At 36.0% G+C, this 69,309-nt stretch overlaps 2 protein-coding genes and 1 long non-coding RNA gene across 3 annotated transcripts; all 3 read left to right on the top strand.

Annotated features, from left to right (window-relative positions):
* Positions 1-22,904: 22,904 nt before the first annotated feature.
* LOC145601177 (putative methyltransferase PMT9) lies at positions 22,905-41,422 on the top strand. The gene is made up of 8 exons (XM_081657129.1): positions 22,905-23,330; positions 34,326-34,490; positions 34,595-34,777; positions 34,856-35,450; positions 37,806-37,918; positions 38,023-38,243; positions 40,503-40,834; positions 41,086-41,422. The coding sequence occupies exons 1-7, from the start codon at positions 23,070-23,072 to the stop codon at positions 40,816-40,818; spliced, it is 1,854 nt and encodes a 617-aa protein (XP_081513255.1). The 5' UTR covers positions 22,905-23,069; the 3' UTR covers positions 40,819-40,834; positions 41,086-41,422.
* A 3,128-nt stretch (positions 41,423-44,550) lies between these two features.
* LOC145602618 (uncharacterized) lies at positions 44,551-45,535 on the top strand. The gene is made up of 3 exons (XR_014104575.1): positions 44,551-44,776; positions 44,968-45,031; positions 45,288-45,535. It is a non-coding gene; the product is annotated as an uncharacterized LOC145602618 (long non-coding RNA).
* An 8,989-nt stretch (positions 45,536-54,524) lies between these two features.
* LOC145600550 (uncharacterized) lies at positions 54,525-54,935 on the top strand. The gene has a single exon (XM_081656435.1). The coding sequence runs from the start codon at positions 54,525-54,527 to the stop codon at positions 54,933-54,935; it is 411 nt and encodes a 136-aa protein (XP_081512561.1).
* Positions 54,936-69,309: the final 14,374 nt, after the last annotated feature.

Raw genomic sequence — 69,309 nt, forward strand, 5'->3', positions numbered from 1 at the left:
GCTTGATTATTTGCATTATTTTTTGCATTGTTAATCTCTTTAAAGCATACTAACTTGGTAGTATTTGATGCTTTAAAGATTGATTTATTAACACCTATTTGCAAACGAATTGCATTGTAGTGTGAAAATTTTGTTTTTGAGGCTTCCAAAGTGCTAAAGAATCAATCTTTAATTATGTTAAGTGATTGAAACTTTAAATTGAAAGTCACTAAATTCCATGAATTTTGTGTTGAACTTTGTTGTTTTAATCATTTTAAATTGATTGGAAACATAAAGTTTCAAACTTTGTGATAGAAATTTGGTTATCTTCATGTTGGAAGATATAATTTTCAAGGATTCACAAAAGTTAGAAGTTGGATTTTTCTTTTGAACATCAAAGTTCATATTTCCAACACCCTCTTACTTTGTCAAAACCTCAAGATTAATTTAAATTGATTAAATTAATAGTGAGGAGTTGCCTTATTTATGTTGATGCACCAAGTTAAACCAATTTAATTAAAGAATGGTTCTTGGGAATTATTTTGGTTGGATGCACTTTGATAAAATTTGTTTAAGTTAGACTTGTTTACATTTTTCATTTTTTGCTCATTGAATTATTTCTAAAATTAATTTAGAATTAATAATTTGTCACGAAAAATTGGGATTGAAATCCCGAGGCTATGGCACGCAAATCGAGGCAAAGCCTCCCTTGGCTAGCCAGGTTGCATAGAAGCCCGCATGTGGCTGCCAAAGGGGTTGCTCGAGGGTTGCGTGAGGTGTGCGAGCATATTTGAGTGCATAAGCTTTATCCGCAAGCGTGTGAAGCTATAATGCTTGGTGTTGCGGGGAGTGCGTGTGGGTGTGCTACGTGCTTGGAGCACGATGTGCACAACCCCACACTTGGCACTTTAGCCCCGGGTTTTAAGGCAATGCAATTTTGCAAATTTTTTCCTTTTTATTTATTTTAATTAATTTTGTTTATTTTAATTAAATTTTGGAGGCTAGGCCTCGATTTTGAGCGGCATTGGCAAAATTTTAAGGAAAAATTGCTCCCATAAATCCCAACTTTGCCTCGTCCGCCCAAATTAATCCCTACTTTTGATTATTATCTATTGCACCCAACTTTAGGGGGTATTAATTTCTATTGCACCCAACAGGTCACCCAACCTGATGTAGCAGGTTACCTAGACACGTGTCAGCATATGATTCGCTTAAAAAAAATTAAAATTAAAATTAAAATAAATAAATAAAGTTTAAAAAATTAAAATTAAATTAAAAAAAAAACCTTCTCTCTCCTCCCTTCTCCCCCTTCCCTCTCTGCTTCCTCCCCACATCCCTTCCCTCACGGCCACCCACGACCACCAGCAACAACCTTGCAAACCACCTCCCCTTTCCTCTTCGATCACCTTGCAAACCACTCAAAATCCCCCAAATCCTAACCCTTAACCCTAACATTCAAAATACTACAAAAACGGCAACGAAATCAGCCACCAACGGCCGAAATCGGCCGATAAAGGAGGGTTGAAATCAACCATTCATGCCCATTATCGACTGATTTCAGCCATTTGTGGCTAATTTTGGTGGTAGATTTTGGGGAAGGGGGTTGTTTTATGGTGGGGAAACAGTCGTGCGGTGTGCGGTGGTGGTTGGCCATTTTCGGCCATTGTGGTGGTCAATTTGGTGAGGGGGCTGTGGTGGTTTTCGGTTGTGGTGGGTGTGGTCGTTTTGCTGTTGTTGCGGTGGTGGAAGAGAGCAGGGGTTAATGGCGTGGCTGTGGTGGAGATTGATGGTGGTTTCGGGTCGGTTGTTGTTGTTGTTGCGGTGGTGGAAGAGAGCAGGGGTTAGTGACGAGTTGTTGTTGTTGCAGATTGCTGCTGTAATTGTTGTTGTTGTTGAGTGCGTGAGGAGAAGGGGAAGGTTATGGTGGCTGGTGGTTGAAATTGGAGGCGGTGGCTGGTTGTTTTTGTTGTTGTTGTGGCTGCTAGGTGTTGGTGAGGGGTTGCTGTGATTGTGAGTGACGAGGGAGCAGCAGGGTGTTGTTGGCTGGTGGAGTTGTTGGTGAATGCAGGGGAAGCAGGGAAATTGCTGCTTGCGTGTTGGTGTGTGTGGTGAAGGTTGTAGGTGGAGCTGGTGGTTGATTTTGTTGGACTGGAGCAGGGGGCTGCGTGGAAGGCGAGGGTGGTGATTGCAGGTGGTGGCTGGTGGCGAAGGGAGTGCGTGTGGTGGCTTGGTGCTGGGCTGTGTGAAGGGAGAGTGTGCGCTGGTGGTGGTGGTGCGGTGGTGGAGGTGGGGCAAGTGATGTATTAGTTTTAGGAAATTAATTTTTTTTTGTTTTTATTTTATTTTTATTTTATTTTTTATTTTTTTTCCAACCAATTACAAATTGACACGTGTGCAAAAAAAATTAATTCACAAATGTTAACCTGATTAACCGGTTTCAGGTAAATTGGGTGCAATAGAAATTAATACCCGCTAAAGTTGGGTGCAATAGATAATAATCAAAAGTAGGGATTAATTTGGGCGGACGAGGCAAAGTTGGGATTTATGGGAGCAATTTTTCCAAATTTTAATTTGACAAGTTTGGGTTCTACCGGCTTAATTAATTGGATTAATTAAGGTGGATGTGAAATTTAGTGGGAGCTTCAATTATTAATTACGTCAATTACATAATCGGTTAAACAACTTTGACTAGTTTTAATTAGGCGTGTTAATCGGATTAACCACCTAGATTAGTTACTAGTGCCCGTGTTTGTTTAATGCAATTTTACTTGTTTGTTGTTGTAAAATGCATAGGCCATTCACAAATAATGAATGGATGAATGGAATGTATATTCTCTCACAGGTTTTATGAAATGGCAACTAGTGGGACCCAATTAGGTAGAAAATACGGACTATGTGCCGTTATGTATTTTTGTAAATCTAATTACGGTCTACGCACCGTTGAGTATTTTTGTACCTTAATATTTAGATTGATCCTAGTCATAGACACTAGTATTTGCATAGTTTGGTTAAGTCTTGAAGACGAAGTTTCTTGGAAGAAACAAAAACAAACAAATAAAAGGGAAAAAGAACAAATAAACAAAGAAATGCACAAAACAAGAAAACTAACTATGGAAAGCACAAACTAACGAAATAAAGAACAAAACTAAGAAAAACTAAGGAAAAGAGCTATAAAATAGCATGAAAATCATCCTAAATGAGGCCAAATGAGTATCATAAATGACACTCATCAAATTCCCCCAAGCAAAACTTTTGCTCGTCCTCGAGCAAAACAAAGCAAGAAAGAATAAGGATGAAAGACTTAATAAAATAAAAAGAAAAACTCAAGATGAGAATATGCACTAAGACTCACTGTCGTAGTAATCACGGTTGTTTTTAGCTACAACAAGCCCTTTAAACCCCAAAGTCGCCTATGAGGACGAGTGAGGTCTCGTAAGGGTATCCGAAGAGTTTACCCACAACTCTCCACCAACATCAAAGAGGCAAAACCATAAAAAAGAAAAGAAAAGGGAAAAAGGAAAACAAAACATTTGCGAAATGGACTTACAAAGAGACTACAATGCAAATGAATGAAAATCTTTCTCAAGTAGTCAAGGTATGCACTTTTCAAGATATCTAAGGTTGATTGAAACATAGGGTATGCTAGGCATAGGAACTAGACATCACAATCCACGTTCATCCCAAATGATCTTACCGCGTTCTCCCCACTAGTCTCAAATCTCCCCTTAGTGAGCATCCCAATGATTCCTCGAAGGAACCGGAAAAAGAGATTTATTTAGGCTACTCGACAATCTTGAATATGCATCCCCTTTCCTTAGGCAATGACCCATGATTCCCTCCCTCGAATAATGACTCAACTTTCTAGGTCGAAAGGTCTTTCCCAAAGGTTGTAACGTAAAGCATAAAGGGTGAAGGTAGGCTAAAATTTAAAAATTTGGCGGTTTTCCTAAAAAGTGAAGCAAAAGGGTGATCAATCCTTAACAACACGATCAAGAAATTGCCAAACAAAAATAACACCCCCAAGCTTATTCAAAGCTATACTCACAAGAAATATATACAAAAGGCATAAAAGCTTCTCCCCCAAGCTTAAATGAAGCATTGTCCTCAATGCTTAGAAGGAGAAAAGAATACATCAAAATGTTTTTGAATTTTTCACTTTTTCAAAATTTGTTTTTTTTTTTAATTTTTTTTTAGAAGTGCTTTTCTTTGTCCTTGCCTTTTCCTAAATTCGGACGGCTTTACTCATACTCATTTCCCATTATTCACAAAGAAGACATAATCACAAGCTTGCATCAATGGAACCACATATCCCAACTATATCCCCACAAACTCCATCAAGAATGATCAAATGCTTCACAAAAACAAGAAAAGAAAGAAAATGAAACAAAAGGCCAAAGATCTAAAGATGTGGCTTGAAAAGAAGGACATAGGCTCAAATGGTTGCAAGAAGGCAAATGTAAACCCAAAAACAAACATTAAACAAACTATCCTAAAAAAAATTGAAAAATACCACCCTGAAAAAGGTGCCTTTGTCCTCCCTAGATAGCTCGATCTCGGGTTTAAGAATCATAAATCAAGCTTTATAGATTAGGTTTGCAAAGTCAAGGATCCACGCCGCTCATACAAAATAGGTTGAAGGCTTGAAAAACGATGAACCTCACTGATCGAAGGGTGAAAGTAGGTCGTTGGTCTACTACCCCTAATCAAATTAAAAATTTATATCCTAAACTACCCTAATACAAGTATAGGGGTAAGTAAAGGGTCGATCCACGAAGACTAAGTGTATCAATCTATGCTAATTAGACTACTAGGAAAGGTTGTGAGATAGAGAGAGATTAGACCAAACACAACTTAGAGCAAACAACTAAAACTAGGGAAAGTGGAATCCACTTACATAAATGCATTCAACAACATCATACAATTAGATGAAAATGAATTCGATGAGGAAAAATCAACACATTTAACTCACTCTCGCACAATTAAGCATGTTAATAATCCTACTAAACTAGTTCACTCTCGTGCAAATAGCCTAGCAAAGGTATGGAAGAATTTAGGGCTCTCAACCAACTCACTCTCGCGCAATTGAATGAAAACACAATTAAGAACATAGAATCAATTAGCTAGAAAGATTCTAATCCATAAAAGCATCATCCATACACAATAATCAAGAAACAATTTCATACTAATCACACTCAATAATTCAATTTATTAACATAACCTTCATCCATTTCCCTAGAACAAAATCTAAGCTAACATGATGAACAAAAGCATGGAAAATAAGGTAAAACAAGAATAAAAGCAAGAATCAAACAACTAACCTAATTAATCTACTCAAATCAACAAATAAATAAGCAAAAACAATAATAAATAAAAGCAATATAGGTGAGAGAAAGTTAGGAAGACTCATTGAATAAATGAGAAGAAAAATCCACAAAATGCTTCTTCAAAATCTCAAAACTTCATGAAAAATCCAAGCTTTCTCTCTGTAAACTACTCCTAAACTAGAGAGAGAGAATCATAATCTAACCCTAAGAGAGAGAAAATAAAAGAGGCTAAACTACTCTAATCTAGGGTAAAATTAAATGTTAAGAGTTTTTTTAGAGAAATAACCCCCAAAAGGGGTATTTATAATACAAGCTAAGAAAATAAAATAAAATAAAACAAAATAGAAATTAAACTAATTTAAATAAATAAAAATAACAAAACTAAAAAATAAAAATAAAAGAACACCAAAAATCCCCAATTCCCCCAAAACCACAACATCAGACCCAACATCCCCTTCTCTTCAAATTGCTTTACTTTTTTGATTCGCATCATCTTTTAAGGCATCATCATCACCGTCATCTTCGCCGTTCATCATCGAATCACAATCATTCAACATCATTGCACCTCATTGAGCATCGATCAAGGCCATTCGATTTTTTAAACAACCACGTGAGAAGCTCGTGAGGCGGTTTTGGGTTGGTTCGGCCAAACCATGGGTGTGTTCGACCACACCTCTTCAAATGAAAAAACATCGAACGATTCTGACTGTTTTTGCACTTATACTTCGCTCGAACTTCTCAATAGTTTGCCCAAACACAATTGATTTGCTATTTGCTCTAATTTGGGGCTGTTGTGCGATTTGTTGCTTTGGTTCGAGAAGTGAAGGAGCTGCGGCAGGGGTGCGGTGCACGATGGCCAGAAATTACGCGGCTGCTGCTGTAATTGATGCTGGTGGTGGCTGGTTATTGTGTGACGGTGGAACAGGGGGTGTGAAATGGTGGTTAATTGTTGGCTGGAGTGCGTTGCGGTGGTGATTGTTGTTGTGATTGGAGGTGGTTTGGTGGTGAATTGGGTGAGGAAGGTGCGAATTTTGGGGTGTGAGATGCGGTGGCTGGTGGTTGTTGCTGGCGGTTTTGGCGGTAAGTGGTGTTGTTGGTGGTAAGGGAGTTGCATGGGTGAATTGGTTGATGTGGGCTGCGTGAAGTTGTGTTTGTGAGGTAAGGGAGCAGGGAAGGTGAAACCTGTGGGAGTTGGCTGGAGGCAGAGGTGGAGCAGGGGAAATGCTGCTTGTGTTGTTGGTGTGTGTGTGGTGGAGGATAAGGTGTTTGTGGGGTGAAGGTTAAGGCTGGCAGCAGCTAGGACAGCTTGGAGCATGTTGTTTGACTCAATTCTCGGTGAATCGACCCTTGAAGCTCCAAAAATTACTTTTATTTAAAACCCGTGCCTCAACCCGAACACGTACCTACACATCTACCAAACCGAGGAGAGAAGTAGGGACAAAAACTAAACTAATAAAATAAAATGAAGTTGTTGTTTCAATGAATACTACAAGAAGGGGGATTGAATTGTAGTATGAGAGTTTAGCCAAACTTTTTGCGGAATTAAAACTAAGTAAGCTAAAGGAACAGAAAGATAAACTGAAGGAACAAAAGTGCACGAGAGATTTTTACGTGGAAAACTCCTTGGCCCTAATCAAGGAGAAAATCCACGGCCACTTGGGATTTTAAGAAAGAATCTTCACTAGAATAGGGCAGTAAATCCTATTACAAACTAAAGACTCTTATTTCAAGTTCCTCAACGAACTTGAAGCCCCGAGGAACAAGTCACCCAACTTGTTACTCCTTCTCTTCTCTTTCTCTCTTCTCACTTCTCTCTGCTCTTTCTCTTCTCTTTCTCACTTCTCATTCTCACAGTACAGAAGTTCACTCAAACTTCCCCATTCCCAAATTACAACTCGAAATAAAGAAATAAAACTCTAGTACAAGAACATTAAGAACACTCTAATTGACTTATGTGGAATTGGACTCTTAACTCGATTGAAAGCTTAAAACTTATGTGAGCAAGGGTTAGTTTTTCCCATAGAAACTATGAGTTATTTATAGAGCATAAAACGTCTTGGAAAAACTTCATTGTGCAGCAAATCCACTACGCCACTACTCATACCCACTAAGAAGATCATGTCCCTAGAATTAAGGAACCATGAACTCCTCAATGTGCAAAGCCATGACTAATGAAGATCATGGGAGAGTAGGCCGCAAGTTTTGGAAAACATGGGAGATTTTATTTTGTTAAAGATATTTTCCGAAAATTAGAAAAAGAAAATAAAATAAAATCTTTTTAGAAGAAAAAGATAAACGTTGAAAGCTTAACAGTTTTCCTAAAAATTAGCTAGCACAATATTTTTCTTTTTAGACCAATTTCACACAGTATTTTTGAATGCAACTTAATATCTTATATACATAAATCCTAAAATATAAAAATATATTTAGTCTTCATGTTCTCTGATGAAGCTTCAACTCCGAGGCTTCTGTTCCTTATAAGGAACTTCTCTTCCCTGGTGATGCTTCTTCTCTGAAGCTTCTGTTCCCTGAGGGAACCTTCTCTTCTCAAGTCTTCATTTCTGAAGCGCCAGTTCCTGTGAGGGAACTCTTCTTTTTGGATAGCTTTGTTTCTGGCCTTCATGTTCCTCATGGTATCTTTGCTCGACACTTAATTCTCCTAGTCTTTGCACTGATCACACACTTAAACAATCAAGCTCTTATTAGTAGGTAAGTAAGTGAGGTTGTGTCATCATCAAAATCATTAAGTCCAACAAGTATGTCTGTATACCATGGTTCTTCTTCTTCTTCTTCCTCTTGGACTAATTCATTGTCTTTTATGGCTTAATGTAAGTCGATTTATGTCTTTTCTCTATGGTTAGAGGCATTTGCTCAATTTTTGTAGAAATCCTAACCATTGAGGCTATTCTTACCAAGGTATCAGCGAATTGATTTTCCTCTCTAGGTAGATATGTGTATTCTACCTATTCCAATTGGTTAATGAGAGTTTCCAGATAAGTTTGGTAAGGGGATAAGCTTTCGCTCCTTACTTTCCATCTTTTGGAGATTTGGTTGATGATTAAAGAAGAATCCCCGAATATTCGAAGTTTCTTTACACCTAATGCCAAAGATGTTTCGAGGCCTACCACGCATGCTTCGTACTCTGCAGCGTTGTTGGTAACGTCGAAATCTAGCTTTATGGAGATTGGAATGTGTTCTACTTTAGGTGATACTAGTAATACTCCTACGCCACATCCCTTTTGGTTTGAGGCTCCGTCGAAGTATAAGGTCCAAGTATCATCTTCCGTGACCATCAAGTCTTCATCTTGAAATTCGTTGTCATGTAGTGGTGTCGAATCTTATATTGGAAAATCCGCTAAGAAATCCAAGACCACGGATCCTTTAATAGCCTTTTGAGGCATGAATCTTACATCAAATTGGGCTAGGTTGACTATCCATCTTGATATGGGCCCGTGGTAGTGTAGATTTCTCAAATAAGTACTTGAGTGGATCCATTCGAGACACTACAAAGACTGTATGAACGAGCATGTTATGTCTTAACTTGGTTGTGGCCCACACTAATGCAAGGCACAACTTCTCAAGTGGTGTGTAGAGCACTTCATACTCGAGCATCTTTTTACTCAAGTATTAGATGGCATTCTCTTTTCCTTCTACTTCTTGTGCGATCATAGCTCCCATTGTTTCTTTGGTGACTGTTAAGTACAACCTAAGAGGAATTCCTGGAAGCGCTGGTGGTAATACGGGAGGATTAGCGAGATAGGCTTTGATCTTTTCAAAGGCTTTTTGACACTCATCGTCCCATATTACTGGCACATTCTTCTTAAGTTTCTTGAATATTGGTTCATATATTGTTGTTAGCTTGGATATGAACCTACTTATGTATTGCAACCGGTCAATAAATCCTCAAATTTGTTTCTCGGTTTTGGGCGGCGGTATTGACATGATTGCTTTGATCTTGGTTGGGTCTATCTCTATTCCTCTAGAACTTATGACATATCCCAAGAGTTTGCCTGAGGTGACCCCAAAAGCATATTTGGATAGATTTAACCTCACGTTGTATTTCATTAGCCTCATGAAGAATTTTCTTAAGGCTACTTAATGTCCAGGGCGATCTTTTGATTCCACAATCATGTCATCCACATAGACTTCAACTTCTTTGTGCATCATGTCATGGAGTAAGGCAATTGCTGCTCGTTGGTAAGTGGCACTCGCGTTTTTCAACCTGAATGGCATTACTGTGTAACAGTAAGTACCCCAAGGTGTTATAAAAGTTGTTTTCTCCATGTCTTCTTCCGCCATGAGAATCTGGTTGTACCCTTTGTAGCCATCCATGAATGAGAGAAGTGCGTGATTTGCTGTATTATCTACCAAGATGTCGATGTGTGGTAAAGGGAAGTCGTCCGTTGGACTTGCCTTATTTAGATCTCGATAGTCGACACACATTCTTACCTTCCCATCCTTCTTTGGAACTAGGACCACATTTGCGACCCATTAGGGGTATTTGGATACCCTGATAAAATCTGTAGTTATTTGTTTTTGAACTTCTTCTTTTATTTTAAGAGCTACATCAGGTTTCATTTGACGCAACTTTTGTTTTACAGGTTTCATTCCTGGAATTAATGGTATAGTGTGTTGAGCTATTTCCCTGTTAATACCTGGCATATCTTCATATGACCAAGCTAATACATCGATAAATTCTTTAAGTAGTTTGATTAAATCGGTTCTTTCATCTTTATTAAGTGTTGGATCTTTATTAAGTGTCTTCAATTACTGGTGTTTTATTTTCAAGTGTTTCCATTGCTTTAATGATTTCTTTGTCACTTTCATTGTTAGTTAAGCAATGCTCGTCATCTTGGGTTAGAGAAAAACATGAGGAGTAAGGAGAAGAAGACATATTATTAAATTCGAAAATCATTACATCAAATAAAGAAATGTCTATTGGGACTTAACTACTAACTACTCTAGGAAAAGGTGCTAAAATAGAAGAATTAGAGCGAGAAGGTGCTACAGCTAAGGACTTAGAAGACTCGATAGGGGAAGACTCTGACTCAGGCTCTGACACAGACGACTCTTCTAACATTGGTCCTTGTCCTGTCGTTATGGAGATTTTTCTTCCACTTGAAGTAGTCACTTTCACAGCCTTGCGCCATCCTTGCACTAAACCCTCTGCTCGAGTGATAAGCTTCGAAGGGTCGAAGTTTTCACTTTGTAGGACTGTTTGAATGAGCGAGGAGTTGTCCTCTATATATTTTGGGTCATTCTTCTTGCCCCCAAAGAGGAGTCCCATATCATTAAAGTCAAAGCATGGGGGTGCTTTCTCCTTGTGGATAGGAGTTGGGCTCTCATCTAAAAAGTAGCAATCCAAGAAGATTTTGAACCTAGGTTGCCTTATGCCATTTATGGTACTTGGAATGTAGTGGCATGTTTTATCACTCCCGCTGTTACATTTATAGTAATTGTTCCCAGGGCTTGTCGACAAGAGTTGTCGTATGCTCTTATTCCTTGCGTTGATGGAGACAAATCTTCATCCCTTATTCCTAACATCCTCACATTTCTAAGTGGACAAACATTAATTGCCGATCCATTATCTACAAGAGTCATTGGGACATTCATTCTCTTGCAAATTACTGTAAGGTTAAGAGCCTTGTTGTGTTTGTCACCTTCCGGCGGTTGATCCTTGTCAGAAAAGGTGATCAAATTGATGGGACTTGGAAGGTCACTCGTAAGAAATTTAGCTAACCCCTCAACAGTAGTGTTTGAATCTATTCCTACTTTAGCTAGAGCATCCATTACCGCGACTCTATGTTCTCGGGATGTAGCTAGAAGTTTCCATACATACATCTCGACCTTAGTCTTTTTCAATTGTTTGACAACATCGTTGTCTTCTATGATAGGTATGGGAACTTGTTGAGTAGTAGGAATAGGTTGTGCGGTGATGGGAGGTTGCATTCTCCCAGATCTTGTGAGAACATCTATGGGTGAATCTTCTTCATCCCAAAAGTCACTTATTGGATATATCACTGAAAGTGGAGGTTCTTCCATATCCTTGAGCTAGCATCTTGTTCTTGTGGAATTTGGACTAGCTTCTTATTATCAATCAATTTTTGAATTATACCCTTGAATTTAAAACAATGCTCTATAGTATGTCATCCTGATTGATGATATGGACAATAGAACCTATATGTCCTCTTTAATGATTTAAATGGTCTCAGTTCGAGAGGTATCTTACCACTCTCGGAGAGCATTTTGAACATGTTTGCATAAGAAGTCCCACTTGGAGTGTAAGGCTCATTACTCTTTTTGGGTGTGTCAATTCCTTGGAGAGAAAATGGCTTCCTCTCCATGGGTGGAACTTTGTTAATGACATGTTTGCTTTGGACCATCTTTTCTCGTTTCTTTGCGAATTCGAGAGCCTCGCGTAACAAGTCCATTCCTTCCCTCATTGATTGTATGAGAATCCATACTTCTTCTCTAGTTGCGGGTTCTTGTCCGGGAGGGAAATCACTCATGGCATCAAAAAAAGTTTCCTCCTCTTCTTCGATAGCATGAATTTCTTTGACTGGTTTGATGAGAGATGAGGGGTCAACATGGTCTTCCTCATCAGAAATAGCCAAAGAATCAGAAAGTGGTGCATTATTGATACTTAGCTTCTTGCTTGTAGGAGCAATGGGAGTTTATTATTATCAATTAAGTCTTGGATAGCTTCCTTAAGCTTGCAAAAGTTCTCAGTGAGATGGCCCCTGCCTTGATGGTACTTGCAATGTGCGTTGGGATTCCAGCTAGCTGCCCTCTTTTCGTCAAGTGGATCCCGAAACGTTCCAATGGGAGTAATAAAACCTTTTGCATGTAAATGGTCAAATGTAGTGTCATAACTCATTCCAATACACTACTACAAAAAATGGAATAGAGAACGGTTGAAATAGGCCTAATAGAACGCCTAAGAGGCGATCTTCTGCTAAGCGATGTGTAAAGTTTACAGAACGGGTATAGGAGGCGTTCTATATGCAAGGGAAAAGAGAACGGGTACAAGAGGCGTTCTATATGCAAGAGATAACCGTTCTCTTTCCTATTTTTTATACTTATAAAAATTAAATAAAAGAGAACGGTTAACACAGATAACAGTTCTCTTTGTTGTTTTTTTTTTTAAAAAAAATATATAAATTTTGGGAGATTGCATGTAAACTAATCTACATTAGTAATCAATAAATCAAATTGAATTATAGTTTTAGTCGAAATCAAATGCTAATTGAAACAAACTTTATCATCATATTCAATTAATTACATTTCATCTATTTTAAAAAGTAAAAGTAATTACATTTCATGCCTTAAAAAAAAAATTACATCTCAAGTACATTGATACAATTTACTAATTTAGTACTGTTTCCCATCAAATAAAAAAATAATAAAAAATTGCTTCAAGCCTTCAACCGCAGGTTGCGCTTTCACCAACCGCAACGCTTTCCACCAACCTCAACCACCGCAGTGCCTCCACCAACCTCAACCACTGAAGTTCCTCCACCAATAGTGCACGCAAATTGGAAAGCCGCACCAAACACCCAAAATCACAAATGAAAAATCAGAATTTACCAAATCATAACATTAAAATCAATTGATAAAAGTTATAGATCAAAAATTCATAATTGAGAATTAAACAAGCTACCTCAATAATGTTACCCAATAAATCTCAAAACAAATTAAACATCAATTACATCAATGCACAACAATAGATTCTTACCTCAAAACAACAACACGAAACACCATTGGAGAAGACAAAATAGCCGTAAAAAAATTAAAAAAAAAAAAAATCTTACCCAATAAATCTCCCATAGTAAGCCATTAGCAATCTCTCTGTCTGTCGCCCCAAATTGAAAGGAACCATAAAACACATCGTTTTGAGTTTGCGGTACTCGATTTCTAACGCGCGACCATATATAGAGCAAAACAAAGCATTGAAGGATGAAGGTAGAAGAGAAATTAAAGGAGTTAATCGGACGGTATGGACAGGACACTTATATAGAGGAAGACGACGACGGAGAAGAGATTAATCAGACGTCGGCTCGGAGTTTTTAGGACATTGAGCCATTGAAGGTAGAAGAGAAAGGATTTAGATCGAGTTTCAGAGGAGGGAGGAAGTACGTGAAAGAAGAGGGGAAGTAATGGAAGAAGAATAATAGGTTGACGGCTATCTTAAGAAGAAAGAGGAGTTAGGGTTAGAATTTTGGGCCCTTTCATATTTTAGATTATTCTTTTATATTTTGTAAAAAAGTAATATTAAGCATATAGAACGGTTAATTATGAGGAGCGATCTATATTGTAAGTGTAAAATATTTGGAAACACCAAATAAAACGGTTAACAAAGAAACGCGTTCTATAAAATAAAATTTCAATTTAATAAATATAATAAATAAATCAAATAGAACAGTTAACTTAGATAGACGTTCTATATTCTTCTAGAGAACGTCTGCCTTCAGTAACCGTTCTATATTTTGCAATCTCTAATCTAGTTTTTGGTGTAGTGATAGGAGTGAAGTTTCTCCTAAATGGTTTCTTTTGTCCTTGATTGTTCATGGCGAGGACTTCATTCAGATTAAAGTTGCTAACATTGTTTGAGTGGGTGGTTTTGGAAAAAGAAGGATTGTCGTTCTTCTTTCCTTTCCAGCCACTATTGGAATTATTATTAGCAGCTTTTTGTTTAGCAAGGTCGTCTTCGATATTAATTCCAATGTCATAGACGGCCTTAAAGGTATGCAAATTGTTTTGATACCTAAAATGTTTGGAGTATTTTTCTTGGAGGTTCTTAATGAGCACCCTCACAGATTATTTTTCACTAGGTTCCTCAATCATCTTAGCGGAAGTTTCCCTCCACTTAATAAAGAAAGAAGTAAAGTCTTCATTCTCTTTTTGTTTAAGTATTTCAAGTTCCCTATGATCAGTTTCAACTTGAATATTACACTTGTACCTATCAATAAAAGCATTTACAATAGATTCCCAAGTAGAAGTTTTCTCTTTGTCAAGGGAAAAGAACCACTGCTGACAAACGATTTCAAGAGATAAAGAAAACAAGGAATGAAAGACTTTCCTATCAATCCCCTTAATGTTCATTATTGTCTCAAAAGCTCTTAAGTGGAAGTAAGGATTGTCTATTACCTTTAACCTAGGGATGTCGTTGCCATTGAACTTCAGTGGAAGAAGTTCCTTGTCCACCGAGACCCCTCGCAAGCTAATGCCCTGGAATCTATAGTCATTGGATATTTTGCTCAAGCTTTCTTGCATGAGCTCCATTTGTTGTTGTTTCACAGGGTCATTGATTTGAAGGGTCAAAATCTTCAATAGTTCAGTCATATTAGCCATTTCCTTCTTAAGCTCATTGACTTCTTCTTGACTTGCCATTATCTTCTTAGCTTTTCTATTTCGACCGATTGGTTTGTCAAAAAGTTGAACTTGAATGAAAGTGTTGTCCTTGATTAAACGCCCTTCCTTTCTTGACCACGCACTGGTAAATTAAACCATTTTTTTGTTTTAATGACTTAACTCAAATTGACTTTGACTTTACTGGTTTATAAAAAAAGCAAAAAATAGGGTGCATATTTTTGGGAATCAAGTATGTGGGTTCAAACAAGTGTAGTTTAATTAGAGGATTAATATCCGACTTACCCCCCTACAAAAATAACAAAAAACACGCGCATACAAGACTCTCTAGACATGGTCAAAGTGTAACATACATAATAAGTGTGTGTTTTATTAATGAGTGCAAGTGACATGCTTTGACTCTTGTGTATGACCATGGGACTAAGTGCTTAGACTCGATTAAGGACTAAATATGGCTACTGCCATTAACAAACCAGTCAAACTGATTAGTAAACTGTTTAATTAGACTCGTTGTGATGACTCAAGCAAAAAAAAAATGAACTATCGCTGCACACTGAGGTGTAGCGCCAGACAACAAGGTCGTCGCCAAGCGATGCACAGCAACGTTTGGCGCCACAGTCCAAACCTCTACACCATTGCCGGAACATTAATCTGGGAATGTTCCCCGTATTTTTACTCTAAAGGAACATGCTTAAAGTTATACTAAGTCAGTTTAATTGATTTATTAGCCTTTAATTAGTTTAATTAATTAATTAATTAATTAGGCAAAGTCCTTTTAGTCATTAATCAGTTTATTTGGACTCAATCATAAGTCAAACAAACGGTTAGCATAAACACATATAGGTTATGTACAAGCAAAGAATGCATAAGTAGTCCAACAATCACAATATAATGTAATGAGTTTGTAACCTAACCATGGCTCTAGTTCTCTAAAGTTCAAGGATATAGGTTAGTCAAAGAGGGTCCATGGTTATAAGTCCAGATGCATCGCGTGGAAGCCTTACCTTTGGAAGGGTTGGCGCGTATGGATGGGACCCCGCAAGTTAAACTTGCTTCCACGGTTTGGTGGATTCACAATCTCGGATGTACCCGTCGATTCCAGGAGCGTTCGATTGGGTAGATGGAGCGTGAATCCCCAGAGGCTTATGGCCATATGTAGAGCACATATGGGTTTCAGAAAAGAGAGAAAAACTCAATCAGGAAGTATAATTGAGCCAATAGTGCTAGAACTAGTCAAAACAAGAAGGCATAGTTATGGCTCGGTATTGGAAGAACATGGCGCGAGACAACAGAGTCTGTCGCCAGAAAAATACTCTGTCACCAGATGACAGGATTGTCGCCAAGCGTCGAGGCTATTTCTCAGGCGACGAACTCTATTTTCTCAACGCTAGTTCCTACATGCCTCAGTAGCTTTCTGTGTTCTTAGAATTTTCCAGTTTTCGCAGTATTATTTCGATTCTAGTTTTGAAAGATATTTCTCAAATTTTCTACGTGAAAAAATCCTATGTTTTTAACTCATTTCGGATGGTCTTTCCAATGAGGACCTTTTTTATGCATATGACAATAATGTTAATCAAAATTACGCACATGAAATACTTAGAACTTTTCGACTCTCATTCGCTCATTCTAAATCATTGCCAAAATAAATTTTAGGAATTAAAATAGAAAGCCACCCTAGTGGAGTCGCCAAAAATTGCAGGGAATATTTTAAGCTTTACCCCAAACTTGAACCCCACTGTGATCATACACTTAAGTATGGTGGCGTCCAAAGGGAAGAAAATAAGAGTAAAAGAGTCGCCAACATGTTTTAGAAACTTGTAAACCGTTCACGAGGTGAAGGTTACACCCCTTAACGATCCATGAGATCGTCAACTCCAATAGGTCTATAACCAAGACTGGTGTTTGGGGATGAGGGTACAAATCCAATCTAAAAGAGATAGAACCCGCCCTATAATAGGCCTCTACTTTATTCTACTCGTATTCATGTGCGTTTTCTGACTAACATGCAATCATTATATTAACCCTAAACATGTTTAATCTATGTTGGTTGAATATTAATGCACAAATAAATTTATTATTGGCGATCACTTGAATTAAAATCTTGTTAGCCTATACCAAATTATTAATTATTTTATTAAGCGTGATTTCAAATACAAATTCCCTTTAAACATGCATAAAAGGCGTGATCAAGCAATAACAATAATATAAATCAAGCAAAACAATAATAATCATAATTACAATCATCATATCAACAATAAAGCTTAATAATAATAGCAAGATCCTAGGCATGATACTAACAAGATTAATAACAAATCCAAGCATGTCACTAAACAAGAAAGATCAAAGCTTTAAACCTAACATGATACTAATTTAACATGCTATTAGAAAGAATAAAAGGCACCCTAAATATGATACTAGAAAGCAATAAATAACATCCTAACATGATACTAGGAATTAATAAATAATAAACATGCTTTCTACAAGAATAGAGCAATAAAATTACATACTTTGATGCCTCGTACCTCTTTCTAATAACAAAATACACAAGTTAGTAAACTTCAATGAACATTATAAATCAAAGAATTAAATCAAATAATTGAAAGAAAGAGTTAAAAAGTTTAAACTGGATTTGGGACCAAACCCTCAGAAGGTATCAACCTTTCACGTCTAGGGCAAAGGCAACTTAAAACTTGGCTAGGTGTTTCTAGATCTACTATATGCGGTATTGTGTTTGCAAAAGGGTTGGTTTAGAAAGAGAGAGAGAGAAAGCTATATCACTCGATAGAGAAGAGAGAGAATTCTTAATGAGGATTGGTTGATTCCAAAACGGAGGTCCAAGGACAAGCTATTTATAGGAAAATAGTCCGGAATCTGATAGAAAATAGTTAGGGTTCGAAAAGGAATAAAACTCCATCCTGTCGCCAACGATAGAGCTCGTCGCTAGGCGCTGCACTACAGCGCAAGACGACAAAACTGTCGTCTGGCGATGCAAGAGGTATTAACACGTTTTTAATATGGAATCCACTTCTCGATAAAATTGAGCCGTAAAAATCTGTATGAAGGCTAAAATTGTATTTTCATATAAAACACTTCTTTTATTCCAAGTAAAACTCATATACACAATTATCAATCCTAATCCTACTAGGATTAAAAAAAATAAAATAAAAAAATAAAAAGAACATTCTAGATGATTCTAGAAGACTATAATCAATCCTACTAGCTTTAGGAATAACAATAGGCCCTCCTCAAGATCATTGGGTCGTATGTAAGAATCAAACCGAGCCCAGTTTAGTATCTTGGCCATAACTTCCTCATTATTCATTGGAATCGGGCTTATAATATATCGTTGGAAAGATCTTTTCAAGCCCCATCCAACTACACTATAACTGGACCCTTATCATGGACCAAATTAAACTAGATTGGCTATTTTCATAAAACAGTGTAGCTTTTCGAAAACAGAAATAAAGATTTTAATAAAAGTAACCGCAACACTAGACTTTTCACACTTTCACTTCATTTGATTATGATTCGACGCGAAAAAATGGGGTTTGATTTCGGGGAGACACAAATGGGTGTCTACAGCAGTGCAACTGAACGTCTTGCGCGCGATATTATGGTAAGATTCGATTTTATATTTTCATGAAATTCTAAATCTTCCGCAAGCGCATCACTACTAATTGCGATGGATGTCACGCTGTAGGCGTTGTTTGAAGTGCGCCTATGTAAAGCATGTGGTGAATATGCTTGGCACTCGTAGGAAATGGGAATTGACATATACAATAGGGACAACGATTAGGGACAAGAAAAGTAGGGAGCCGCCAACAAGTTTTTAAGGAGCTTGTAAACCATTCACGGATCATAAAAAGGCAACCACGAAAAGGGACAACAAAAGGCAACAACGATTGACCCGTTAATGTTACACCCCATTCATAATCCATGAGATTACTAACTCCATATGGTTCGGAACCACAAAAGGAGGATCGAGGATAAAGGTACGTAGTGATTCATTCGCCCGTATCGGCCTCTACTCGATTCTTATTGTGAAAAGCATTCCTGCGATCTCAAAGGTATACACACAAAGATTCAATTTGCTCTAAACTATTATTATGCTAAATTGGTTTAATATTAATGCACACATATAATTCTAAAATACCGTGACCACTTCGATTTAATAACAAGATTAAAGAAACCTAAACCGGTTGTCCGAATTGAATTATCTTATTAGGCGTGATTTTCAATTACATATTCCCTTTAAACATGCAATATGGTGATCATAAATAATAATAGAATAAACATTAACATTGGAAGCAATTTAACCATAATAGCATTAGTCAAATCAAATAATAATCCTAATCATGATACTAGCAATAAGTATAAATTAAGAGTAATTAACTGATTAATTACTCACTTTCCGCATGTTCCTTTAAATTGCTACATTATGAATAAATTATTAGTAACTTCAATAAAAATATAAATTAAATGGAAATTAAATTAAATAATAAGAGTTGATTTGGTCCAAACCCTCAGTTTTATGTACTTTTCACGCCTTGCTTTAAGGACAAAACCTCGAGTTAAGTATGAACTCCTTGGAGTGCTTGAGGAAGAAATGATGTAATTAGAAATATAGGTTTAAGGCTTAGAATATAAGAGAGAGAGAGAGAAGAGAATGATTTTTGGTGTAAAAGAGAGGAAGAGAGAATGATTTGGTGATCAAGCTTGTTGATGATTGAAAAAGGGGTGATATGACCTCTATTTATAGGGAAAAAAGAGGGTCAAATAATCAAGAAAAGATCAAATTCGAATCGGAAAAAAACTCTTGTGATAGACAGCAGTTTTTACGGTTTTTGTTTTTATCATATCTTTTTATCTAGAAATCAGAATAAGATAAATAATATATCATTGAAAAGCTGTTGAAGTCTAATTTCTAAAACTCAATTAGAATCAGATTAAAATATTTTGTAGAATAAAGATATGACCGAAATAGTGAGACAATATCAGTTTTTGATAGAGTTTCTTATTTCATTCATATCTTTTTCGTTATAGCTCGGAATTAATATTATAATATATCATTGGAAAGATAATCTCAAGGGCTATTCAACAACATAAGATTTAGATAAAAACTATGAAGCACAAAAATAATATCTGACTATCTTTAAACGTCTTTCAATTCGAAAAGAATAAGGACTTTCAAAAAGAGGAGTTTTATTTAATTACAAATTCTTTAATCTTATTTTTTTTAAAAAATAATCAAGACCTTTTAGAAACTTATAGAAGCTTCCAATTAATCCTAATTGGTTTAAGAATGAGATTAAAGCCTTTGGACCCTCCACATGATCATTGGGTCGTAGGTAAGGTGGGCTTAGGTTCGGTTTGGACTTAGTTTAGTATTTTGTCCATAACTTATTCGTTATAACTCGAATTTGGGCTTGTAATATATCTTTTGAAAGCTATTTTCAGGTCCCATCCAACTATATAATAATTGGACCCCGATATGGACCAAAATAAACTGCTTGAAACGTTTTTATGAAAAGGACACGAAATGAATGATTTTAAAGGGCACGAAATGAATTATTTTGGGTTTAAAGGCACGAAAAGAGGAAAATAAGTTATGGTTTGGGAAAATGGGCTAGGAATTTTGTTTGTTTATGAAATTTATTGGGATTGAACATGGATTTAAGCACTCCAAAGATTAAATACTCAACCCGACCAATAATGGCGGTGAAAGGTTGTTCATCATCGGGTTTGGATTTGGGGAGACATTTTTAGGTGTCTACACACGCGCAACTAATTAAGTTGCGCGCGTCAGACCAATTTGACTCATTGATATTCGCGCGGATTTCTCTACAGCGTTGATTTTTAACCTATGCGCCTCTTAATCCTTCATAATTAGGCTTTAACCTCGGGCTTAAGCCTAATTATGATCGGGTTTAGTTAATTTTGACCTTAATTCATTTTGTTTTGGGTTAGGCTAGTCATTTTGCGTTCTTGTGACTTAATTAGTTGTCTATAAGCATTCTTCATGTTGATCCAACATAAAGATGATTTTATTTATCGTCATAGCAATTTCTGTCAGAACGAGAGGCCAAAAGTACATGTCTACAGGCGGTGGCATGTCAAGAACTAAATCAATATCTCTCCTCTGCCAACTCTATAAGTTGGCCGTCACTGCTAGTTTAACGAGAATTATGTGGAAGAGCTCGTTGACAAAATTCTCCAAGCAATTAATTTCAAATTGAAATGGTCATCCCTTCCCTTTTTGGTTGACCAGGCCCTTAATTTCACCTTTTATTCATAAGGTTGTTTTTGAGATGGTGTTGTCGATGGTGCTTGTGGACAGTTTAATGGAAGGAAGCTTAGACAAGATGAAGATGGTTATGTCGATGAAAGCTTCAATGGAGAAGGTTTGGACACCATCATCTGCGTAACAAATGGAGGTAGCTTGTTAACATGCAATCTTGAAGACTAAGCAACTAACGAACCACAAGTATGAGCTGGAAGCTGTGACAAAGTACTAGATAGGTTGACATAGCTCGTTGATCTTATAGATGTACTCGAGCTTGCTCCATTCAGGTGTACCTTCCTTGAGTTGCATCTAGAGGTATTTTTGTAATTTACTTATTTATTACAAATTTTTTAATTACATTACATTTTTTCCCCATTTGCTTACTCTATCTCTCGCTTTATTTTGCCTTGTTCTCCTGCTCTTCCTATCTCTTCCTTTACTTCCCCCCCCCCTTTTCAATCTTGATGCTCCTTTGTTCATCCTATATTAGAGAGATTTGTTTTTCTTACACCAAAATCTAAGAATTAATTCAGATTTTAATACATTTTAGCTATGAAGATTTAAGAGTATCTCATCAACTTCAAGTATAGCAAAACCCATGAATAATTCAATTGGTGGTCATCAGGAGAAAGAGTAGGAATTCGGGCGGGCGTGCGAGGAGGGGATTTCAATGTGGGGTTATGGTGGTTCAGGGCAAGGGGCAGTACCGAAAAGCAACATAGCTACCTATACTTGGTTGCATCGGCGTAGGGGATAGGGTCTAGGCAATGGCAGAGGCTAGGGTATAGGTTGGGGGCGAAGTATGGGTGGCTGGGGTGGGGGTGTTTTTTTTGTTTTTTTTTTTTGTTTAATTAATATGTTTATATATACCCTCATTTATGTATGAAAATTACATACTTCTTCATATATGACATTTTTTTTCCTTTTTGTTTTTACCACATCTATGGTGTAGTTTTTTGTTTTAAATTTTTTATTTTTATTTAATTATTTATTTTAAATTTTTTTTTTCTTCCCTACCTTTTAAAAAGTTTGAAATAACTTTTATAAATAGCATTTGGACAATTATAGCCTTTAAAATATTTATTTGTCTAATGTTAATTGAAACTTTTATGAACTCTTTAGAATAATGTGCAAAAATTTGTACCCTAAAATATTTTTTTTAACATATTTTTCGTCTTTAATATTACCAATAACTAATGTTATGACATAAAACTAAACTGAAAGAGATTTTTGAATATGACTAGCTATGCGCGCTCATTAACCACCATAGTACAGTGTATATTAAGGGTCTGTTCACTCCACCTTTATTTCAGTTCAGTTCAACTCCAATCAGTTCAGTTCAGTTCAGCTCCAATTAGTTCACTTTAGCTCCTAATTTCATTCTCTCATAAAATATTTATCTCAGCTCTATTTAGTTTAGTTCAGTACAACTCCAATCAGTTCAGTTCCAATCAGTTCAGTTCAGTAAAAATGAACAGGCCTTAAGAGCAACTCCAATGGTTGTAGCTAGGGACTTGCTTGCAATTTCAATAATTCCCTAGCTACTAGCTTGACCATTGGAGCTAGAAAATTCAATTAGCTTGGCTAAGCAAAAGCTAATTTGCTTGAGAATTAAACTTTCCAAAATAAAATGTTCATTGCACCAATTAAGCTATTTCCATGTATTTTCTATCCAACACCTACTACTAAGCTAATAGCTAGCCATTGGAGCAAAATGTAGCTAAAATGATAATTAGCTTAAAAGCTTATGTGGCATGGCAAGCTAATTGTCAAATTAGCTTGTCATTGGAGTTGCTCTAATTGATCAATGTTTATTGATGATTGATTGATACGGAGTACTCTCATATTTGACAACTCTACAAATGAAGCGGGCTTCACATGTTGTCCCGCCCAACGGCCCAACACAAAACTAGTCAAAGGATATTCATTCATTCATTCTTACACTTAACACTCAAGAGTACACAAAAACATCATCTAGATTAGAGAGCTACAATAATGGAGAGAGAAACAATGAACCAGTGAGGAAGAAACTACCAACCTTACCAACTCCAATCTTTCTTGTTTTTCTCTCTCCTCTACAAATTCTGATGCCAAATTAGCACCTTAATACACAAATGAAGCAGAGGATTGAACCCCTTTGTCAGAGTTCAACCCTTGTCAAACATGTTTTACTTGGATTAATCATATTTCTTGGCTTCTTTTGTCTTTATTTTGGTTCTGTTATCATCCCCATTTCTCCTGTGCTTCACCATGATGTGTTCTTCGATCAAGATGGTGTCGATCCCGTCTTCGGTAGCACTCTTGTTAACGAGGATGACTCCATTGATAAACTCCCTGTTCAATACTTTGATTCTTTGCTCCCTAAGAGTATACCTGTAAGTATTTGTATAATTTTAATTATTTTATTGTTTTTCAATAACTTGGGTTTCTTTTGAGATTGGAATTATCATTGTTTGAGGTTACAATTTTAATTGAGATTTTTGTTATTAAATTCTGTATATTGTATTTACTTAATTTTTGTTTTAAATTTTGAATTAGGATTGTTATTTTAGTAAATTGGCTTTCTATGTTTTTTTTTTGAAAGAAAAGATAGAGCCATATATTAATTAGGGAGCTAAGTCCATCTCAGCCAAAGTTACAATACTTTAGAGGGAAAGCACTAAACCGAATTAACTCCTCATTCCCCCCGTATCCCCCCTAGCAACTAGGTGAGCTACCGTATTACAATTTCTTTTGGCATGAGAAAAAAGACACACATTGAAATCCGCTCTATCTACTGTAATGTCATCATATACGACATGAATTGGGGCACGTCCACCAGTTTCAGAAGAGATTGCTTTAATGACATTAATAGCCAAACCTGTGAGCCAGACTAAGGGCATACCTGACAGCCTGCGCTTCGATGTACTCAGGGGCAGCAAGGGAAGTCAGCTTTGTTGCAGTCAGCAGGAAGCGCCCAGCATCATCTCTAAAAACCACCCCCATTCCCGCATTACCAACAGCAGGAATGTGAGCATCAACGTTGGCTTTCAAGCACCCTTGAGGGGGACACTTCCACGCAACACTGCTGGGCATGGTAGCTGGAACAACAGGTGCAAAAACCTTCTTAGCATAATCTGTGTAATCCTCAACGAGCTTACAAAAACCAGCAGCAAGCATCACAACATCAGGGCGCTCGTTGTCAAAAACTATTAGGTTCCTGCATCTCCAAGCAGCCCACATCAGGGCTGCCATACGTCTCAGCACACCACTTTCAACCTTGCGATACAACCAATTCCACCTAGCAACAAAAGACTCGTTTGGTGCATCTGTCAGATGATCAAGCAGCCCACTACACAAGGTGAGAATAATTGATTCTCTTCCCCCCCCCCCCCCCCCCCCTTGACGCTGCACAAGAGGCTCTTTAACCGCAAGATTCCCTTTGACAGCCCCCATAGGAAGTATTTAAGCTTGGGTGGCCCTTGAATTCTCCACACCGATCTCCAACAGTCCTCGTTGCCCCCAGCATCAACCACGGCCATAGCTACATCTCTAGCAAGCCAATAGCAAGATTTGACAGTGAAAAAACCACCCTTTGTACAGCACCAATATGTACTGTCTTTGACAGAATGCTGTGATAATAGCTAGTATAGTTGCAGCCGTTTATTATCAAACAACTCACAAATTTTTGCATTATCCCACCTCTTCAAACCCTCTGCCATCAGCTCATCGACAGTCATATTCTCATCTAAACCAATTGGTTGCTGTAGCAGCATAGGCTTACCATATTTCACCAGCCAGGAAGCCAAGCATCCTTCCAAGCTTTAATGTCACGCCCATCTCCAACTCGCCAAACTAAACCATCACGAAGTAAGCCCTTTGCGCCCCATAAGCTCCTCCAAGTAAAACTTGGGTCATATCCTCTATTTGCAACTAGCACATTTGATTTCTTAAAATACTGAGCCTTGAGAATTTTGGAAATCAAAGAATTTGGATTTGCTTGCAGCCTCCACACTTGTTTAGCCAAAAGTGCTTGGTTGAAACACTTAAGGTCACGAAACCCTATTCCCCCTTTTGCTTTAGGTAGACACAATATTTTCAACTTTGCCAATGCATTTTCCTTATGGTTTACAATAGAACCCCACAAAAAACGACATAGGAGACTATGGATTTCATCAATAAAACCCTCCGGGACCTTAAAAATACTCATCATGGGATCGCTTGCGCCAGTGCTTTGATTAGCACTTCCTTCCCCGGCTTAGACAACAATTTTTCCTTCCAAGTGTTCAATTTTTTCCAAATCCTCTCTTTCAAGCACGCAAAGATGGCCTTCTTCGATTTTTCGATGATTGTAGGGAGCCCCAAATACTTCTCATGTCTATCAACCTCTCGAACCCCCAAAGTGTCCACAATACTTCTCTGTTTACCAATACACATTTGCTAAAAGCGACCTCTGTCTTGTCTTATCTAGATTGACTTTTTGACCAGATGCTTTTTCATATAAACTGATAAAATTTCAGCTATTTTCGAACATTCCTGCAAAATAGCTTTAGCAAAAAGTATGCTGCCATCGGCAAAAAAAATAAATGAGACACCCTCGGCAGAGTTGCAAATCCTCGCCCCATGAGTTTTCTTCTCATGTGCATAAACCTGAGAAAACGTTTGCACATAAAAGGAACAAATAGGGAGAGATAGGGTCACCTTGTCGGAGACCCCGGAATGGGATCACAGAGCCACATATTTCATCATCCACCTTAAAAGAAAAGGAAACACTTGAAATGCAATTCATGACTCGACGAACCCAATTTTCAGATAAACCCATCTTATACATCACCCTTTCCCGATAACACCACTCAACTCTGTCATACGCTTTGCTCATGTCAAGTTTCAATACCATAGTACCATGCCTCCTCTCTCCCCCTCGTTTCATCGAATGGAAGATTTCAAATGCAACCATAGCATTATCGGTGATCAAACGGCCCAGAATGAAAGCACTTTGATTTATAGAAATAATATCATCCAGGAAAATCTTCATTTTATTTGCCATCGTTTTCGATATTGTTTTGTAAATCACATTACAGCAACTTATTGGCCTAAACTCGGTCATAAATTTCGGATCATTGCATTTAGGTATCAACACAATACATGTCCTATTTATTTCTGAAATATCAACCACACCATTCCACCAATTTTTTACTAGAGGAATAATATCAGGGCCAAGGATATGCCAAAATTTTTGAAAAAATAAAGCATGCATACCATCCGTACCGCACTTTATTTGGGTGCATTTGGAAGAGAGCGATTTTTATTTCATCCGCACTTGGTTCCTCATCTAGCACATCATTCATTTCTGTCGAGACACTATGCGCAACACCTTCCAGAGATGCCTCGAAGTTGGATGGATTATCTGTAGTGAACAGGGAGTTAAAATACACGGCAACAATATGCTGTAATCGATTTTCACCAACCTGCCGATCCCCACACGAATAGCCCCGCAATGCTATTCTTTTTACGCCTTTGGCTTGCTTTATGATGGAAATAAGCGTGTTCTTGTCACCATCACGCATCTCATTGGCCCGGGATCTAGCATGCCAATATGATTCTTCCATTCTACCAAGCTCATTAATCTCCCAGTTCACACCTAGCTAGCATCGATGCATCTACTTGCTGGCCTTGCGCCTCCAGCAATTCTGCCTCCTTCAATCTGATATTTTTCTTCACCTCTCCAAAAGTAGCAGCCCACTTCTTCAAATATTGCATGTGGTTCACGTCCCTCCCCATCCCTCCAAGCCTTCGCAACCGTCTCACCACAATCCTCTCTAGAAAGCCACATAGACTTAAAGCGGAACAACTTTTTCTTCCTCCCCCTTTCATAATAATTAATAGTATCCAGTAGAATCGGAGTGTGATCAGATGAGACTCTAGCAAGGTGTTGCACCGAATAATTTGGATGAAGATTACACCAACTTGCATCACCAAGGAACCTGTCCACCATCGTATCCACATAATTCCCTCTTTGCCACGTAAAAATGCACCCCTTGTAACCAAGATCGCGGAGTTCACAATAATCAATGGCATCACGAAAAGTATCCATAAGACTTTCCCTTTTAACTGCCCCCTCGTCCTTCTCCGTCATACTAACGATCTCATTAAAATCACCAAACCTAACGCATGGAACACTACATGATTGTTTCAATTTTTCATCAACTGCCACGTTTTATGCTTATTTTCCGCTTCCGGCCAACCGTAAATACCCATTGCTCTCCAAGAAGGAACATTATCCACATCACAAATATCAGCGGCAAAATGGTGAAATCATGTTCACGTTGAAATCTCTCCACCAAAAACAAATACCTCCCGACCTTCCATTACTACTACGACACACACCATTTTCAAACCCGCAACGTCTTTTAATTCTCTCCATAACACTACTGTCAGCTTTTGTCTCCATCAAGAAAACCACATTTGGCCGCTCTCTCCCGCATGAATCCCGGAGAGTCCTCTCCGGAGTTGCCAATCCCGAAGACGTTCCAGCTTAGTAATTTCATTGTCGTTCGAGGGATTGGCTCATACCAACTCCCTCTACTTGGATTTGATTGTGTCCCTAGTTTGACTAACAAAGGTAACCTTTCTCTTTTTTTCCCCTTCATCCACCACCCTATGAGCATCATCCCATTTCATCTCCTCCATACCTCTCTTTTTTACAACTCCCTTTCCCACCCCATATTATTTTGTGCAGCCCCCACATATCTCTCTTCCATTCTCTCATATCTTTTCCACCCTCTTTTTTGCTATTATTTTTTCACTCCCATCACTTACCCTCTGATGCTTAAGAGAGGCCTTCTGCCTATCATTCATCCCCCGCAGCTCACTCCCCTTTTCTACCAGCAACATACTCTTCGTACTCCCCCTTATCCCCAAATTCCCCTCTCTCAATTCAAATACATATTCCCCTCCTTCCTCACTAACCCCACATCACCTAGTTTGTTTAACACCTCCTCAACACGTGCAGCCTATATCCCCTTTTTTCTACAGATTTCTTTGGTTTAGTCACAAACAAGGATTTTGCGCAACTCCCTCCTTTTCCTACTTTATCATCTCTCATTCCCCCATTGTACTTCCAAGGTGACGCCTTCAACCAACTGCCAAAGGAAGATCAGCTTCTTCCACCTCCTTATGTTCATCACAATCTTTAACACCATGACCCATCATGCCACAAAAAAAGCAAAACAGAAGTGGTTTTTCGTATTTAACCTCGAAGGCTTCTTCACTCCCACCCCTCAATTTCAGCTTCACCTGTTTAAACAAGGGCTTGCGAACATCAACCATGACTCAAGTTCTAATAGACTTGTCAATCCCAACTTGAGCCGCCGTATCTAGTTTAACAAAAGTGCCCTAATCTGCCCTTTAAGGGGAGATTGTAGACCCTAATCCACATGGGAAGATGGAATATTTCAATGTCCGAAGGCTTTACCGAGTCCACAGTGTCACCTAGAACCAAAGCATGCCTATCAAAGTGCCAAGGTTGTTCATCTAATACACGTTGCTTATCCCTCCAATGATGAAATTGAAACAAGAAACGGTTTTTACCAATGTTTGAGATATTGACTCCATGCTTAGGTTGCCAAACTTCCTTCATAGTAGCAATAAAGGCATTAACATTGACATTTCGATTAGTCAGAGGTTACCTACAAGGGAAAGTTCAATACGAGCATCGTCATCATCCTCCCTGTATCGTCCCAATCAATTGCTTCATCAACAATCTCCGTTTGCGAAATCTCCTTAATACCATTGTCGCTATTTCCTTTCTCCACCAACGTTAGGGTTTGATCGGAATCCTCCATAACACTACTTCAGAAATCAAAAGCCACAAAAATTGACAAAAAAAGAGAGCAAAATCTCGATTACAAATCGAGAAAAACCTCTAGATAGAAGAAACCCTAGCCAGGAAGCTAGAACGAAAAACCTAGAGGGAACTGTTGTTGCTTCTTAGTTGATTGAGTGATTGAAATTGGCTTTCTATTGAGTTTGGAAGTATGAAATTTACTATGTTGTTATTTTAAAATTATGATTTTTTTGAGGTGGATTATGATAATTTCAGTAATTGGGCTTATTTGGTGACAGAATTGTGACTTTTTATTTGGTGCTGAAGCATGACTATATTGCTTGATAGTTGATATGGATCACCTGATGTTAGATTTAAATAATCGAAATTTTATGTGAGAATTCAATTGTTTTCAACCCACATGCTACTTATGAATATTATTTACCAATGCACCAATTCTCTTGCTTTCGATTCGCTTTGCCTCTGCAGCACACTTCCATGGAGGTGCACATCTTGGTAGCTCCCTCTCTTCGATCCCTTCTTGAAGAGCAAAGAGTCGTTTTCTGTGTTTGCTCTTTTGTGTATAGTTTAGGCTAAATAGGACAAGGTCGTTCTCTCTTATTAGCTTAATTTGACCTGAATTAGTTGGGTCCTTTCACATCGACATTGGTGTATTTGCTCTTTAATGTATAGTTTAGGCTTAACAAAACAAGGTCGTTCTCTCTTATTAGCTTGGCTTGACTTGAACGGGTTGGGTCCTTTTACATCGACATTGGTGTCTTTGCTCTTTAATGATAGTTTAGGCTTAATAAGACAAGTTTATTCTCTCTTATTAGCTTGACTTGACTTAACGAGTTGGGTCTTTTCACATTGACATGTGCTCTATCTTATTTGGGTGTATGTGTGACACATTGTTACCTTGGTGTGTTTGGTTGCTCACTTCTTGACTGAGCTCTTATATAATTTTTCATATTCTGGCTTTTGATGGCTTAAATGCAAGGTGTAACACTTTTGTGCACAAGACATGTACTTAGGGCTCGCAATCGGATCAGGTCGGGTCGGGTTCGTGTTCGGGTCAGTTGATTTCGGGTCAGCTACCCCCTGACCTGAACCTGATCCATTTAACATTTCGGGTTGAAAACCTCAACCTGAACCTGGTTTTTTCGGGTTTGGGTCAACCCGAAATGACCTGATTTGACCCAAAACTTTTTTAAGGTCTTAAAAAAGGTTGATTTTATTTGGGTTGGGTCACCCAGCCAATCTGATTTTTATTCATTCAAAAGGTTTTTTTTTTTTTTTTTTTGCAGTTCATTCAATTGCATTTTAAATTCTCAAGCAAAACAACAATTCAAACCCAAACAAAATTGTCTAACAAAACTACTTAATAGATTACAAACCAAGTAGTCTACTTAACAAATTACAAATTGAATTTCAAAAGCTATAGCGATTTAAATAAAATCTTCAATTCTCTTGATTATGCCCACCCTCCATAGTGGAATGAATCTTCTCCTCTCTGAAAGAAAGATGTATTTGAGTGGCCGCAACTCGCTGCCATTAAAAATAACACAAACAATAATTAAGAACAAAATTTCAGTATGTAAAACCGTATAAACACAACAACTATTAATATTAATTAGCATGATAAATTCGTATAAAAACATGCAAAACAACAATTAACAACAGAAATCATAACAAATCAACAACAATTTAACAGAAAATAACAACTATTATTAGCATATAAAACTATACTTTAGCATGACCAAACCGTATTTCTCATAAAACAAATACATATAAAACAAAAAATACCTTGGAATGATGAAGTAGATGTTCAGAAGAAGGTGAAGTGTGTAGCAGGAAACATAGATTGATGAAAATCCAAGGATTAGAGAGGAATTTAGGGGTTGATAAAGATTAGAGAGGAGTTTAGGGATTAAAGAGAGAGAAATTTTAAGAGGGGGGAAATTTTAAGAGAGAGAAATGGTGAGAAGCGGTTGAGACGCTGAGTGAAGGAAAAAAGAAAGGAGGAGTTTAGGGTTTTTGGTTTTATTAGGATGGCTCATTTCGATTTGGGCTGGGCTAAAGGTTTTCTTTGGGTTTTTTTTTTTTTTCTTTTTTGTTATTTTTTTTATAATGTTTTGTTTTCGGGTTATATGGGTCAATTTCGGGTTAGGATTTCCAACCTTAACCTAACCCATTTAAATTTCAGGTCGGGTTCGGGTCGTGTTTTCGGGTCGGGTCAGCTTTTGCCAGCCCTACATGTACTATATATGTTAGATTTTTAGTTGGACATACTAAGGCAACATGTAACATAAATGTGTGTTGAATTAACATAAGAGCCTAATTGGATGATTGAAACAAAACAAATAAGTTATTCAATCAATAAATTGAAAGTGATAAATTTAATCACATACAATACAATCAAAATTTTAATAAATTTCCGGTCTTGCAAAACAGCTAAAGAAGCTTATACAATGTAACATATACTAGCATAATATAAAACAAGCTACAAAATACACTGAAATTAATCATAGTTATTCTTTTTATTTTTTATTATTTTTTTCTTTACACTTTTTTACATTATTGTAAGCTTCAACCTACATAATAAGTTTTCCAACACCGAACTTATATGCTACAAATAGAGGTGTCAATTTGGATAACCGGATGGAGTTTGGGTCGGGTCTATTCGGGTTGGATATATTAGGGTCAAATTTTTTTTTTAACTTGGATCGGATCGGGTCGGGTCAAATTCGGGTCGGGTCAAATTCGAGTCATGGTCTATCGAGTCCGGGTCGGGTCAACTCCAGATCGGTTCATGTTTAGTTCGGATAAATTCGGATCGGGTTCAAAACGGGTTTAACCGGGTTAACTTCGGGGATGAATTTGGGTCGGGTTGATTTCAGTTTGGATGATTTCCGTTCAGTTAAGTTTGATTTGATTAAAATAAGGTTGATCCTATGATTCATTTATTGTTCAATTTCGATTCAATTCCTTTCTGTGTTTGGCTGGATTTTAATCAAGTTTACCCGATACATAACCAAATAAGGTTATTTTCAAACTAGAGTTATTATTGAGTTTTTACCTTATTGTTGGGTTAATATCAAGTCATACATGTATCATTTTTTTTATCGAGTTTAAAGTAGAGGTTTTAATGTTCAAGTATTACAAATTATTTGTAGCAAATTTTAGATGAGACTAATATAAAACTTAGAAAGTAATTTTATATAATTGGTATGTACATAAAGAAAATAGTTAACTTATTAATAATTAGTATATATTGTAGTATAAAAACTTGAATAAAAAGATCAATAATTCATTATGGTCGGGTTAAAGTTGGATCGGGTAAAAATCAAATCGAGTTCAAATCGGGCCGGGTTAATATCAATTCGGGTCAAAATAAATCGGATAAGATCGGTTATTTGTCGGGTCAATTTCGAATCGGGTTGAGCTCGGGTCGGGTCAACTCGGTTCGATTTGAGTTCAGGTCGGGTCAAATCGGATTCGGGTTGAGTTCAGGTCGGATCAAATCGGTGCCGAGTTAAGTTCAGATTGGATCAAGTTCGGATTCGGGTTGAGTTTAGTAAGGTCACACATCGGGTTTGAGTGTTGAATTTCTCGGATCAAATCGGATCGGTTATAGTTCGAAACGGATAATTTTTTTCGGGCCGGTTCGGTTTTGACACCTCTAGCTACAAACAAGCTTTGAATAAAGTATTAAAGTGGAACATACAACTTTTTCCCCTAGAAATGATTAATGTACTATGTAATTAATCATAGTTATTCTGTTTTTTTTTTTCCCCTTCATAATTAACCTTTTTTTTTTTTTTTTTTTTTTTTTTTTTTGCTTATTCATGTTTAACTAGGAAAAATAAAATGATAATTTCAAGGGTGCTATAAATCATTCAACCATAATTGTTTAACAATAATTTAGGATTCATTCAAATTGAAACAACATTGATACCTACCAAGCAACAAATAGCAACTACTATTCAGTATATACAAAAATTTTAATATAAAATTTAAAAGTGTATATTCAAAACATGTTATAAATCTAAAGGATCATAATTTTCTCATCTATTAATTATTATTAAAACAGAGTATGTCGACATCATCGCTGTTAACATGTCATTCTTTTAATAAAAATTTTCCTGCCTAAATGCAAGAATGATGTCATCATCTCTTTTTTTTTCCTACCATATTTAACTTTTTTTAAAATTTAAATATTAGAAGGTTCTACATTACAACTACAACTTATCAATTTATTATAAGATATTGAATTAACAATTTTAAATAGTAGTACACTAATAAATGGACCTCTATAATGAAAATGTATTAGGCAACATTAAAGAGGTGCTACTCATATATTGTAATTTTAGTAAAAATCTAAAATTTTGAAATTACAAATATTTGTATTAGGTATTTAATTCTTATTTATATTCAGTTATAATAGCCAATTTGGTTCAAAAAAATGTATAATAGCTATTTTTTTTTTAAATGTAGAAATAGGTTTTTTATAAAACGTGCATCGCACGGGTTCTAACCTAGTATGTAAAATGAAAAATTTTATTCTCTCGATGATAATACTCCGGAGTATATGCAAACTATAAAAAAAAGAGGGATTATTTGACAAAATATTTGTTCATATGTAAAATTTGATAACTTTGTTTTAAAACAACGCATAAGCTACTTGTTTCTTTATGTTTTCAAAATTGTTTTCAACTTGAATTATAATAGATCAATATCAGTAGTTTTAATATTGTTTATATCAGTAATGCACACATCACATGCATATAGGGCTAATATGTGAGGTAGATGAAGTGGATTCTACCACAAACATCATCTTAACTTTGAGTAGATGTATCTCCTGTCCTAGATACATTGTGATGGGTGTCTATTTTACATTTGAATAAGGTATAAATGGACCTCTTGTTTGATTTTGGACAACTCACCAATGCTCAGTTGACTCTTCCTCATCAAATTCTATTTGGTTTATCTGGTGAGGGGTAGAAGGGAATTGTGTGTTTGGTCTGACAATTGTTAAAGTATTGAAATGAGGTTTATCTAGTTTATCAGCTCGCTTTCCATCCAATCCATTGATAGGCGTATAAAAGAAAATGGGTTTTTTTTTTTTTTTTTTTTTTTTTTTTTTTTTTTTAATATAATGTAAAGCAACCTATATTATTACTCTGTATCACTTCTACATTGTATAATACCCAGAGGAGACATTGTCTCCACCCTTTTCTATTCAAATCTTTTCTGCCAAAAATTAGAAAAAATAGTTCAAAGAGTCTTGTGCTTCAATCCTTCTGATATATGTGTTATGAATTTGTGGACTTTTGTGGTGATTATTTCATCTAATGATTACTGTACAAATTCTTCCAAGATAAAAAATATGAAATTTATAGTAGAGTATTAACCTCTTTTTGGGACCACCAGGGGGAGGGGGGTTGTTCAGGGGTGTTAGGACTTAGGATATATGTAGCGTTTCAATTCAAAGCTGAGAATACTAGTCTATTTTCCCCTAAATATTATTAAGGTAATTTTTTTAATAATTTTTTTTTAATGACAGATATGTGATATGAGATATTTAGAGTTGATACCGTGCTTGGATAGAAATCTGATATACCAATTGAGGTTAAAGGTAAATCTTACATTAATGGAGCACTACGAACGACACTGTCCACCTCATGAGCGTCGGTACAACTGTCTTATTCCGCCTCCAAATGGTTACAAGGTTGGTCATTAGTTTCTTTTTTCCAGAGAGGGACTTGGGTTATTCTATTTTTTTATTATTTATTTTTTATTTTTATTCGAATGAGTTTGTTGTTAGAAAATCAGATACCTGTCAGATGGCCTGCTAGCAGAGATGAAGTGTGGAAAGCAAATATACCTCACACACACCTTGCACAAGAGAAATCTGACCAACATTGGATGGTTGTGAATGGAGAAAAGATAAATTTTCCTGGTGGTGGAACCCATTTTCATGATGGTGCAGATAAGTATATTGCTGCACTCGCAAGGGTATGCAGAAGTTTTTTTATGTTATGATTCTACTCTATCTTAATACTTGTGCTGATGATTACTATTGTATTCATGCAGATGCTCAAGTTTCCTGGTGAAATACTTAGCAATGGTGGGAATATAAGAACTGTTCTTGATGTGGGATGTGGAGTAGCAAGTTTTGGTGCATATCTTCTTTCCCATGATATTATAGCTATGTCATTGGCACCTAATGACGTACATGAAAATCAAATTCAGTTCGCATTAGAGAGAGGAATTCCATCTACTCTTGGTGTGTTGGGAACTAAAAGACTTCCATACCCCAGCAGGTCATTTGAACTAGCCCATTGTTCTAGATGTAGGATTGATTGGCTTCAGAGAGATGGGATTCTTTTGTTGGAGCTCGATAGATTACTTAGGCCAGGTGGATATTTTGTGTACTCTTCTCCTGAAGCATATGCTCAAGATCCAGAAAACAGAAAAATCTGGAATTCAATGTATAGTCTTTTAAGGAGGATGTGCTGGAGAGTTGTTTCAAAGAAAGACCAAACTGTTATATGGGCAAAACCACTGAGCAACAGCTGTTATTTGAAGAGAGAACCTGGAAGCAGACCTCCATTATGTAGTTCAGATGATAATCCAGATGAATCTTGGAATATTTCAATGAAAACTTGTATCACACCTTATTCAGCAAGTAAGTGTATAAATTCTTCTGGTCTTCTGTTTGACACCCTTTAAATTTGCCAACTTCTAACCTAAATAATTTAGGAAAATTTGTTAGAAAAAACCTTTTAAAGCAACTATTTTGTCCAAAAAAACCTTTTAAAAATTTCTTGGCAATTTAAAACCAGTTTCTAAAATTTTTTTGTTGAAGACAACCAAGGGCTATTTTCCGACGTTGACTACATTATTTCTGGCGTTGACTCTCCCATGTGCCTTGCACATTTTTTTTTTCCTTTTCCCACCCCATTTCTTCTAATTAATGTCCAATTTTCCACTAATTAACTCAAGTGTTTAACAAATAATTACCGCATCCACCCCCACCACCAGCAAGCCACCCCTCCCATGCCACAACCGCTACCCAGGTCTCCCCCCACCCCCGGCGAGCCGTGTCCACCGCCGCTGACCCCCCTTCCTTTCCCCTGTGGCCTCTACCCAACCACCCTCCGCAAGACCTATGATATTTTTTATCTTCAATTTAATTTTTTTTTTTTCTCTTTTTTTTTTTTCTTGTTCTTCCTATTGATTTTTCACTCAATTTGCATTTCTGTTGTCATGGATTTTATTTATTGGATCAATTTTGTTTGATGGATTTATAACGAATTGAATTTTCTCCAATTTTTTGGGTATTGATTGAAACCAGCTTGTGACAATCAATTGGAGCTTTAATTATAAGCATGTGATTAAGGATTGCGATCGTGCGCTTGAGCTTGATCCTTGTCTTCTTCTAACTGGGGGGGAAGGGAGGAGACTGTTTCATGGTGGGGGAAGGGATGCAGGAAGGTTGTTGACTTGTTGTGGTTTAGGGTTTGGCTGGGTTTGTTGCGGTGTCGGGTAAGGGGAAAGGGAAGGGGTCGGCTGGCGGTGGAGGTTGGGTCGCCGGGGTTGAGGAGTTCTGGCAGTTGGCAGGGGAGGGGAGGGGAGGGGGTGGCTGGCCAGTGGTAGAGGTTGTGGTGTTTTTATTTATTAGTTAATTTAATTGTTAAATAATTAACCAAATAAAATTAGTGAGTTGGAGGGAAATTAGAAGAACTTTTCCATGTGCATGTCACATGGCGGTCAATGCCGGAAAGAGTGAAGTCAACACCGGAAAGTCACCATTGGTTGTCTTCAACAAAATTTTTTTACAATCTGGTTTTATATTGCCAAGAAATTTTTAAAAGGCTTTTTTGAACAAAAACGTTACTTTAATTGGTTTTTTCTGACAAATTTTCCAATAATTTATAATATTTGAAGAATAGCAACTTACTAATTTTGTTGATTAAAAACTGCATATTCTGTTACATAGAACTTTAACGATTGTGTCACTTGAATTTTCTTTATTGGAATTAGATCTGATTGATAAACATATATGCATTTGCTTGCTTTTGCATAATCCATAAGTTTCCACTTAAGAATCATACAGCTGGTCTTATTGATTTTCTTCATTACTTACGCTCTCAATTTTTGTTAAGCTCGATTTTCGCCATGCAATTCTGCTCACTTTGCATACTTCCTATTTTGTTAAGCTCGATATATTATTTAATGGTACTTTGTCCCACATACTATCTCTCTTGCATACCTTCTCTTTTCCTCAAAAAATATGTAACCCAAACTTCCTATAATATTTTCCAATATAGTAAACAAAGCAAGTGGTCTTCAAAAGTTAAAACTTTCTTCACTCTTGCATTAACTGAGTAGAACCTCAGTGAACCGAGGACTATAAAAATATTTAGATCCACTATTCCTCTGTGATATCTGGAAACAGAGAAATAAGATTCTCTTGATAGATGGGGCTGTGAAGTGCCTTTTATGGTTTTACTTCTCATGACAAACAGATCTAGGATATTGCCTTGTAACAGTTGAAATAGTGTATTAGTCTGTGTATACTTCAGGATTATATTTCTCTTTTAAATTAGCTAATAGGCTGTGTACACCTGTTATTGCTTAGTATTTAAAAAGGTTCAAGGCGCAGCAAGTGGAGCTATGAGGCACGCACCTCATTGAAATGAGGTGCACTTCTAAAACTTAACAATTTAAAGTGTTTAAAGAGAGTTAATAGACACTATACAGTGGACTTAACAAAGGTAGAAGAGTTTCAGCATGAACTCCATGAAGGAACAAAAAAGCAATGATGATAGGTCTTCAAGCGTTATAGTGCCTTGGTGCTCCTTACTGAGGCCTTTTTGAGGGCTTGGGCTGCAACGCCTAGGTCTTCAGCACCTTGATGCCTTTTCAAACCAGTCATATTGCAATATTGATGAAATTGTAAAAAATGAAATGAATAATCGGTAAGTCTTTCACATCTTTTATATTTCTGTAACATGTTCCTGCTACTTTTGTTCTATAGAAATGCACAAGGAAAAATCAAGCTGTTTACTTCCCTGGCCACAACGGCTTACTGCATCTCCACCTCGCTTGGAGGATATTGGCGTCAGTTCTGAGGAATTTCAAGCTGACACTGTAAGCTACCAATGTTATGTATTTTTTTCTGTCCAAATGTGCTCCAATCTTTCTTTATAATATTAAAATAAGGTTGACTAACTATGAGGATCCATCTATTACAGAGCACATGGCGCTTTAGAGTGATTGAGTATTGGAACCTAATGAAACCTTTTTTACAAAAGAACACTTTGCGGAATGTCATGGATATGAACTCCAATCTTGGCGGATTTGCTGCTGCTTTGAATGATAAAGATGTTTGGGTGATGAATGTTACCCCTATCCGTTTTGCTTCGAAGCTGAAGATCATATATGATCGAGGCCTCATTGGAACTCTACATGACTGGTAAGAGAAGCTTTGTTCATGTATTGTTACTTGATCATTTGCACAACATGGATGCTATTTTTTACTTTCTTTTATTCTCTGTTGATTTATGTTGATGACTACACGGAATAATCAAATTTGGTTCATGTTAGCCGACCCCACTTTTGGGATTAAGGCTTTGATTGATTGATTGATTGATATTCTCTGTAGTTGTTTAACTTCAATATGACACTTTTTACAGGAGTGATTGTGGGGTCATAAAATTGTATAGGAGTAGTTAAGGGAATAAAACTAAAACATTTCTTATAATTCAGAACAGAATGTAAGATCATAGCCTATGTATGTGTATATTTTTATCTAAATTTAGTATGCATTGTTTTATCCACATGATGGTAAGCTATAGAACTACACTTGTGGTGATGTCAAATTTTAGTTAAGCTGTGCATCACTATTTGACAAAATGTTGAATCATGGCCGAAGGTTTAAATTGGTGAGTCTAAGCAGCTGTGAAAGCCTGGAAAAAAAAGTAGTGCCTTTTTTTAAAAAAAAAAAAAAAAAATGTATTTGCTCATAGAGTCATAGCTAATAGGTGAACAAGATTTTCCATTTTTCACTTGTTGCTTCAAATAAGAATCAGGCTCTGTTTGGTTCATCTGATTTTGTCGGAAACTATTTTTTGTGAACTTATTTTATTTTGTTTAGATTTATTTATTTTTTATTTTTTTTTAAAATTGTTGGAACTTATATTGTCTAAACTTATTTTATCTGAAAATCTTGTTTTAGCTGAAATTAAGACCCTTCATGAGATGCAATCTATATTATTTTTTTGGTTTGCTCACATGTTTATGTATGGATTTGCGACAGATGAAACATCCGGCTTAGCAATTCAACATTTGTCTTCCAATCCCCAACAAGTGCATTATTCTGTTGCATCTTTGTTCTCCTAGTTAATGTGTGTATGCTATAGAATCACACACTAGTGTTTGTTCTATGAAAATTTGCTTTAGCTTTATTAGGGATGTCCAATTATTGATCAGACAGTTACTAATTTTCTCAAGCTGGTAGAACAATCCTATATTAGTCCACCTCAGCCACTAAAGCCAATCAACCAAATGCAATATATTCCACTTTCAAGCCTAACAAAACAATCTCTAGATGAATCATAGAGGAATGTCTTTTGGAACAAATATACTAACAGCAAAAGGCCATATTTAATCGGTTGGGATCTTATTAGCAAACCTGTGTGCCGTGCTAATAAAAATTATAAAGAATCATGACTGAGTCCTATGATGATATGATCACTGGGTACAACTCGTGAGAAGAAAATACTTTTAAAAAATACTCTCTTTGATTACAGCCAGCACCTGACCGGAACCAAAATGTATCGCGACCTGAATTAAAAATATTAGGAATTTGACACCCGACAGGAAATTTTTCGGACTTGAAAATTCTAGTCCGGAAACCTGGAAGCACCTACTTTCTTGGACCAAACCGGATTGGTCCAGATCTACTTTTGTACACCCTTACATGTGAATACTTCATGGCAATGTAATATTCTCATAAAGTTACGTAGTAAAACAAATTTTTATTAAGATAAGATAACTGGTTCTTCCTGCCCCTTTTCAAATATAACAACCTGAACTGCTTTTAACCACCCATTAGTTCGAGTAAGCAAGTTCATTTCCCAAGACATTAATCGGGATACTTATACCTCAAAAAGTTTGTTTTTCTCTCACATAATAGAATTAATCACCTCTATCCACATTCCATCAAATGATTATAAGATAAACCTTTTTGAGGTCCGACTCCTAGTAGTAAATTCTCAACTAAACCTGGAGCTAGGTAGATTCAAGGACTGGGACCAAGCCCTTCCCTTTGGAAAATTTGCAATAACGGACTTGCTTGAAAGGAGAGATTAAACTGAAGTCACGTTTCTTTTCCTTGTTTTTTTTTTCTAAGGATGTTTAGCATTGGAGGCTGAAACTAGCAAATTGTTGATATTTTTAATCATTATATATTGAATGACACTACACGTTTGCACTTGCTCACGCGCACACACACATGTATCATGTATGTATGTAATGACTAGTGAGTTGATATAATACGTGCTTTCTTTTTTCACACTTTTGGATCTGCCCAATTTTTTGGCAGCAATGGAAAAAAGAAGCTATTAAGTCGCATCTTCAAAGCTACACTTTCCTGATTGCCAAATGTTTTGCTGTTCTTATTCTATATATTAAAGGAAAGCAATTAGAGTTTGAGTCACATGTTGCATTGTAGGTGTGAAGCATTTTCTACATATCCACGCACCTATGATCTACTACATGCTTGGATGTTGTTTTCAGAGATTTTAGAAAGGGGCTGCAGTGCTGAAGATCTATTGATAGAAATGGATAGAATTTTGAGACCAGAGGGATTTGTCATCATCAGAGACCACCCTTCTGTCATTAATTATTTAAGGAAATATTTAATTGCCTTGCGTTGGGATGGATGGGTTGTGGAGGTGGAACCAAGGGTGGATATTTTGTCAAGAAATGACGAAAGAGTTTTAATTGCACGTAAGAAGCTATGGCGATATGGGGTTACAGTCAGCTGAATGTAGCTCTAAGAAGGTATGTACAAAACCTAAATGCTCGACTATATCATGTTGTTCAGAAAATGAGGTGCTAGAAGGTGAAGTATGAAATGAAAAGTTCATATGTTTTCTAAAGTATAGAGGATCAATGTGCGATTGAGTCCCTTAAGATGGGCTTCATTGTGTGTGTGGAATATATGATAAAGGAGCTTTTTCCTGCTTGAAAAATACATGTATATTTTGTTATGATTTGTTGTCCATTGACAGTTAGTTTTTCGTCGCTTGAAGGTGTTGCTATTATTATGAAGCATCTATGGCATTGTAACAAGATTTAAATCTCGGTTAGCATTTTGTGAAGTTACATTCTCACGTTCTGTTGCTGATGAGCTGCAATGATTGTATGAGGTCTTCTTGGAAAATGCAACTAAAAACAAACCGAAGGTTTGTATTTGTTGTTTGGAGTATTCTTTTATGCTTCTCCTTGGCTAAACTGTATAATATGAAGGCCACATAATTCTTTGGACGATGTAGACTCCCTCCGACCCATATTTTGTACTCAATTGTGTCAAAAGTTTGTTTTTTGTTTTTTTTCAAGATATTCACGTGGATATATTGACAGTGTTTATAGTGACCGAGTATACTATCAACTTCATATTCCAAACTCTGTTTGTTCTTTTCATACCCGTGGACATTAATAAATTGACGGAAGGAGTATTATATAATATAAATAAGAATTACGAATATTTTGTAATTTAAAATTTTTTATTTTTATCAAAATTATGATATAGTATCTGTTCAACGTCGTCTAATTCATAATTCAACGTAGGAGGTCATTTATTAGTGTGCTATTTAAAATTGTTTTAATTTCCTATGATAAATTGATAGGTTTTATTTGTAAGGTAGGAGTAATATTAAGATTTCAAATATGTTAAATATGATAGCTCTACCAAAAGAAATGAAAAAAAATTGACTTCATTATTGCATTTAGGCATTAGGTGGGAAATTTTTATTAAGAGAGCGAAAAGTCGGCAATAGTGACGTTAACATCTTCTGTTTTAGTTAAAGTTAATAGATATGTGGCTAGTCACATGGTGTGATCACTTCACAATAAGACAATTAATCAAGTAATAGGGGGTTACGGTGATGAGCAAATGAGATTACCTTGACGTATGTGGGTTAATTAAATAAAAAAAAATGGGTGACTCTTTTTCATAAGTGGAATAATTCTTCCAATTTTTAAACCAAAATAAAAAAAATAGGGGAACAAATAGTTGACTCAATTCTTGCAAAATATGGGGAAAGGGGACTCAATTTATTTTATAGAGGAAAAGGGGATTGGGCTAGGACGAGCTTGGGTTATCAGTGGGTTTTAATTAATCAAGGTAAAGAATTGAGTCCCCTTGGTTAAACAATTGAGTCTCCTTGATTAACCAATTAAAAAAATATATGTTTTTGTTTTTTTCAATATTTTACTTTGTAAAGAATTGAGTCCCTGCCTCTTTTTGGGAACAAAAGCAGAGCATTGTCACTTTCATCGCTCCCCTTTCGTCCTTAAACTTTTCGATGAAAGCCTAATTTGGAAGGTTTGCAACGAATGTTGCGGCAAAGAACGTCAAGAGGTATTTAATTTATTTAAATTAATTGATTTATTTGTTTGGATTTACATAATTGAGGTTTTTTTAAAAAAAAAATTGTTAGTTTGCCTGCATAAGTGGTAGAGTTTGTGTACTAAGTGAAATTCATGCATTATTACTCTTTAAAACTCTGATTATGCCTTAAATGGGGATGAATTATGGTTTTTGTTTTGTAATTCTTGTTATATACGATTTGGTGATGTATCTTTTGCTTGTTTAGGGGTTTTTAATTTTTTTTTTTTTTTTTTTTTTTTTTTTTTTTTTTTTTTTTATCATTGTTATTAGAACATTGGGTATCTTTCCAAAAAAAAAACCAAAAAAAAGCAGAATCATTTAGTGATATTGCTGCTGTATATCAACTTAAATACAATTAGAAATCCTTAGAATCCTTTGGGTATGATCTCCCTCGAAAGAAAGGGTTTTGCTCTCTAGACTTGGCTCTTAGGGTTTTTCTGTCGTTATTGCTTCGGCCTTTGTGAACTGACTGTGTCCTAGCTCTGATCATGGCGGATGACATTGTTGATCGATATGCCAACCTCAAGCTTGATGATGAGGATGGTGGTGTGGTTGATTTAGGTGCAGTGGAAACTGCTCCGTTGACTGAAAAATTTCACCTTATGCTAATCGGGAGACTTGTAACAGAAAGACCTTATAATGTCGATGCTTTCAAATCGACAATGATGAAGTCTTGGGCGTTGCAGGACAAATTGGTGATTAGGGTCCTTGGCCCTAATCTCTTTGCCTTCCAGTTTTTCCACTGGAGAGATAAGGAGAAGGTCGTTAAGGGTTGCCCTTGGTGCTTTGACAACCTGCTGCTGATTTTGAGGGAAATTGAAGGGGATGATCAACCAGAAAAAATTCCTTTGTATCATTCACCGTTTTGGGTTCGAATAAAATACCTCCCCTTCAATTGTCGCTCTGACGAAGATGTATGTTAAAGAACTGGTTTCTAATCGGGGTGAGGTGATTGAAATTGAAGAAGATGCCCTGGGTTTGGATCGTTTTCGTCGGGTAAAAGTAATGATTAATGTCACTAAGCCCCTTCGTAGATTTCAGAGAATTTTGGATAAATCGGGCAAAGAGGTTCGTGTTGAATTTGCTTACGAAAAACTCCCTTTATTCTGCTTTGCCTGTGGTATTATTGGACATTCGGAAAGGGAATGCTCCCTTGTCTCAGAGGAACTGAAGAAGCTACGGCTAGGTTGGGGGAGGTGGCTTAAAGCCTCACCTAGAAAAGGAAGGATGAAAGAGATGGAAGAAGTGGAGAATGTGCTTGCTTCTCGTCGTGTTCTTTTTGTCACCAAAGAGAAGGAGAAGGAGAGTGTTGGAGAGATGGGGAAGGAAAAATTAGAGGGGGGGGGGGCAGGGGAAGGGAAGTGTTGGAGGTGAGGTACTGCTTTTGTCAAATTCGGGAGATGGAGGGAGGAGTGAGGGCATGAGTGTGGTTGAGGGGGAGGTCAGTGACTTGATTGTTGAGGAGACTTGATTGTGGGAAGGAGAGCGGTTGTGGGAAGGAGAGCTTATTCTTAAATAGAGAAGTAGGAAGCCAAGAGGTGGAAAGAGTGTGTGACTTTGCTGCAGTGAGTGATTCTGATGTGGGGCAGGGGGGTACTTTAGGAGTGGTGAGTGGGGTTGCCCGTGTAGACTTTGGAGCAGGAACGAATTTAAATGCTACTAAGGGAAGGAACAAAAAATTTAAGAAGATTGTTAGGGCCAGGGATGAGTTTGACTATCAAATGGAAGCTTTAGATGATGGAGTTTTGGGTAAAAGAGTGAGAAACAATTCTGAGCAGTTGAATGCAGAAGATGAAGCTTCAAAAAAATTGTTGTTGCTTGATGAGAAGACTGGATTGCGAGTGGCGGCGGCTGTCGATGAGCAGCCCCCACTAGTAGAATAAACTAAATGGGAAGCCCCAAATGGCAAGCGGTTTTTAAAATCCGCTTCGAAAAACCCATCAAAAAAAACAACCTCATATATGAAATGGCAAGCGGTTTTGGGTCGAACCGCTTGCCATTTACCCAAATGCCAAGCGGTTCAACCCAAAACCGCTTGCCATTCCTTAAAAAACCCTAAAACTAAATACGGGCCTATTCATTTCTCACGAGCTCTATTCACTCAGCCTCATTTCTCACGCCTCTCCTCTCACGCACATTCTCTCTCTTCTCTCTTCTCTCTCCTCTCTCCTCTCTCCTCTCCCCTCCATTGCTCACGCCTCTTCTTAATCCATTTCTCACTCTTAATTTATTTTCACGCCTCTTCTTTGTTCATACATCATACTCCATTTTTTCTCCATACAACAACAACAAGGTTTCGAGCTCGATTACGCAGATTTGGAGTTCAATACGTAGGTTTGGGTTTCGATTTTAATTTTAATTTTAATTTTGATTTCGATTTTGTGGGTTTCAATATTAATTTTGGGGGTTCCGATTTCGATTTGTGGGTTTCGATTTCGATTTTGTGGGTTTCGATTTTAATTTGTGGAGTTCGATTTTCTGGGTTCCAATATTAATTTTGTGCGTGTGCGTGTGAGTTCAGATCTTCCGTCTCGGCGTTAGGGTTTAGATCGCTGCTTCTCATGTCAGTCTCGCTTTAATTTCCGGTATTTCGTTGAATTTTTAGCTAATTTTCGAGTTTTTGAAGTTTAGATCTAATTCATCCTAATTTTGCAAAACTTTTGTTGTTTTTAAGTTAAGATTTGAAATTATTGTTGTTTATTTCTAATTAAATTTCTTGCATTTTGTATTTTTTGATCTAGTTATTTATTTATTATTATTTTTTTTTATAATTGTTGGCTAGAATATGCATCTACCCACAGATCTAGACTTAATTTATTTTATTTTGTGCTTTATTTTAAGTTTCAGATCGAAAGGGTGGTGCGTGGCTGAGGGTTGAAGGCTAGTGGTGCGTGTTCGAGTGGGTCGGTTGCGGTAGTGGGCTGGTGGCGTCGTGTGGTGGCGGTGGTGGCAGTGCGTGCTGCTGTGAAGGCTGATTTTTTTTTTTTTTGGCTGATTTTATGACTAGTATCAATTTTTTTAATATGTTATTTTTTATGAAAATGTAATATTACAACAATTAATGAATGAAAATATTAATTTTTGTACATGTATTTTGATTGTGTATCAAATTTAGTAAGAAAAAGCAAAAAAAAAAAAAAAAAAAAAAAAAAAAAAAAAAAAAAAAAAATTATATTTTATACCTCTAATGGGCAGCGGTTTGGCGCCAAAACCGCTGCCCATTCTCTTCAAATGGAAAGCGATACTGAACCGCTTGCCATTTCAATGGACATTGGCAAGCCCCCCCAAGAGCAAGCGGTTCAAAACCGCTTGCCATTTGGGGGTTTGAACCGCTTGCCATTTTGTTTTTTTCTACTAGTGCCCGCCGAGCTCCATGAGTACTCTGAGCCTTAACTGTAGAGGGTTGGCCAAACTCTGCAGTTAGTGGCCTCCGAGACCTTGTCCGGAAAGAAGCCCCGTCTTTGATTTTCTTATCGGAGACGAAATTGAGTAGTGTTGTATTTCGAAAGATTAGAGATACTTTTGCTGACTTTGAGGGTGTTTTGGTTGACTCGATGGGGAGGTCGGGAGGTCTAGCGTTGCTTTGGAGGAAGGGGATGGAAGTGGTCCTTCGTACTATGTCGGTCCATCATATCGATGTTGAGATTCGAGGGGGAGCTGGTGATGTTTGGAGACTTACGAGTTTCTATGGCTGGCCGGAGGTGGCAATAGATATTTGTCATGGAGGTTGCTGACTGATCTTGCTTCGGAGACTGATTTACCGTGGGTTTGTATAGGGGATTTTAATGAAATCCTATTTGATTTTGAGAAGAATGGAGGGGATTATCGGGCTGAGTGGCAAATGAATAATTTTAGAGATGCTGTGAATACTTGTGCTCTCCGAAATATGCCTTTCTCTGGTTATGAGTTTACGTATGATAATGGTAGGGAGGGTGTTCACAACACTCAATGTCGTCTTAATCGTGCTCTTGCTACGGATACGTGGGTGACAAAGTTCCCGGGGGAAAACTTGGTGCACCTTGATAGAGAGTGGTCCGATCATGCTTCAATCAAGCTGATTATGAAGGTTAAAAGTAATGAGAGGTTGGGGGATAAGTCGTTCCGTTTTGAGCAAGTCTGGAAACTTCATGAGGGTTGCGAGGGTGTTGTGGAGAATGCATGGAATAATGGCTCAACATTGGACTTAAAGCTGGCCGCGTGTACTGCTGATTTGAAGGATTGGAGTGCTACCAAGTTTGGTAATTTATTTCATGAGCTTAAGAAGAAGAGAGCAAGGTTAATAAATTAAGTAGGGGTGGACTTACTGCTGCTCAACTTGAGAAGCGTAGGAGCCTTATTAGGGATATTGCCGGTCTAGTGCAGCAGGAAGAGATTTTTTTTGAAGCAGAGGTCACGTGTTTTATGGTTAGCGGAAGGTGACAAAAACACGAAATTTTTTCACCAACGTGCTTCCAGTCGAAAGAGGCGCAACAATATTCAGAAATTAATTGATGATGATGGGGTGGTCTAGTCAGGTGATAATAGAGTGGGTAAAATAGCTGTTGATTACTTTCAATAGCTATTCACATCGTCCAACCCCACCCTTATTGATCAAGCCTTACAATCGTTCCATGCTCGGGTCAAGCCTGAGATGAATTCTATTCTGCTGGCCGAATATACAAGTGATGAGGTGAAATATGCTCTGAGCCAAATGCACCCGATTAAGGCCCCGGGGCCTGATGGTATGTGTCCTTTATTTTTCCAATCTTATTGGCATATTGTCGGCCCTTCGATTTCTAGTTGTGTTTTGTCTATTTTGCGGGGTGCTCCCATTCCTCACTATATGAACCGTACGTACATTGCCCTTATTCCGAAAAAGAAGAATGTTGATCGTATGGTTGATTTTAGACCAAATTCACTATGCAATGTGGTATATAAATTGGTTTCGAAGGTGCTTGCCAATCGTTTAAAAATATTTCCTGATAAGATTATTTCGGTTAATCAAAGTGCCTTTACCCCATATTGGTGGCCTTTGAATTATTTCACTATATGAAAAATTTGCCGAATAAGGGTGGTTGTATGGCTATGAAACTTGATATGTCAAAAGCATATGATAGGTTTGAGTGGGATGTTTTGGAAGCGATTCTTGGGAAATTTGGCTTTGCTCAGAATTAGTGTAACAGTGTTATGGATTTTATGAGATAAGTTACTTTTTCTGTGCTTGTGAATGGTCGACCGACTGGCGATTTTTCCCCGGGAAGGGGGATTAGACAAGGAGACCCAATTTTCCCGTATCTGTTTATCTTGTGTGCAGAGGTTTTTTCACATCTTCTTAGGGAGGCTAAGGAATGTGGTAGTCTAAGGGGTGTTCGTGTTGCTCCTTCTGCTCCTTTATTAACCACTTGCTGTTTGCAAACGATTGTATTATTTTTTCTAGAGCTGAAGTGGGTGACGCGGAGGTTATTCAAGAGGTCTTGCGTACTTATATATGAGTTGTCGTCGGGTCAAAAAAATCAATTTTGACAAAACGACTATTTCTTTTAGCAAGGGTGTGGTGGAGGCAAAGCGTATTGAGTTAGCAGATATGCTAGGGGTTCGTGTTGTGGATATTCATGATCGTTATTTGGGGCTCCCCACGGTTGTTGGGAGATCAAAAAAGGTGATTACGAGGGGTGTTAAGGAGAAACTTTGGAAGAAGCTCCAAGGTTGGAAGGGGATGTTCTATCTAAGGCGGGTAGGGAGGTTATGAGAAAGGCAGTGGCCCAATCTCTCCCTACCTATATTTAAGTTTCAATCCTCTTTTTGTGATGAGTTACGGTCCTTGGTATCGCAATTTTGGTGGGGGCAAAGCAGGGAGAGCGCAAAATTCATTGGCTAGCTTGGAAGAAGCTTTGCAAACCTAAGAGTGAGGGTGGTCTGGGTTTTCGGGATTTTAAACTTTTTAATTGGGCTTTATTGGGAAAGCAGGCTTGGATGCTTATGTTGAAGCCGGGCACTCTGATTGAGCAGGTTCTTAAGGGGCGGTATTATCCCAATTTGACTTTTTTGGAGGCTGACATTGGTGCTAATCCTAGCTACACTTGGAGGGGTATTGCGAAAGCTAGGTGGATGGCTCGAAGGGAAATGAGATGGAGGGTGGGCAATGGTGATTCTATTTGAGTTTGGGGTGATCCTTGGTTACCCGGGACTCATGATCCTTGGTTACCCGAGACTCAGTCACATTTGGTTGTTTCCCCTAGGGGTGGTGCTGATGTTGATATGAGGGTAAGCTCGTTGTTGTTACCTAACACTACTTGCTGGGATTTTGATAAAATTCGACAACTCTTTATGCCCTTCGAATGTGATCGGATTGGTAGTATTCCATTGAGCTCAAGGCTGCCCGAGGATAGCATCTGCTAGGATTTGGAGAAAAATGGTACCTATTCTGTTAAGTCTGCCTATAAAGCCTTGTTTGAAGACAATTGGAAGCAAGATGAAGAAGCCCCCTCTGCTAATGCTCATGCTATTTGGAAAAATCTGGCAGCTCCAAGTTTTGTCTCGTATTAAAATTTTTGCTTGGAGAGCTTGCTAAAACGCGCTTCCTACTCGTCATAGCATTAGCTATCGTATTAAAGATTATGACCCGGATTGCTGTATTTGTGAAAGGGACTTTGAGACTACCATTCATGCGCTTAGAGATTGCAAGTTAGCCCGTGACGTGTGGGCTTTGCCCAGGTAGCCTATTCCAAAACTAATAACATTATTGACTGGTGGGATGGATGTTTGGCAGAGTTTGATGAATTTGACGTGGCGTGTATTATCTCGACCTGCTGGGCTATATGGGGTGCACGTAATTCTTGGATTATGGAGGGGGTGGTGCCGATTCCTGAGAATGTAGTGAGCTATGCTGAGAAGACTTGCTGTGAAGTCAGAGATGAGTCGAATAAGGGCATGGTTTATGCTGCTACTGCTGGTGTAACACCCCAATAATTCTCTCTTTAAACCTGTGAATACCTGATAAGTGACTTTTATGTCACTTTTAGGGTATTTATCGAGTCGTTTCTCGGCTTATTTTCCAATAATTTAACCCTTTTTGACCTTTATTTATTTTATTTACTTATTCTCGTCTTTTATATTTATTTTGAGTATTTTTGGAGCGTTTTAGTTTATTTTCTTTATATTTTTTAGTTTTAGTCTATTTTCGTATTTTATTTTATTTTATTTGTTTGCGTGGTTTTAATTATTTGTTTTTAGTTTAGTTTTATGTCCCTTATTTTCTATTTTATTTATTTTATTTTATTTGTCTTGGTTTTATTTTATTTCGTCCTTTATTTATTTTCATTTTATTTATTTCTATTTTATTTATTTTATTTTATGTCCCGATCCTCTCCTCGGTTTTCTTTGGGTGTGTAGGTTTGCGTTCGGATTGAGGTTCAAGTGTCAAGTTTTCTTGTCCGAGGTTCGAGGCAAATGCACAAACTGCTGCCTCACATCTCCCCTGCTTTCCACAACACCAACAGCAACAATAACAAACACACACCACGCAACACCACCAGCCACAACAACAACAACCACCAGCTCCACCACACTGCCCTCCTCCCTGCTCCCTGCTTTCCACTCACAAATCACACACAACCCCAACACCACCAGCAGCAACCAACACCACCAGCCACAACAACAACAACGACAATAACAACTCCCACCTCTGCTTCCATTCGACCAACAACAACCAAACAGCAACAAACCACCCCGCAACAATACTACACCACAAACCAACCTCACCTGCTGCGCCACCCATTTCGCCACCAATCCCATCCAATTCGCAACCCGTCAGCCACCAAAACCACCGCAAACAGCAGCCCTCACTCCCCTGCTTCACCCCATCAACAACACAAACAGCAGCGACAACACAACATCAACAACACCAACATCGCAACTCCAATTGCAACTACCCAGACCTTCGCGGCCGCGCAACTCTGTCAGAAGGCGCACACATCGAAGTCCAAAACAGATTGTGGGCAGTAGCTTTGCGCGACCTATGCGCGGTGTCTTTTGTGCGGGCGCGCAATTGTGGGTCAGTCACGAGCTTCTCATGCGAGTTTTAATGAAAATTAAACGGCCTTGATTGATTGCTAGTGATGTCGGTGATGATGGTTTTTGATTTGAGCCGTTGATGATGCGCTTCAATGGAGAATAGAGCAGCCAAATGAAGGAGAAGGGAATAGGGGCTGATTTGGGGGGTATTTCGTGGGTTTGGGATTTTATTTTCTTTTTAATTTCTTTTTCCTTTTTTCTTTCTTTTTTATTTTATTTTTATTAATTTGATTAGTTTTATTTCCTTTTTATTTATTTTATTTTATTTTATTTTCTTAGCTTGTATATAAATATCCCTTTGGGGTTATTTTCTCTCAACTTTTCAACTTTTCACTCAACATTTTAATTCTACCCTAGATTAGATTAGAGTAGTTTTAGTTCTTTTATTTTCTCTCTCTTAGGGTTAGATTAGGATTTTCTCTCTCTAGTTTAGGAGTAGTTTAGAGAGAGAAAGCTTGGATTTTTCATGGAGTTTTTTGGGATTTTGAAGAAGCAAATTTGTGGATTTTTCCTCTCATAAATTCAATGAGTCTTCCTAACTTTCTCTCACCTTTATTGCTTTCATTTATTATTGTCTTTGCTTATTTATTTGTTGTTTTGAGTAGATTAATTAGTTTAGTTGTTTGATTCTTGCTTTTATTATTATTACCTTGTTTTCCATGTTTTTGTTCATCATGTTAGTTTAGGTTTTGTTCTAGGGAAATGGATGAAGGTTATGTTAATTAATTTAATGATTGATTGTGGTTGGTATGAAATTGTTTCTTGATTATTGTGTATGGATGATGCTTTTATGGATTAGAATCTTTCTAGCTAATTGATTCTATGTTCTTAATTGTATTTTCAATCAATTGCGCGAGAGTGAGTTGGTTGAGAGCTCTAAATTCTTCCATACCTTTGCTAGGCTAGTTGCACGAGAGTGAATTAGTTTAGTAGGATAATTAACATGCTTAATTGTGCGAGAGTGAGTTAAATGTGTTGATTGTTCCTAATCGAGGTCATTTTCATCTAATTGTATGATATTGTTGAATGCATTGATGTAATTGGATTCCGCTTTCCCTAGTTTTAGTTATTTGCTCTTAGTAGTGTTTAGTTGAACCTCTCTCTATCTCACAAGCTTTCCTAGTAGTCTAATTAGCACAAATTGATACACTTAGTCCTTTTGGGTTCGACCCTTTACTTACCCCTATACTCGTATTAGGGTAGTTTAGGATTATAAATTTCTAATTTGATTAGGGTTAGTAGACTAACGACACTACTTAATCCCTCGATCAATACCCTAAACAAAATTCAAGAGAATTACTGGCGTGCTACCGCCACGTGTTCAAACGTTAAGGCTATATTAGAAATTAGCAGCGGAAATACTAATCAGTTATAAATAAATTTCAAAACCAACAATTAAAACCAAATTAAGTGCTACAAGTTGGAACCATTAAGGCCCTTATTCAAAATCCAAACTAGTAGAAGTATAACAAAAATAAAAATGAGTTTAAAATAAATTCAAACCTATGAAAAGAAATAAATTGCGAACAATAAACAACTCTCCACTCAAAAATCCCACAACCCTGATACGGATGCTGCATGAGTAAGAACATGTGGTTAATCTGCTCCCCAATATTACAAGTGTAAAAATTGGATCGTCACAGGGTCATTGAAAGGCGAAGGCCATGACCAAGGAAAGACACACACAAAAGCACGCAATCAGCAAAGCTGAGTACATACAAGCTGCAAAACAATTAAAGAAATACCTAACATGCTACTAATAATCAATCATCATGCATCATTAAATTATAGACTCAACACACGACTCAACTATCAATTTACTAGGACTTCACTAATTAATAGTAGTTAACTCGATTTATATCATTCATTGGATTAAGCAATACACAAGGTTGTCCAACCCATGCTCCATTTAGAACATCAATAAAGAAAACCCCATGCCTCCTTTCGGAAACATCAATAAACATCCAACGACAACGGGCGCGACTCTGTGACCGTAGTTAGTATGAGATCTCACCTAAATCCTAGTTTTAAAAAAATATTTGAAATAAGAGACTCGTAGATCAGACGGCCTCGAGAAAGTACACGGCTAATACCCCATGTACCCCAACCCCTGATTGTCATTACTCCAGAATTGCACCAATCTAGAGTCTTATTGCTCATCCATTTTGCCCTTTACGTGATTTACAGGTTTAGACTTGGTGATGACTCATATGCATAACAATACAAACATTCCAAACACAATTAAATCAAGCAAGGCAAGTTTCCGGTTTCAATTCTTGATTTATTAGTGACAAAACAACATTTATCATTTATTCCTTTACTACCTCGGTGTGTAAACACCTTGAGTGCATAAGGCACCCCAAAACCTTAACCTCGTCTTAAAAGACTTGAATTCTTCTTTTACTCATTCTATTTCAATAATCATGAATGAGTAATAAATAAATCATTTCACATATTTACATACCTTTGCCTCTAAGCACATCTTGCAAATTTAATGCATAAATAATATTTGCAAGTAATATAGTGCACATCACACGGATATCACAATGTATAACAAAACAATTATTCCCAGTCTTCTCTATACATGATACTAAGTTCTCGTTTCTTTCCTAAACATGCTTCTAAAGGCAAGGTTTCGTAATTCGTACGTACCTTGAATAAACGAATTAGTTGGCCACTTTAGCAACTAGAAGTCACCTTCTACGAACTCCTCTCCTAAACCAAATAACAAGAACTAACTCAACACCCAAGCAAATAAATTTACAGCAATACCAAACTACTTTAAAACATCTCAAATCATCAAAATAAAGCCTTTAAATTGCTCTCATTAGTCAAAATTAGTAGTACAACATCCCAACTACAAGTTTATGTGTTAGAATTATGAAAATATAGTGTTTTATATCAAATTACAGCAACTTTAAAGTGGGTAAATAAATCTGGAAATTTGTTTTAAGTATATAAAATAACCCAATAAACATAATTACTTGAAATAGTTATTATATAGCAAGTTAGTGTGTTAAAAACCCAAGAATATATCAATTCAATGCAATTAGAGGCTTCAAAATAAAAGGTATGAAATCTAAAAATTATTTTTAAAGTTAGAATATAAAGTTCAAAGCTTTTTCAATCACAAAATACTCACAATAATTATTTTATAGGTTTAGAAGCATAAAAACATGAAATTAACACTACTTGTTCATAAAAATTGAAACTTTAATAAATCTGAAAATTATATATGATTAAAATAATTATACTTTAATGTAATTTATACATAGTATGATTAGATAGTTTGTTTAACATGTTATCAAGCCCTAAAACATGAAAAATCAATGCTTTAAACCCTAAAATATACAAAATACATAATTTGAAATTTTATTTAATAATTTAGACATACAAAACCCATAAATTTATAATCTTTTGTAATTTATACATACTATTAAAGCTTAATAACAATAATTTTATAATTGAAAACAAATAAAAATTGAAGCTTTAATCAAAATAACAAGATATAAGAGGAAGAGAAATAAGGGGAACGAGAAGGGAGGAAGGCGAACTGCAGGGAGGTGGTCGGCGGCGGTCCGGCAGTGGCGGCGGCATGGGGTTGCAGCAATTTTTTTTTTTTTTTTTTTTTTGTACGTGAAATCAGGAAGGAAGGAGGAGAAAAATGAAAGCTTTTCCTTTTTTTTTTAACGTGAGAAGGAGGAGGGTAAGGGAATAAGGTGGGTTTTTTTTTTTTTTTTTTTTTTTTTTTTTTTTTTTTTTTTTTTTTTTTTATTTTTTTATAAAAGTTTGGGCCTAACCTAATCCAAGTAGAATTAGGATTTGACTTTGGGCAATTTGGGTTTGGGTAGGAAATCAACTTTGGGCCAAATATTCAAGAAAATAAGTTGTAATTAGACTAACTTAATAGTTTAATAAAATCATATTATTTTCCTCAAAATAATTCATACTTAGAAAATTAAAAATAGAAATATTTGTATAAATAATTATAAATAATAAATTAATACATTATAATTATATCGAAAAATGTGGGGGATTACAGCTGGGGTTCCTACTCCTGCAACGTGGTCTCCTCCTAGTTCGGGTTGGTGCAAGGTGAATGTAGATGCAGGTTGTGTGAGTGGGCTGGGGTCGGGGCTTGGTGCGGTTGTGCGGGATAGTGAAGGGAATGTGCGTTGCTGTGGCATTGCTCAGTCATCAGATAAGTGGGAAACGTATATTGCTGAGGCCAAGGCTGTTTTGTTTGGTATGCAAATAGCGAAGGATGCTGGGTTTGATCATTTGGTGCTAGAAAGTGATTACTTGCAAGTTGTTCAAGCCTTGAAGAACAAGCATTGCGGCTCCAGCTCTTTCTCTTTAGTTATTGATGATATTCTTGTCGTTTGCTCTAATTTCTCTAGAGTTTTTTTGGTCTTTTGTGAGAAGAGGAGGGAATAAAATTGTACATGAATTGGCTCACCTTCAACCATGGGAGGTTGGTTGCCGTTTGTGGTGTAATGCCTTTCCATCTCGTGTACTCGAACTTGCTTCAGTTGATTTAATGGTTTAAGTCTCACCCTTTGGGGTTGTTTCAAAAAAAAAAAAGAAATCCTAAGATAAAAATGTATAAGTTATAATATTACAGTTCATAATTTTTTATTTTATTTTATTTTTTTTTTTTTAATTTCAGGGCTCTGCAATCCTTTATTGAAACTACTGATGTGTGCTTCTGCTACAAATGAAAGACAAATAAGCTACAGACCATGAAGATGAAGAACATGCTTTGGTTTTTGTTTTTATCCTTTCAGAACCAACCCCTATGACCGCTATCAAAGAGAAGCTTTTTCTTTTTTATAATTATTATTGAAATAATTATTTTTTTAGATAACAAATATTACAGAAAACAAAGCTTTTGTTGTTGCACTCTCTTAATTTCAAACGATTATACTTTTGAGACAATCAGCAAGAATGATTAATGAAGGTATTAAATTTTTTTGGTTTAATCAAGGCAATAATGTGAAGGAGTTCTGTCTTCGATAAGTGCAATTACTAGATATATCAAGGATCACTATTATGGAGATAATAAGTTCGTTCTTTTGGGGCGTCATCCTCATCTATTGCTAGACTATGATAGATGATCTTTGGACTACTCAAATAGTCCAAAGCCCTCTAGAATGGATCCTATGAGGTCACACACAAGGGTATTGGGTTAAGCAAGTAAGAGGCCCATTAATGGGCCTCATGAGCAATTAACTAATCATGAATTGGATTGGGCTAGCATAGTTAGATTGGAATTAGGTTTTGGGCTTTTGACATGGACTCTTATTTAGAGATGAGATCTATAAATAAGATCTATGCCTAGGGTTGGAGGTAAGCAGTCATAATCCACATACAGTGTATTTTGACATCAAGACAACCAATCCCAAAACCTTAATTCCTCTCTCTAACTCACGGCTTTGATTCTCCTCCCCTCATCCGTACGGCCGGCCACCCTAGGTGGCGCGTGTGGTGTTCGTGGTGGATCATGGTGGTTCGTTGCTCGCTCCACTCCGTAGAAGGTCAATTGAAGAGTTCAATTGCAACTAACCAGCATTAGTGGAGGTCTTAATCTGTGCCCGTGGACCAAGTAGAGGAATCACACTTGAGGTTCTTTATCTCCCCTTGTTCTTGTTCGATCGCACGTGGAATCACGCTTCAAAGGTACAATTATGTATTCTTTATGTGTTATGCAATGATCCTTGGTTTAGGTGCTTTATGAATATGATTCATGTTATTTCCGTTGTGTAGTACCTATAAACCCCTACAGTGGTATCAGTTAGCCTATTGCATTTACGCATATTGCCAATAATTCTTTGATAATCCACAATTTTAATTCAATTAGGAGGGAGAATAATTTAATTATGGGTCAATTATTATATTAAATGTGATTTAACTCTTGGAATTAATTAAATGTGATTTAAATAATGCTCAAAATAGCCATGAAGAGATCCGAATTTTGCCTTAGTTTATTCGAATTTTTTTTCGAACCCTAACCCTAATTTTTCGAAAATTTTCGAACCTAATCAGCCCTAAAATCTGATTTTTGTGCTTGTTTTTGTTCGATTTCAATTGTTTCATGCTTCATGATTTTAATCTAGTTGATTTCATGTATAAATTATGAATTTTGCATGATCAATGATTTGATTTAAAAGTTAAATTAAATTAGGGATTATTTTCATGAAGAACCCTAGATTTTAAAATTAGATTGTGAATTTAATTTTAATAGGATGAATTAGCATAAAAGTTATGTTTTAATTTATCATGGAGCATACTAATTTTATTTAACAAAAGTTGTTAATTAAAATTGAAAATAAAAAAAAGGTTTTAGCAGCAGCAACCGCGGCTGGGTGGCGCTGCCACGACGGCTGCCGGTGCAGGTGGTCCAGAGGGAGGGGCAAGGTGGGGCAGCAGGGGTCCAAGAACAAAAGAGCAGCAGCAACACCGTGCAAAGTGTTGCGCGGCACTGCTGCCGCCGCTGCTGCACCGCTGCTTCGACAGCGTACACCGCAAGGTGTACGGCCACCGGGCCAGCTTAGGTTGGCCACACCACGGTGGCTGGTGCACAGTTTTTCAAAAAAAAAAAAATCCAGTTTTTGAAAAATTTATTTCAAGATAATTATGAATTATTTTGGGATAAAATCAGTTTTATTTTGGATAAGTTAAATTATTTTGAAAATATGATCTTTTATTTTAAAAAAATAAAATTGGTTTTCTTTGGATAAAATCTTTTATTTTAGGATAAAATCAAATATTCAAAAGTTGTTATATTTGATATTATCTATATTTAAGTTGTTAAATTGGTAATTATCCTAAATTAAGGTGGTTAATTTTGGATAAGATTTGTTAGGATATTATGAGCATATTCCTAAAGGATAATAATTGATTTAAATAATGTGATTATCCCATAATTATTTTTGGATATAATTGATTTAAAATATTGTGATTGGCTAGTAATTAGGATAGAATTTCCTAACATTGTTAGGATAATCTTTGAGGATAAATATGATTTATCTTTTAGGATTAAAATAAGATTTGATTCTATCTCATGACTAATTTAGAATATATAATATTTTATTGATGATCATGAATAATATATGATATTATCTAATTACATTAATTAAAATATGAGATATTTAGATGCCATGTTTCCTTAATTGTGAACATTCGATGTTGTAGTTTAGGAAAGCATGATGAGTGATGTATTATGTGGCAATTTTATAATATATGATGTTGTTTATAGCTCTATAATGACTAGTATGGCCCAGTAGATTGCTAAATACGATCTGCGCATCGTGATGTATTTTTGTAATCTTAGTATGGTCTACGTACCGATAAAGTATTTTTGTAATTTTATTTTATTTTATTAGTAGATAGAATAGAGTAGAATTACAGGTTGTAGTTAATCCAAGAAGCCCATGAAGTGAAGGCCCAAAGGAGCAAGGTGGGTGCGATCCATGAAGATTCAAGTGGGAGCTTTTTACTTTATTAATTTTCTTAGGATTAGATGCCATGCTATGTCTTATTTATGCATTCAATATTTTATGCATGTTAGATTTATTGATGTTTTTTGATGATGCGCTAGAGTTCACTATTTAATCACAACATAATAAATCTAGATCCCAGTAATATTGATGCAGCTTTTCCAATTAAAAACCCGACGAAACCTTCGATCGTTTATGATGGGTCGGCCCTCAGCAGAGCATCATAATATATCTTGGGGAAGTGGGGGTAGGACCACATTCTACACTTTTAATTGGTTATATTCAACAAGGTTACCTAAAGCGTTTAGAACCTTGAAGCTAAGGGTAATAATTAAACATGTGATGGTTAATTATTCAACCAAGAATTACAAGAGTTGTAATCAGTAAAGAGTTTACTCACCTTGAAAATGTAATAGTTGATGGCAGGGCCTCACTCTGGTCAATTATTGCACAAATAAAGGATCTTGGAATCACTTAATTCAAGTTGGGATCACTTAAATTGAATAAAGTGTTTTAAAGTTACCAATTTATTTCGCTTTTGGTACTTTAAATTTAATAAACATAATTGAATTTTGCGTTTACTTATAAGTAACATGTCGTTCTAATTTTATTATTATATATAAAATCCTCGATTGAAAATAAAGTTGAGAAACGTTCTCAAAAAGTTTAAAAGATAATCCATAAACCTATATTCCATTTTTGCTAAGATTGTTCTAAAAGGCAAGTTTTAGAAACCCATGTCATATGTCTAAGGTTAGTTTTATTCAAAATGTTTGAGTAAAATACCAACATATCTTCATTTTGAAAATTGTTTCAAGGGATATAATGAGATGAAGAGGTACAAACCCTCTAAAAGACAAGTATAGAAGTCCAATAAAATCTCTTATCTTCAATATGATTGAATATAAGAAAGTGATTGGAAATCTCTATGATCAAAAGTTGATGAAATGACAGTATTCTTCATCTACTTTATATAGAGTTTAATACTTGATTAAACTCAAATATAAATAATGATAGAATAGACTTAGAAAAATCATGAAAAGTGCTTAAAGAAGTTAAGCAAAGTATCATTTTGAACCTAAGATAAATGTTCTAAGTGGCTCAAACGGGAAAGGTTTAGGAATATATGAGGATTGCATTAAGAAGTTATAGGCCAAGAATTGCAAACAAGTTGCTACTTCTCAAACCTAGAACTACTTACATACTAAAAGTTGTTATGAACAACAAATGTTTCAAATTAAATGGACCAATTCCAATTGATTAGAAACTACCTCATATAGTTGGAAGGTAAAAGAATGGAAATGTTCCAATTTAAGAATTATATTATAGAAATTGATTTAACATATTGCTACTTCTTGGACATATGATGTCTTGTTTAGTTCACTCATTACACAATGTGATTGAACTAAAGGAAGAAGTTATGGCTAAAGGAGAAATAAATCTACAAGTTTAGAAGCAAATGTTGCTACTTCACAAGTAGAATCTACAAGTTTGGAAGCAAAAGTTGCAGCTTTACAAGTAGAACCAGTATTTCACCACTAATAATTGGCTAGAATTAAATAAATGTTATTCATTATTGCCATTATCAAAACACCATTCAATATTAGTAATGACTAAATGTCGAAGATTCAAAAACGTGGAATAAATGTTATTCTATGCTTTATTGAGTCATAATGTGTTTTGAATTGCTAAATAGGTTTAAAATTCTATATGATACAAATAATTAAACCATTTCTATATATATAAATTGTCTCTAAAATGTCAATTAATTCGAATGAAAATGAAAATTGCATGCGGAAGATCCAAAGGGATGGACTTTCAATATCATTGAATTATGAATCCATTGATATATGTAATTATCATTCTAATTTGAAATTTTGACAAAGTCACCATTTAGAGAAATGATGATGTGAACTCAAGGTCGAATACATATCGATGTAAGAAAACCAAAGGTTCAAAGACTAGGGACGGACAATGAAACTTCATTTGTGATACGATCACTACTTATGCTTAGTTGAAGCATGGAAGTGAAAATTTTGAAAAGTTCAAAAAGTTCAGTATGAAGTTCAGTATCAACTTGACAAGATAATGATTACACTACAATATGATTGTAATTGTAAAAAAATTTAAGTCAAGACATGTACTTGGCAACACATTCGAAATATTGCGATATGATCGTAATAATGAGAATTTAAGCCAAGACCTTGATAAACATCCAAGAGTTGTGAAAATGTTTTACAATAAACTCCGAAAGAAAACCTTATAAAGTGTTTATGAAGGGAGCTATCAACTTATATGAGATATATTTTGATAATGGATATAAATTACCTATCTTCCAACCATTGTTCAAGGGATATAGTTTTAAGATAAGCTACAAAACTAAACAAAAACTACATAGGTCAAATCAAAATGTAGCAAGGCTTCATATATGATATGGATAAGAAAAGTTCTTATTAAATCTTTCTACAAAACAAGGAACAAAAGTTGTGTTAAAACGTTTAATGCACGTTCGATTCCTATATAGAGCAAGGGGTACTACTACACAAAACATAGCACAAAATGTTTGTCGCTCAAGTAGGTGCCCTTATGGAAATTGTTCCAAAAGGTCAAGTGGGAGTAGTGTAAATCTCGAAAGAGGTTGAGAAAAGCAACAAACAAACATGGCTAAAACCATGGTTGGTTTACCCTATGCAAAATGTGCCTCCTCAAAAGGCAAGTGGGAGTATAAGAATCTTGAAAAGTTCGAGAGCCTTGAAAGAGTTCAAGAAAAGCGACTTCGAAAATCTTGAAGAAATTCGAGAAGTAATCGAATAAAAGCAACAATATGAGCATGATTCACCTCATGTTACAAATGACAACGCATGGTCTCATTATGTGTAATGGGATTAATAACCATGTGTCGAAGGTAGTACATTCTAAGTGCACATCCTCTATTGTCGTTTCTCATTGAAAACTAAACAAAGTTGTTGTATGAGTTTCAATTGTTGCGTAAAACCCACAAGGATGACTAGCATATGTAAAACTTAGTCAGAGAAATATGATTTCATATTGACTAAGAGTTCTAAAATATTTATTTTGGAACATTATGATTATGCAAGTAATAAATATGATTTGACAAGTTATGAATCCAAGTGGTTTAAAACCATGAAATCTGAAATAGATTCTAAGTCTGTAAGCAAGCGTATGACACTTGAATAATTTGCCTAAGTTGGATGAAACCCAATATAAGCAAAACAGACAAGAAAGAAAAATGTTTTCTAACTAAAGCAAAGACTTGTTAAAGGATTCAACTAATTCATAGTATGACTATGATTACGATGAAACCTTTAAATGTTGCAAAGATCTATTAAAGATATTTTAGTGATTTCTACCTTATGAGATTTGGTAGAAGGATTTCAAAACACTTTCTTGAAATTGTTCATGAAATAAGATTTGTATATGATACGATCAAAAGTTTGGAGATCCAATAATCCTAGGGATGCATAAAAGATCCATAATGGATTAAAGTTAGCATCAGGAAGTTAATGTTCTTAATTTTATGAGTTAATCAAATCGTTTGATGTTCTCGTAGAATGAAGAAAAGGTCTTGTGTGTACAAGATGTTTAGTGGAAGCTATGAAGTCTTCTTGGTCTAGTATAAAGAGCAATTATTCATTGCTTGAAGAGTCAAGTGGTGGGTAATGCATTTTGTATGAAAAACCTTGAAGAGGATGATGAGTACATTTGGGATTCAAGATCTATAGAGATAGGTCTCGAAGGATGTTTGAGTTTGGTTAAGAAGCTTATATTGATAAGATTCTTATTAAGTTCAACATTATATTGAAAAGAATTTCAATCCCATGTAACATGGCACATTGCTTAAATGATCCAATACTTTGAGAAAGATTGATTTTGAGTGATGGTCCTTATGCAATTTGCAAAGGATGCATCATGCATGTCATGGACTATACTCGTCTAGTTGATTCACGTGTTTTAGAACAAGTGATGATAGATTTCAATTGAAATCCAATGTGATGTTGGAATACAAATCAGAAATTCCTAAGTTCATTCCTTGCGAAAGGGCGAAGGAAAATTCTTAGTGTATGGAGATGAAAATGATTATAAGATTTAGAAATTGCAAAATTCATGTTTATGAGAATGTCTCATGAACTCTACTTACTAAACCTCTTCCATTTCCAAATCATGAAAAACGTGCTAATGAAACTGGATTGACGCAAATGATGTAATTAGAAGTTGTATTTGTTTTTGGAGAAAAACAAATTACATGTGTAATATATTCATTTGCAGAATTATGTTTATCAATTGAAACAAAGTTTCAATCTTATTTAATCGTGGTTTCAAGATTAAATAAAATGTCCAAAATAATTATGAATTGATGGGCTCACTAGGTTGATGACCTTTTGAATGAAACCCCACAGGTGAACTAAATTCATATATTTTTTAAGTTCCTAGTTCGGAATCATTAAACTGGACATAAATGATTTCTTAAATTTGACTAGCATGTTAAGATTGATTGGATAGCGCAGTTTCATGGGCTATAGGAGCGTAGTGATGCTCGGTCAATCACATGGATATGCATGAATGATGCATGATCGAACTATAGACCTATTTTGAAGTTCAAGTATAGAGCTTCCGGATATATTAATGGATTCTTTTGACATGAGTGGAACATTAATCTCATTTAATGGATGTTATAACTGTGGTACATTCAAACGTCTGCCCGTAACTGGAGATTATAAAGGGTGTTTCCCGGTTATTTCAGAAGTTGAGTGGGAGCTTTGGTTGCCACAAGATTGGATAGAGTCTACCTATTTAATTAGGAATGTGTCCTTTTGGCCTCTTGAAGAGGGAGAATTCAGAAAATGCATGGCCGTGCTCAATTGTGTTACATAGTAACCATTTGTTTTGTAATTCTAACTCAGATTTCAAGAAAAGATTTGTATATTAATATGATCACGACATAAGATGCAATCATATTATCAAATTGACACACATTGACTTAAGGAATTTGAATAATGCGCAGTTGTCTCAGACAAGTGGGAGATTGAAGGAGTTATGTCTTCGATAAGTGCAATTACTAGATATATCAAGGATCACTATTATGGAGATAATAAGTTCGTTCTTTTGGGGCGTCATCCTCTGTTGCTAGACTATGATAGATGATCTTTGGACTACTCAAATAGTCCAAAGCCCTCTAGAAAGGATCCTATGAGGTCACACACAAGGGTATTGGGTTAAGCAAGTAAGAGGCCCATTAATGGACCTCATGAGCAATTAACTAATCATGAATTGGATTGGGCTAGCATAATTAGATTGGAATTAGGTTTTGGGCTTTTGACATGGGCTCTTATTTAGAGATGAGATGTATAAATAAGATCCATGCCTAGGGTTGGAGGTAAGCAGTCATAATCCACATACAGTGTATTTTGACATCAAGGCAACCAATCCCAAAACCTTAATTCCTCTCTCTAACTCACGGCTTTGATTCTCCTCCCCTCATCCGTACGGCCGGCCACCCTAGGTGGCGCGTGTGGTGTTCGTGGTGGTTCATGGTGGTTCGTTGCTCGCTCATCTCCGTAGAAGGTCAATTGAAGGGTTCAATTGCAACTAACTAGCATTAGAAGAGGTCTTAATCTGTGCCCGTGGACCAAGTAAAGGAAACACACTTGAGGTTCTTTATCTCCCCTTGTTCTTGTCCGATCGCACGTGGAATCACGCTTCAAAGGTACAATTATGTGTTCTTTATGTGTTATGCAATGATCCTTGGTTTAGGTGCTTTATGAATATGATTCATGTTATTTTCGCTGCGTAGTACCTATAAACCCCTACATAATAGGAGACTTAATTTTTTACAAGGGACTTAATTCTTCTTGGGTTAGAGGTGAGTTAAGTCACCTAAAAACACCCCCTTTAACCGGAAATTTCACTTCATTCCCATTTTCCTCTATAAAATAAATTGAGTCCCCTTTCCTGTAATACCCCGTATTTTTATATATATTTTATTTAAAGTATGTATTTAATGAAATATTTAATTAGTTATAATCATTTTAATTAAAGCATTTTTATTAATATTATTATAAAAGGAAAGTTTATTTAATTATTTTATTTTAAAAGATGGGGCTTTAATTTAAGAAAGTTTAATTTTAACAAGTTTTATTTGGGAAGGGATTAGGAAAATTAAAAGAGGAAAGTTTAGGGTAAAAGGGTTGGTAGAGAAGGGGTATAAATATCCCACTTATGAGGCAAATCAACTTTGCCCAGAGTGGAGAAAACCCAAGGTAAGCTTCTCCCCTTTTCTCCTTACTTTTCTTTATTTTTTTTCTTCCTCTTCCCCTTCCCCTTTCTCACGGCCGGCCACCACCACAGCCACACACGTGGCCGGACCACCACCGCACACCACCACAGCCACCGGCGCACGGCCAGCAGCTGCGGCGGCAGCAGCCCAGCCTTGCCGCGGTGGCTGCTGCTGCCGTGTTTGGCTCTCGACAAAAAAAAAAAAAAAAAAAAAAAAAAAAAAAAAAACTTAATCTTTCTTACCTTAATTTAATCTATGCTTAGATCTAATTATAAATTATGAGTTTTGGGATTTAATTTTGATGTTTGAATGTTGTAATTATGTTAATTAATTTTTAGATTTGGTTTTAATTAAAAAGCCCCAATTTTTGAATCCTTAGGTTCTTGATTTATGAAATTATGAAAGTATATGATGTATTAATATTTAGATCTTCAATTTAAGTGCTTTAAGACTAATTTTCAGCAAGTTTTAATTGGTAAAATAGTGCAGGAATTTTATGTAGAACCCTAAATATTATGTTTTTAAAGGAAATTTAAATTACCCATTAAAGGGGACTTAATTATGGTGTTCTAAAAATAATTTCAGCTTATTCTAATTAATTTATGAAGGGTTTTATAATAGTATATATTGCTGGAAATTTGTTTAGAGTGGACTTTGATACACTATTATAATTTTAATGTGTAGGAGACTTTGAAGTAAGCGATTTTTACTAGTCGTGGCGAATTTAAGATCATATTCAAGGTACGTTCGCGTATTTAGCATATTTTGATGATGTAGGATCATGCTAGGCTTAATTTCAATCAATTGCAAGTAGTATCATGCTAAGGTTCATGTATTGAATTGTGAATTATTGGTGTTGGTGATTGAATTGTGAAGCATGAATTATTTGTGATGATCTATGGATTGGGAAATTATATTTTGGAATGATTATATGGACTACATATTTATTTATGGCATGATAGAGAGCATGTTTAATCAAACTAATTGTTTAATTATGTTTGGATTATTGAAAAGGAATTTTATTATTGGTTCATATAATTTTTATTGATGCTTTAAGCATGAGGAAGGAGCTATATAAGTGTCTTTGCACACAAGGAATAAATCGTATGTTGGTGCCTTTGTGCACTTAAGGTGTTTTTAACACCGAGGGATAGGATTGTTGGCGCTTGATGCGTTTAAGGTGTCTTTGACACTGAGGTAGAATTAAAAAGGGTTCAACATTAAATATTATGTGGTCACTAAATATTCAAGAATTAAATTGGTATGTCTGAATGGTTGAATTATTATTGATGATTGAATTGTTATGCTTTGAGAGTCATCACCAAGTCTAATAATATGTAAACAACGTAAAGTGAAAGAGATTACGCACCAAAACTCTTGGAACGTATATACCTTGAGTATGAACATATGGGGGGAGTTATGGGGTTTTATATTTAACCACAACTTCTAATGGAGTACAGGACGCTGTATATTCCCTTTTATTATTATTATTATTATTATTATTATTATTATTATTATTATTATTATTATTATTATTATTATTATTATTATTATTATTATTATTATTATGCGCTGGAATTCCGCCACCAATGGATGTGGCATAGGTGATGCTGGCACGGTTAGCTCCCGTGTCAGTGGGCCTCAATTTATTGAGGTAGGTTTGGTTCAGTTGGAAACCCGTTCGATGCGTAATCAACGCTAAATAAATTATTTAGTGTCCAGTTAAAGAGTCTTGTTGTTGTTTGTTGTGTGTGCTTGTAAACAGGTGCAATGAGGTAAGTATGTGTGATGCTAGGAGTTGCATGTTAGTGTGTTTAAATACGCTTATGTACTCAGCTTTGCTGATTGTGTGTATTGTTTGTGTCTGGCTATGTCTTTATCTTGGCCCTACGATGATCCATTTTAATGGAGAGTAGTGGGGGCAAGTAGAGATACTCTTTTTCAGGTATTGAGGCATGTTCATGATGGGGCATGAGTGAAGAGAGAATTATGCTAGTTTCCACTAGGATGTGAAATGTTTATGTTTTGGATATTTTGTTTTATTGATCGTTGGACTAACACTATTATTTGATTGATCGGTTTTGAATAAGGGCCTTAAGTGGTTCCAAGTTGTAGTGGATTTTATTTAACTTGGTTTTGTTGATTTTCAACTTTACTTTTGATTAGTTCGGTTTTTAAATTGTGTTATTTCATAGTTTTGACTTTCAAGTCTTCCGCTGTGTGTCTTTGATAATTGCCTTAGCCGTTTTCACGGTGGCGGTAATGTCTTAGATATTCCTAAATCGTATTTTTAAAAGAGTAAAGTGTGTATTTAAAGGAAAGGAATTTCTAGGGTGTTACATTTCCCCATATTTTGCAACAATAGAGACCCCTATTTTATACTTAACTCTATATTTCTTAATTAGTTTATATTATGTAAATTAAGTAATAAATAAAAACATATACTTCCTCCGTTTTTTTAGTTGCTACACTTTTATTTTCACGGTCTCCTAGATAGTTTTTAAAAAAGGAGAGAGAAAGAGAGAAAAATTAAATGGACCCATATGAGTAGGAGAGAGATAAAGAGAAAAGAATGTCAAAAATGAAAAGTGTTGTAACTAATTAAAATTTCCTTAGTTTTTACTTTAGCTACAGACTGGGTTTTTAGAGGAAAGGAGGCTCTGGATTGTTTTCAGCATTTACACTCCACCAACCAAGCTCTTGTAATTAACTCTACTCCTTTGCGGTCAGGTTGTATTCGGGGTTCCGCCTTTGATAAACTGGAATGTTGCCTTCTTTTGGATGATGCTTGGGATGTCCGACATAATACTGCTAGTATAGATTGGGTTTTCATGGATCTTCATTCGGATCAGGTTTTAGGGGGTGGTCTCCGGGCTCTTAGAACAGCTTCAGCACTACAAGCAGAACTTTATGCTTGTTTGTGGGCGATTCGTTCTGCCAAGTATCGAGGGTTAATTCGTTTACAGATATTTATATATTGCACTCAAGTGGTCTCTCTCCTTACTCGAGCTACATCGGATGATATTTCCTGTATTTGGTTATCAAAGTCTATCCGTGAAGAAATTCAGGATCTTTCAGCCTGCAGGATTAGGAAGGTCCCTCGACTTTGGGTTTCGCCGGCTCACTGCCTCGCAAGTCAAGCTCACCATCGTACTTTAATTACTTGGTCCTTTTAGGGGTTTGTTTTATTTGTTAGGCTCCGTTGTCAAAAAAAAAAAAATAATAATAATTAAAATTTCTCAAATAGGAAAGTATAGCAACTAAAAAGAGATGGAGAAGTACAATTGAAAAATAAAATAATAAAAGAATCTTAATTATGGTGAATAGATGTGGTATAATTGTCCAATTGATATAACATTAGAAATAGAAGTTGAAATTCTCATATAGAGGTTAAAATCTGATCTAAATATTTATATGTTGAACCATTTCATCATCCATGTGACACCATGAACATCATCATGACACAAGAGTACAAGAGTGACACATATAATCTGGAAATTGATTTTGGCACACCCTTAATTGATTTTGGCACACTTCTATGTGAGAAGAGCATAGAAAATTGTCCTCTCACATAGGGGTGTGCCAAAATCAATTAAAGGTGTGCCGAAATCATATCCCATATTATCCCTATAAGGTTAATAATATTATAAATTTTATTACATTTAGTTTATACTTCTATTTTTTTTAATTGACACGCTTTAGCTTTTACACTATTCACAAATTATTCTTCAAAAGCTACGAAAAAACATAGTCATGTGATATCTTGTTTGAATCGCCTTAATGTAAATTTCATTAGTATCCGCATTTTATAATTTTAAAATATTGATAATTAGACATTTTAATCGTTAAAATTAGATTAAAAAAAGGGCTATAAAAGACCCCAAGTGACAATTTGGTAAAAAAAATAAACTCCGACGACAATTTGGTAAAAAAAGTTAACCCATGCTAAACAAAATAATCTCAGGCGACAATTAACCCAAAAAATACAAAAAATTCCGACAAATTATTCGCGAATGCTTTAAGTTCGTTTTTCATGGTTTTTTTACCAACCCTTTTATGAAAATAACAATTTCAACAAAAAAAAAAGTTTAGTATCAATTTTCACTTAAGTTTTACTCCCCTTATTGAACAAATTCTTTTGAAAAAGGGGTTGGCTTGATATCAGGATTTAGCAAAATAAAAAGGGGATGACACATCTATTAACCTATACTAAAAGCAAATCCTTCCATGGCATTTGTCATTATCTTATGAAAAAATTTTCCGCCTTTTTTGAATCTCTCTCTTTTATTTTAGTTTATTTTTTTTTTGGTAAAATCTGTAAGTAAACTATTTATACCTTATGATATTTTCTTTCGAAATTACCAATTATATTTCATATATACATAACCACAATATTTCTGAATATCTTTTATATACTTTATATTTTGAAATATTATTGTCAAAATCATTTAGCAACCGTGCATTACACGGGATTTTAACCAAGTCAATACTATATACTAAAAGACACACCAGCGATGACACATGTCATCTCCTGGTGTGTCCTTAACTTTTTTTTTAAATTAAAAAAATTTATTAATTAAGGAAATAAATCATTTACAAAAATATAATATTATACATATTCCATATTAATGTAGTAATTATTATATCTAAAATAAAAAGATTTCACAACTCTTTCTAAAAAAAAAATAAGGCAATTATAAACAAAAATTTATAATTTGTGACTTATTTTACAATAAGAAAAAGATTGCTTTTTTTTTTTTGTCTATTTTTTTTTAGTGTTATATTAGATGTTTCAATTCAGAAACGCAAATATTAAATCAACCTATCACATAATTTGTTATTAATCGACTAATTTATAATAATATTTATATACCAATAATCTATAAGTATAAATATAACTATTGATCATCGTGCATGGCACGGGATCTAACCTAGTTAATTCTAAATTTAAAAACACAAAAACAAATTAAATTAGGATTTTTGAAGAGTTTGTCGAAGAAAATTAGATTTTTTGGGC

Source organism: Chenopodium album, chromosome 21 (genome assembly GCF_948465745.1).
Source record: "Chenopodium album chromosome 21, dcCheAlbu1.1, whole genome shotgun sequence".
In the NCBI taxonomy this organism is placed as follows: domain Eukaryota; kingdom Viridiplantae; phylum Streptophyta; class Magnoliopsida; order Caryophyllales; family Amaranthaceae; genus Chenopodium; species Chenopodium album.

Excerpts from the sequence above, each read along its gene's own strand:
- LOC145601177 (XM_081657129.1), top strand. The coding sequence starts at position 23,070 with ATGAAGCAGAGGATTGAACCCCTTTGTCAGAGTTCAACCCTTGTCAAA. Across the intron at positions 23,331-34,325 it reads TGCTCCCTAAGAGTATACCT|ATATGTGATATGAGATATTT; the intron begins GTAAGTATTTGT and ends TTTTAATGACAG. Across the intron at positions 37,919-38,022 it reads AGGAATTTCAAGCTGACACT|AGCACATGGCGCTTTAGAGT; the intron begins GTAAGCTACCAA and ends CATCTATTACAG.
- LOC145600550 (XM_081656435.1), top strand. The coding sequence starts at position 54,525 with ATGTGGGGGATTACAGCTGGGGTTCCTACTCCTGCAACGTGGTCTCCT.